General features: G+C 34.9%; 1 protein-coding gene and 1 pseudogene across 2 annotated transcripts; one reads left to right on the top strand and one right to left on the bottom strand.

The window, feature by feature from the left end:
- Positions 1 to 31930: 31930 nt before the first annotated feature.
- Positions 31931 to 34329, top strand: LOC141677475 (putative pentatricopeptide repeat-containing protein At3g15130; annotated as a pseudogene).
- A 712-nt stretch (positions 34330 to 35041) lies between these two features.
- LOC141676739 (SKP1-like protein 21) lies at positions 35042 to 42011 on the bottom strand. 2 transcript variants are annotated; one of them, XM_074482444.1, is made up of 9 exons: positions 41768 to 42011; positions 41393 to 41626; positions 41057 to 41248; positions 40864 to 40968; positions 40655 to 40739; positions 39030 to 39169; positions 38730 to 38875; positions 36265 to 36341; positions 35042 to 35376 (listed from the first exon to the last, which is right to left on the bottom strand). In XM_074482444.1, the coding sequence occupies exons 2-9, from the start codon at positions 41441 to 41443 to the stop codon at positions 35357 to 35359; spliced, it is 816 nt and encodes a 271-aa protein (XP_074338545.1). In that variant the 5' UTR covers positions 41444 to 41626; positions 41768 to 42011; the 3' UTR covers positions 35042 to 35356. The 2 variants fall into 2 exon arrangements, with proteins under 2 accessions (XP_074338545.1, XP_074338546.1); XM_074482445.1 differs by having other exon boundaries at positions 41393 to 41605.
- Between the last annotated feature and the right edge of the window lie 30078 nt (positions 42012 to 72089).

The following is a 72089-nucleotide window of genomic DNA, read 5'->3' as shown; positions in this document are numbered from 1 at the left end:
AATCCAAAAATATCCTTATGGCTTCCAATCTAGCAACTGGTGCAAATGTTTCATCATAGTCAATTCCCTCCTGTTGAGAATATCCTTTTGCAACCAACCTTGCCTTATTTCTTGTAACTATGCCATCACTATCAGTTTTGTTTCTGAATACCCACTTTGTACCAACAACAAATATGTTCTTTGGTCTTGGCACTAGGGTCCAGACTTTGTTTCTTTCAAATTCATTTAACTCTTCCTGCATTGCTTGCACCCAATCAGCATCTTGAAGAGCTTCTTCCACTTTCTTTGGTTCAGTCTGAGAAAGAAAAGAATTGTAAAGACATTCACTTGAAGTAGCTGTTCTAGTTCTGACACCTGCATCAGGATTTCCAATTATTAAGTCAAGTGTATGTGATTTAGTCCACTTCCTTGCAGATGGAAGGTTTTCTCTAGAACTGGATGCTCCTCCACGATCCGTGCTATCTTCATCAATATTTTCTGATGCTCCCCCTGAAACTATGCTCCCTGAGTTGGATTCTTCAGAATTTAAGTTTTCAGAATTATCAGAACTTGGCTTATCAGAACTTGACGAATCAGAACTTGAAGAGCCAGATGTATGTTCTGATGTTTCTTGAGATGTGGTTGTATCTTCAGTATGCTCCCCCTGCATAGGTGCATCTTCCTTTGGCGTAGTCACCACAGTTTCAATAACATCAGAGTTTAATCCATCAGAGTTTGCAGTATCAGGATTTAGTCTGTCAGGATCAGAATTTAAGTCTTCATTTTCAAATCTCAGCTGACCATGATCATTGAAATCTTCAAGTCCTGTAATCTTCTTATCATCAAAAGAGACATTGATAGATTCCATGATCACTCTTGTTCTCAAGTTATAGACTCTGAAGGCTTTTGTGGAAAGTGGATATCCAACAAAGATTCCTTCATCAGCTTTTAGATCAAATTTGGATAGCTGTTCAGGATGAGTCTTAAGAACAAAACACTTGCATCCAAATACGTGAAAGTACTTCAGATTTGGCTTCTTTTTCTTCACCATTTCATATGGTGTTTTTCCATGCTTGTTAATTAGTGTTGCATTCTGAGTAAAATAAGCAGTCTGCACAGCTTCAGCCCAGAAATAGGTTGGAAGCTTTGCTTCATCAAGCATTGTACGTGCAGCTTCAATGAGAGTTCTATTCTTTCTTTCAACAACTCCATTTTGCTGTGGAGTTCCAGGGGCAGAAAATTCCTGCTTGATTCCATGGTTTTTGCAGAACTCTTCCATTATCAAATTCTTGAACTCAGTACCATTATCACTTCTAATTATCTTCACATAATCTTTGACCAATTTATCTAGTTGCCTGACATGATCAATCAAGATAGATGCAGTTTCACTTTTTGTGTTCAAGAAATACACCCATGTGTATCTGGTGAACTCATCCACTATGACCATAGCATATTTCTTCTTTGCAATAGACATGACATTTACTGGACCAAATAGATCAACATGCAGTAGGTGATAAGGCTCAAGAATTGATGATTCAGTCTTGCTCTTGAATGAAGATTTCCTTTGTTTAGCCTTCTGACAAGAATCACAGAGACCATCAGGAGCAAATACTGACTTTGGCAGTCCTCTCACAAGATCTTTCTTGACTAGTTCATTTATATTATTGAAATTTAAATGAGAGAGTTTCTTGTGCCAATTTCAGCTTTCTTCAATTGATGCTCTACTCATCAGACAGATTGCAGAACCATCAGTACTTGTTGAAAGCTTGGCTTCATAAATGTTACCACGCCTGTATCCTTGCAGAACAACTTTGCCTGTAGATTTACTTACAACTTCACAGTTTTCTTCAAAGAAATCCATATGATAACCTCTGTCGCAGATTTGACTGACACTCAGCAGATTGTGTTTAAGTCCTGAGACCAGAGCTACTTCTTTAATAATGACATTCCCAAGATTGATATTGCCATATCCCAATGTTTTTCCAATGTTGCCATCTCCATAAGAAACACTTGGGCCAGCCTTCTCCACAAAGTCTGATAGCAGGGCTTTATTTCCATTCATATGTCCTGAACATCCACTGTCCAGAACTAGGATGTTTTTCCTGTTGCCCTGCAATCACAAAGACCACTAATGATTAGTTTTAAGGACCCAGACTTGCTTGGATCCTTTGGACTTATTAAGTTTGTTAACATTTGCAGCGGATTTAGCATCAGATTTATGTTAACATTTTTCTTATCAGAATTTACACTATCAGACTTTGAATCAGAACTTACACTAGAAGGAACAATGCTAACTTTCTTTAAAGAAGGTTTTATTTGATAATAATCATAGTAAAGACTATGATATTCCTTACAAGTATAAATGGAATACCATAAACTACCATAATGAAAACAAGGATTTTATGGCTTATATCTAACAGACTGACTCTTAACTCCTGACTTTGAAGGTAAGGAGTTTATGTTCTTATTTTTCCTGCAAAAAGAAGCCAGATGGTTAGATATTCCACAGTATGACATGTTTTTCTAGGAGCATCAGGAACAGACTTATAATCATTGCTTTTATTCACACCTTCATTTCCATTCCTATTTTTCCTAGGTGATTTTACCTTGTTGGCATTCTTAACATCTTTCAGCTTATGCTTAAGCTGCTTCTTTGTCATTAAGCCTACATTTACTTCAGTTGTCTTTTCCTGTTTTAGTTTGTCAGAAGTTAATTCCTTTTTAACTTCTGATCTCTCAGTATCAGATTTTACAGCTACAAACTTAACATGTTTTAACTTTGGCTTTTGTTTAACAACTATAGGCTTAATATCTACAGTTCTTTTATCATTCTTATAATCTCCATAACCTAAGCCCTCTTTCCAGTTTTCACTACTTAACAAATTCTGAGTTGTTCTGCCAGAGTTAGTCCAAGTCCTGATAATCTCTCTTTCTTTTTCTAAATAATCATTCCTCTTTTTGCAAGCAAGATTTTCAGAAGTTAATCTTTCACATGTTAAAGTTTGATCTATATAGCTAATGAACATGGTTTTAAGATATCTTCTCAACTCATTAATATCATCATTATGAAAGGCATAAGTAGTTTGAGGTACCTTTAACTCAGCAGCTTCAGAACTACTTTCAGCACTTGCCATATCAGCATTTGCTATCAAGGCATAATTCTCCTCACTTTCAGTCTCTGAGGTGTATGTCCAGCTTTTGTTCTTTGTGACAAGAGCCTTGCCTTTGTCACTCTTCACTTTCTTGCAATCAGGAGATATGTGGTCTTTCTCACCACAGTTGTAGCATTTGACATTTGTATAATCTCCTCTGTCAGACTTTCCTCCTTTGCCCTCAGATTTTCTGAAATTCTTCTTATCAGAACTTGCCCCTTTCCTGGAAAACTTCTTTCCCTTCCTGAACTTCCTGTATGCAATCTTTGTGATTCCTTTCACCATAAGGGCACACAGCTTCATCATCTCTTCATCAGCATCCGTCTTAGGCAAGCTTTCAGATTCTGAGTCATCATCACTATCAGAACTTGATGACTCAGTATCAGACTTTGTGAAGAGAGCTTTACCCTTGCCTTTCCTTGAGGTAGCTGCCTTGGGGGATTCTTCTTCAGCCTTAAGAGCAACTGTCCTTGACTTTCCTCCTTTCCTCTTGCTTCTTTGTTCCATCTCAAGTTCATAAGTCTTGAGCATCCCATAAATTTCATCAAGAGTTGTTTCATCAAGATTATAGTTGTCTCTTATTGTTGTTGCCTTCAAATCCCAGCTTTCAGGAAGAGCCAACAAGAATTTAAGGTTTGAATCTTCAAGATCATACTCCTTATCAACCAGTGACAAATCGTTCAAGAGTTTGACAAATCTATCATATAAATCAGTCAATGACTCATTAGCCTTTGAGTCAAAGTGTTCATACTCTTGAGTGAGTATTGTCTTCCTGTTCTTCTTAATCGTATCAGTTCCCTGACATCTTATTTCCAAGGCATCCCATATCTCCTTTGCAGTCTTGCAGTTTATTACCCTGTTTGACATTACATTATCAATGGCACTATGCAGTAAGTGTCGTACCTTAGCATCCTTAGCAATTGATGCGATATCTTCAACAGTGTAGTCACTCTTCTCCTTTGGTACTGACTTTGCTGCTTCACCTGCAACTGCAACAGCAAGCTTGGTTGGTTTGTGAGGCCCTTCCTTGATTCTATCAAGATATTCTGGATCTGTAGCTTCCAGAAACATGGTCATCCTCACCTTCTATATGGGATATTCAGATGGTCTCAATATGGGAACTCTAATAGTCTCATATCGGCTTTGAATTTGTGTCTTTGGAGGTTCTTCAGTTTTGGTGGGCTTAGTTGGAGTTTCTACTTCAGACATGATTGTTTTTGGATCTTGAACTGTTTGTGTGTTAACAGATAGGCTCTGATACCACTTGTTAGGTCACACACACTGTAGAGGGGGGTTGAATACAGTGTATAGCACAATTAAATCGAACTTTAATAACTCAAGTAACAGGAAACAAACTTTATTCAAAACAATAAACTCTGTTACAGTATGGAACTGTCCTCTCTCAGTGATGAACAAATATCACGAGAGCTGCTAGGGTTACAATTAATAATCTTCTCGATAACGATAACACTTATAGTGTAAACCCTATGTCTGTGTTTATATACTACACAGTTACAAGATAATCGCTAATTGATATGGAATATAATTCTGCTTCCTAAAATATATCAATAAGATATCTTTTCTTCCAAGTATTCTATTCTTCATAGAATTCCTTCTTCATGCATATCTCTTCTTATGTTTGTCTCGATCTTCTCTTCCTGTAAATCAGCTGCCTTCCTTATCTGAACGTTTCCTTTAAGTCCTGATATTATCTTCTGATAAATATCTCTTGAACCTTAAGTACTGATGACTTAAGTTCTGACTTGGTATAAGTGCTGATTTCAGTTAAGTACTGATTTGTCCTGTTTAAGTAAGATCTGAAAACTAAACATAAATCACATTAGTCATGACATTATCAAATATATCTAACATGTTATATTCTTCCTTTCCACAACTCCATTTTGTTGAGGTGTACCAGGAGCTGAAAACTGTTGAGAAATTTCCTTGTATCAGCATAACTCATCTATCTTGGTATTTGTGAACTCAATCCCATTGTAACTTCATAGAATTTGTACTTTATACTTTGTGCCATTTTCAATAAGTCTCAAATTATCCAGGAGAACATTTGTTGTTTCGTCCTTACTGTGCAAGAAAAAATCCATGTAAATCTAGTATATTCATCAACAACAACTAGAGTGTACCTTTTCTTGTTGATTGACATCACATTGGCAGGGACAAAGAGATCTAGATATAGCAATTGATATGGCTTTTTGATGGATGATCCTGACTTGCTTTTGAATGAGGTCCTTCTTTGTTTGGCTTGTTGACATGCATCCCATAAACCATCAAGAGAGTAAAACATGTTTGGTAGACCTCTCACCAAATCTTTCTTCTCCAGTTCATTAAGATTATTCAAGTTGAGATAAGAAAGCTTCTTATACCAGTTTTAACTTTCATCTACTAATGCTTTGTTTATCAAACAAGTTTCAGGTCCATCAGTATTTGCATGAAGTTTGGATTCATAGTTGATTTCATTCCTATATCCTTTGAAAACACTTTCTTTCTGACTTTCTGAACTACTTCACAGTGAGTATCATAAAATATAACATAATACACTCTATCAGTAATTTGACTGATGCTCAACAGGTTGTGTTTTAGTCCTCTGAGAGCTACATTTGAGATGATGATATTTCCAATGATTATATTGACATATCCCAGTGTTTTTCCTACATTACCATCACCATAGGAAACCATTAGGCCAACTTTCTCCTCATATTCTGACAACCGGGATTTATTTCCAGTCATATGTGCAGAACATCCACTATCCAGTACTAGCACATTCTTCTTGTTTTCCTGTAATCAGAAATATGGAAATCAGTTAGCATTTTTAAGAACCCACGCTTGTTGGATCCGTTCTGACATCTTATGTATTTTGCATTAGAAGACTTCCTGTCGGGAATTGACCCATCAAGAATTGCTCCATCAAGATTTATCCTGACGGTTTTAATTCTATAAGATGTATGCACACTCAGTTTAACGGTTCTATTTGAAATAGAAATTTTATTGAATTTAGGTAAAGAATCATAATTGTTGCGATACAAGCTATGATAATCTTTACATATGTAAATAGAATGCTAAATGCTACCATAATGAAAACAAGGGTTATGTGGTTTGTAAAATATTGATCTACCACTAATATCAAACTCGGGAAATCAATAACAATATGATTAGTATTACCACAGTTAAAACAAGCTTTTCTAGGAGCATCATGAATGTACTTATAATGGTTAGCCTTGTTTATTCCATGTTTTCTTTTTCTACCTCTTTTAACACTAGATTTGTGAGTCCTAGAAGTCACTTCACAAATCGATACCCAAGATCACTAAGGGTAGGAGAACCCCTGAACCATCCAACAAACTATGATCACAGCTAATCAAAATGAGCTCAACATAAAAGCATGTAGTTTGACATAGACTAGAGCGTCTCCCTAGTATGCAGCTTATCCGTGCTAGCATCACATCAATAATAACCACAATAAAAAAACTATTAAGATTTCAAATTCAAAGTAGCCAAACTGATCTTAAGGGGGAACCATGACAACCATCCAATCCGTAACCAAAACCAAGTGAACACAGCGACCCAAGCCAAATCCAGTTATTTTCCACATACTAAGCCTCCAAGCACTCTTCAATGGAAATCAACAAAGATTAACAAGGAAACAACCAAGCCCAAGTAGTTTAGACTGTCCAGAAAATGAAACATCAGCCCCACAATCTATGCTAACTCAAACAAGGTGACAAGGCTTGAACTAAGTTTAGCATGGCGACTGTAAGGGGTGGGAATCTAAGAACCAAGCAGAAATGATGTTTAAACAGCACAACACAACCAACAGCCGAATGAGAGAGCTCAACAAACAACATCACAAGCCCCTCCCAAGAAATCAAGTTGCTCAAGCTTGCATTTGCCCAGGAACCAGCTGATTTTGTTAAAGTAAGCAACCCAAGAATTGTGAAAGTGATGCTAACTATCTTATAGCAGGAGCCCCAAGCTACGTCACCACCTTAACACAAACAGCGAACAACGGGCCCTCCAAGTTTTAGCCTAGTGGTACAGCAGTATTAGGCATTCAAGCACTCTTCCATGCCTCCAAGAGGTTCTAACCGGGGTGGCCTGAAATAAGCATAGAGGCCAGGTGGTGAAAAGCACAGAAAATCTATTCAGCGACCAAGAAAGAGGAATCCAAATGAACAAACCAAACCCAACAGCAGCATTAACTCTAGTCTCCAAGAATTTGCTAGCATAATAGCGAATTATGTTTGAAGTTTGAAAACAGCAAGAAAATAATTGGAGGCAGGCTGGAATAAGAAGGGAATGGAAGGGGGAAAGTTTGAAATGGAAGGGGGGATTTAAAATGAAAGAGGGGGAAATGAAATTTGAAATTTCATTGGGCGGGTTCCAAAAAAGGAAAGAAATTTAAAATTTGAAAATTTTCAAATGGGCGGGTTACCATTTATGGTAAAAAATGAGAAAGAGCTTAAAGAGCAGATCTGAGCTTGAGAATCAATCCGGCCATGAAGAAGATGAACCCATGAACTCATCAACGAAGCTAAGAACAAAGCTTCAATCTGCAAACATGACCTGAACCACGAAAATCCATGGCTCAGGACTAAAACTTCAAGAACAAATTTAGGCTATTCATGAAAGGCTAAAAAATGAAGAAAACGTGAGAAAAAACTCAAGACACAAGAAGCAAATGCTTCGAACTTTGCTGGGTAAGCAACGAATCAAAAGAAAATCAAGAACAGATCTTGATTTTTGAAAGATAGAAGAGGAAAATGAAAAGAAGAAAAAAGAAAGGAGGAGAGAGAAGAGAGCGTTTTTACACAAGGGACTCTCAAAACTACTAACAACTAACTATGTTCTTTTTATTTTCAGTAAACCTACGTTCTCTCTCTTTCTTTCTAAAATTCTTGAATTTTTAGCATTACACCGCAACATCAAGTACTGGGTTGAATGTAAAATCATTAGCACCTTCAAGGTTGTTAAATTGCTTAATTTCCATTATTTGAAGATTAATGTTTATAATATCATTAAAAGACTTTTATGCATTAAAAAATTATTAAATATTTTTCTTGAGGCCAGTAAAGATGGTATCCAACCGTTTGATGAAAGAAGTTTTCAATATGCAGTTTTGATGGCTCGGAGGTACAAGAAATCTCTGCTATGGAACATGTATAATTCCCGTAGTTAAGATGCATATATAAATAAATACACATTTATTTATTTATCGATCATACCTTCAATTATTTTGACCAAATGGTGTAGGACAGAAGTTCTAAAAGTGCCCTCTGGAAGGCGTGAAGAAGAAAATTTTGGTAGAGCCAACCGGACTATACATACAGCAAGACAGTCTATCAATCCTTCCCCCGATATAACTCAAAATTCAGTCATAGTGTCATACATGGATCTCCATAAAGCAACTAATGGATTCTCCTCAACCTAGTCGGTGCAGGTGGTTTTGGCTCAGTTTATAAGGGAATTTTTCATCAAGAAAAATTTCATCTCGTAAAACATAGTGGGATAAAAACTAGGACTGGAACGGCTGTTGCAATCAAAGTATTCAACCTACAACGAAGAGGAGCAGTGAGAAGTTTCAATACTGAGTATCAAACATTAAAAATGATTGACCACAAATATATTGTAAAGATCATAACTACATGCACAAGTATAGATTAGGAAGGTCATGATTTTCGAGCTATTGTTTATGAGCTCATGGATCATGGGAGTTTAGAGATGTGGCTTCATCCAACAAATAAAACATAACATGATAGCCCTGTGACACCTCGAATATTGAGCCTTCTTGCAAGAATAAATATAGCAATTGATGTAGCATGTGCACTCGATTATCTTCATCATCAATGCAAGCATTGCATTATTCATTGTGATCTAAAACTGGGCAACATTTTGATAGACAAAGATATGTTCGCACGAATTGCAGATTTTGGATTGGCAATTTCTCTTCCTGAATCCCCAAATATGAACCAATGTAGCAGCCCAACTGGTATACGAGGAACCACAAGATATATATCTCCAGGTAAAGTTACTATAAAACTTAGAATTGAAATGTAATATATAAATTCTATTGGGGCTAATTTAAGAATTTAGATGATCTAGTTTAGCATAGGATATGCATACTAGGTTCAAAAACTAAGAAGAAAGAATATGAGATTAGAGAGCCAGAAAATTTGAAATTTTTGTTAATCTCAAGGACAGTCCACTATATGCAATATCAGCCTTTCAATCCTTCCCTCTAAAACAGGTATATGCTACATTAGAGTATGGACATCTTTATCGTCATGACTGCTCTCATAACTTCAACTGTTTACATCCTTTGGCTAAATTGTTTATATTATCACTAACATATATATGAAAAGAATATTGGTAGAGAAAAGTATCTCTCCCATTGCTGGAGAGTCCTCATTATATAACAATAATACAAGCTGAATTCTATCCTGAAATACAGCTAATTTGCAGATTTCAGCCTTTATAACCAAATCTGTTAATACAACTAATATATCCCGATCTAATTAGGGACAACTAATACAGCTAACATACAGCTAATACATTTGACACCCTCCCTCAAATTGATGCTGCTGGAAAATTTTCAAGCATCTATTTGCCAACAAGAAAGTTGTGGCACTGACGTGGCATCAATTTGGTAAAAATATCAGCAATCTGTAGACTGGTGGAGATATGTGGGAGAGTAATAACCAGGTGGTCATAAGCCTCAAGAATAGAATGACAGTCAACCTCGATGTATTTTCTACGTTCATGGTAAACAGGGTTGGTTGCAATCTGAATGGCGCTAGTGTTATCAGCATGCAATGGAGTTGGTTGGGCTTGAGAGAAATCAAAGTTCTGCAAGGAGCCGACATAGCCAAATACTTTCAGAACAAGCGGCAGACATGGCATAATATTCTGCTTCTGTAGACGACTTCGATACACGATTCTGCTTTTTGCATTTCCATGAAATAAGAGCATCTCCAAGAAACATACACCAACCAGTAATATATTTTCTAGTATCGGGGCATCCAGCCCAATCCGCATCACTGTACGCTTAAAGCTTGAGTGAAGAACCAGCGGGGAAGAATAGGCCACGGCTAGGAGTTCCAAGGATATACCAGATGATTCGTTTGATAGCTGATAGGTGGAAGTGCCGAGGATATTGCATAAACTTACTTACTATATGTACAACGTAAGAGATATCCGGTCGAGTAATGGTAAGATATATAAGGCTGCCAACTAGCTTCCGGTATAAAGTAGGATCAGAAAGTAGCTCTCCTTCTTGTTTGTTATATTTGACATTAATTTCCATTGGGGTCAACAGAATTAGAGCCCTTGAGTCTGGATAACTCAACCAAATCTTGAACATACTTGTGTTGATTCAAGAAGATACCTCATGGTCGATAATGTACCTCTAATCCCAAGAAATAATGGAGCTGACCGAGATCTTTTATTTGGAAAGTGGAATGTAACAGATTTTTTAAGACAATCAATGGCTTGTATATCAGAACCAGTAACAAGAATATCATTCACGTAGACAAGAAGCATAACTATACCCACACTTATCTTTTTCAAAAAAAGGGCAGAGTCATATTTACTTTGTGTATATGAAAAACTAAGTAAAGTAGATTTGAACTTTTCAAACCAGATTCTAGGTGCCTGTTTTAAACCATATTAAGAGCGCTTCAGTTTGCAAACATGATTAGGTGAGATAGGCATACCGTTGGGAAGTGTTATATAAACTTCTTCCTTGGGGTCACCGTGTAAGAAAGCGATCTTCATATCCATTTGAGACAATTTCCATAATTGAGACGCATCAAGGGCTAGTATGGTTTGCATGGTGGTCATTTTAGCTACCAGTGCAAACGTCTCTTCGTAATCTATGTCGTACTCTTGTCTATTTCCAAGAACTACTAGTCGAGCCTTATACCTCTCAACGGAACCAACTGGATGAAGTTTTACTGAGAACACAAACTCGCTGCCAAGAGGTTTCACAGATTTGGGACGCGCTACAACATCCCATATTTGGTTTTCTTCAAGTGCAAGAAGCTCAGTTTCAATAGATTCCTCTAACATTCATGCTTCATTGCCTGTTTATATGATTTAGGAATAGGAATGGTTGACACAGTAGCTGTCAATGATACAGGATTAGTAAAACATACCAATCTGGAGGCTGACTCACTCGAGTGCGATGTCTACGAGTGGCAAGTGTAACGGCTTGAACGGGATCAGCAACAAGGGAATCATTTTTGAGGGGGTGGAGAAGCTTGAACATGATCAGCAACAAAGGAATCAGTTTGAGGAGGTGGATTAGCTTGAGAGTTTCTGGTATAGTATTCTAGTTTGGCATGACTTTAGTGCGTCGTTGATACACCAAAAGTGGTTTAGGAGATGGATGTTCAGATTCAAATGACACTGGAATGGATAAAGAATCTACATAAGAGTTAGTAAATAGAGGTACAACTGAAGATAATGGAGAATGATGATCATTGTAAGTAGAAAAAAGGTTGGTTTTCCAGAAAAACTACATTACTTGAAACTCCAGTACGTGATAAATTAGGATCATAACGGAAAAATCCTTTCTGGTGTAGAGCATATCCTAAGAAACCACATTTTGTTGACTGGTCTGTGAGTTTTGTGCGTTCATGTGCAGGAAGGTGAGCATAACATACACATCCAAAATTACGAAGACCTGACTAATCTGGAGTGCGACCAAATAACCGAGTGAAAGGTGAAACGTGATTGAAGGATGGTGAGGGTAATCTATATATGAGCTACACTGCAATAGAGAGAGCTTCACACCAGAACCTAGAGGGCAAAATGATTCCAACAAAAAGGCACGTACAACATCGAGAAGTTGACGATTTTTTCTTTCAGCTATCCCATTTTGTTGGGGAGTTGAAGGACAAGACCTTTGAGAAATTATACCATTGGCTTGTAAATACTCTTGAAACAAATGAGACATATATTCACCCCATTATCTGAGCGAAGAATTTTAATTTTTGTATCGAGTTGAGTTTGAATATATGCATGAAAAATCTTGAAGGCTGAGAGCACTTCAGATTTAGAACAAATCAAATATATCCAAGTAAAATGACTATAATCGTCAATAAATGTGACAAAGTACTTATACTTAGCATGAGAAACAACCAGTGACATAACCCAAACATCACTATGTATTAAATTAAAACATTAAGTTACATCAGAAGTATGAATGGGAAATGATAAAGTTTTGCTTTTTCCAAATTTACAAGAATTGCAATCGAATTGGACAAAACTAAGAAAAGATATTTATTTTATTCCCAAGTACACCAGATTTCAGCAAACCACGAAGAACGTTATTATTAGGGTGTCCTAGACGCTTATGCCATGGTAATCAATACGGGCAGAATTACAAGAAACAATAGAAAACGAACGACATGGTAAAGGAAATTGTATAGGAAAGAGACGCTCAACTTTAGGCCCCCTCGTGATCACCCTCCCTGACTGCTAATCCTGCACAATACAACCAGATTTTGAAAATATCATTTTGCAATTATTTTCTACCAATTGACCGATAGAAATAAGGTTAGTGGTAAGGGCAGGAGAGACAAAGACATCGGTTAAAGAGGAAGAAATATCACCGGTTGCTGTGATAGGTAATTGATTTCCATCTGCAGTGCCGATTTCAAGATTTCTGCAATATTTACTTATATTTATAAGAAAATCAGCATTATTTGTCATATGATTAGAAGCTGCAGAATCAAAGTACCAAGTAGGTAATTCGAGAGTAGATTTACCAGAAATTCCTAGAGTGGAAAATGCTGAAATGATAAATTGTTGAATCATTTCAGGTGTCACGGGTTGAACAGGAGCGATGTCATTCCGTGTCGTATGTCTAGTATTCATCATACCTCCGGTACTTGAGGATCCAACAATGGCTGTGTAGGCTGTCTCAGATTTCTTTGGTGGACCAATAGGACATTCCTTGATTATATGTCCATCTTTCTTACAATAATTGCAATTTTTTTTGGAACAGTTTGAAGCATAATGTCCAAAACCTTTGCAAGAGAAACATTGAACATTACGCATTTCCCTGCCTCTTGATTTACCTTGCGTTGCATATGCCAGATGAACCAACTCAGAATTCTTTCTTTCAAGGTGTATTGAGTGAGAAGACGTTGTTCCTCCTGAAGCAAATGATCTCGATTCATAAGGTTTGACCTAGTAGCTTCAAACTCAGACCGCAATTTCATAAGAAACTGATCTCTTTTAGTTGTTTCATCATTCATGTACATCTTGAACTAACTTAAGACCTTCAGCCGGTACAGAGGTACAGACAATATCTGTGTATTCAACCCATAGATTCATAAATGAAGAATAAAAATCAGAAATTGAAAGGCTATCTTGTTAAAGTTTGCCTATGCCATGTTCTAGTTGAAAGCAACGAGCAGTGTTCTACTGACTATATATCTTCTTCAGATAAGCCCACATCTCAGCTGAAGTTTTAAAAGGCCATAAGTTCAATATTATGTTGGGATCGACAGATCCTAGCAGCCAGCCCATGATCTGTTCATCTTTAATTTCTCACTTAGCATATCCAGCCTTGTATTTTTCTTTGTCAAGCGCAAGAGTGGTGCCACTAACATAACCCCGTAAATCCTTCCCTTTGACAAAGATCTGAAAGTGAAATACCCATGTTGAATAATTTTTGCCATTAAGGCGAACCGAGAGAATGCCATTCTTGTCTAAAGACATGATTCTGATAGAACGATCAAGAGTGACTAGGAACAAGGAACTTTATCAAGACACAAGAACGATGAAAAAGAATTGATCAGAAACAAGAGAAAATCAGAATTGTAGCTCCAATACCATGACAAGAATATTGGTAGGGAAAAGTATCTCTCCCATTGCTGGAGAGTCCTCATTATATAACAATAATAAAAGCTGAATTCTATCCTGGAATGAGCTAACTTGCTGAGTTCAGCCTTTACAACAGTTTTATACTCTAAATGTAGAAGGTAACCAATTCTGTTAATACGGCTAATATATCTCAATCTAATTAGGGACAACAGCTAACATACAGCTAATACATTTGACAATACAAACTTCTCTGCAGTCACCCATTATCCTTTGCATACTCTGCTCTGAATTCTGCACTCATATATAATAATTTAATGCTTACTCCAATATTTAATCCTTTTGTCAAACACCATTTTTTGTTCTCAGGTTCAGGGACAGTGAGTGAACTTCACACTGCCATGAACTCACATCACCAAGTAGTATTAATGCATCTGGATCATTGTCCAAATTACCCTTATGACTGAAGCCCCATTTTTTTTGAAGTTATCACAAGATGGATCTACAGAATTTCTTTTTGGTTTTATTATAAATATCATATATAATGGTGAATACATGTATATAGTAGTATGCATATTTGTCAATGTATGGCAGTAAGCATGGAGAGTGAGAGTCACTGCATGATTGCGGGAGTTCCCCTAAAGCTACCATTTTGTCTTTGGTATATTGTACTCTATATTGTAATTTATAGCTAAAGCTTTTGATTATTTATTTTTTTTGATTATTAGAGTATGGTCTAGGATGCAAGATGACAACCAAGGGAGACATATACAGCTTTGGGATTTTATTACTGGAAATGCTGACAAGTAAAAAGCCCACCAGTCGTATGTTTTGGAGAGGTCTTAACCTTCATAACTTTGTTTGGATGGCCTTGCCTGACAACGTAATTGACATTATTGACCCACTAATGAAGGTAATGACATCTGGAAGGGAGGGAAAAAGAGTAGAAAAACGCCTAAGTAGAATGTTCAATATTGGTCTTGCATGCTCCAAGCCATCGCCAAAGGATCGACCAGACATGCATGACGTATTATGTGAGCTGGAATCCATTAGAAACAGCTTCTAAGTAAGATAACTATGTGCTACCACACCATTACGAGGATGACATGAACTTATAGACTTTAGTCACCAATAATGATTTGCATTATACATGATAATCTCATTAAAAGACTAACTGCAGTTTCTAATTATATAGCTGTAGTTTCTATGGACCTGAAAAGCTTGCTACTGCCTATTAATGTATATTAAACCGTAATGATAATACCGTAATGATAAGCTAACAATGGTAAGTGCTACATCAGCAAGCATACTAAAACTCCGCATCTAAATTTTTATGTTATCACTGAAACATTCGGTATATTCTCCATATAAATGGACATTATAAAAAAAAGGCAAAAACACATCTTACCTGGAAATGCCTGTATTGCAAATATAGTCTGCAGACAGAAAAATAAAATAATTATGCAGGATTTTACGACAATGCCAACTCTTTTGAGAATTTTACCGAACAGGTGGTGTTGGTTAACGAATAAATGTGAAAATGAAGAAATATACACGTGAATGATGAATAATCATACACTAGATAATGTGTTTTGTCAATTCAGTATCAATCAATTCATTATTTGTAATAAAAAATAAAATTTATGGATTTTTGTGAGAATAATTTATGACAGTATTTTTTTAATTAATTTTCCTGAAAATATTTTAGTAGATACTCTTTCTAGCCTAATAAGTAGCCAATTTGCCAATTTCAAGCCGAATCTATTTTGTGATCGAAATTTTTAATAGTTGCAACAAATGCACACCCCTAGCCTAGAGTAAGCCAAGAACTCGAAACCACTCTACCAAGTATCAACACACAGGCAAACATCTTTTTGGTAATATATATGATAAGTTGTCACCTGCAAGAGGTTTCTAAACCTCATCTTTCAAAAACTGATTTTTACAGCTGAGTTTAAGTTTAGCACCGGGAGGTGGAGCATCAACGACTTACAAGGTCTAGACTGTGAAGTGTGAAATTTGATGGCTCGATAGATAAAATAATATTCTAATTGTTAAGGCAAATGGGACAGTCTCTTATGTAAATGGGAGCACATTGTCCTTGCACTTAGATTTCTCATCCTTAGAGGTGAGGCCTGAGTTGACCATTAAGTCTAATGGTTAGTAAGAGGAAAGAAGAAGGTTAGGCCATAGGTGTGGCTAAGTGAAATGGATTTTTGCTAGGAAAGGCGCTTCGAGTTTGGAGAGCTAGTTGGGTTGCACTAGACTAGGTAGCACTTCGAGTCAATCGTGTTGGTTGAGTGAGATCATTCAAAACTCAATAGCGCACCATTATATCCAAGTTGTATATTATGTGATTAAATGTGTTATGTGATCCTAAATTATTGAGCATAATAAGTGATGAGTAAAGAGTCAAATGTGTAGTTAGGCCTAAGTGCCAATATGTTTTGAAACCTTTAACTAGGTTGGAGTCCCTGTGAGAGTGTATCTTGATGAGGCCTTATATTTTGTGTAGGTTCAGAAGAAGGTAGTAAACTTGCCGTCAAAGTCGAGTAGTGCTCCCGGTTGCTTCCACATCAAGACGAGAGTTAGTCCAGCCTTCTTAAGGCAAGTGTTCCCGGAGTTCCTTGATATATTGCAAATGTTTTCCCCTTAGTCAATTCCATGTATTGCAAGTGTCGTAAACCTTTCTTGAGATATTATGCAAGCGTTTTTGCCCTCACTTATCGTTCTAGTAATGTTTTCCTTAAGATATAAGATATATTGCAAATGTACCGAACCACTTCTTTGAAATATGATAGCATGCTCGTATGTTGATCTTTTTAATATTGTTGTCGCCCTGATATGTTGTCGCGAATATTCTGATTTTAGATTGAGATTTTGCAAATGCTATGCAGACCCTAATAAAAATCACATCCTATAAACTATAAAACCTCATATGCTTGAATAACGTATCTTCTCTTGATTAACGGCTATTCTTTGTACTCTTACACCTTCGATTTACCGACTCTTTACATAAACCCTTACAATCATACCCAATTTTGTCACTAGATACATCCCTTTCATAACCCTCAAATAGTAAACCTCTATCTTGTGGAACAAAGTTATGACTCTTTTTCAATACTTTCTTCCTTGGTTGTCAACTCATTGCTGATTATCCTTGAAAACCCTAGTCACATCATTCTGATAAGAGTTTCTTAACTCGAAATCCTTGATTGATGATTTAATTCCCTTTGTATAGATCTTTGTAAAGTTCTCCTTGGCATTAGTTTTATAAAAGATAATTTCTCTTTAAATAAAAGAATGTTTTCTTGAGATTGGTGAATTGGACTAAGACGCAAGTCCCTTTCACACTTATTATGTTAGGCTTAAAATATGCCTAGGGATCCTAATAAATTGTTAAGAACCCAGCGAGGTTCGAGATTGCTTCGCGGCTGATCACCGGCTGCAATCCGTAGTGTCATAAAATGTTTTTGAGCAAATGTTTGGTTACAAAAGTTTTGAATAGAATAATGATGCCATACACCTCAGTTCCCAGATATATATTGCTATGTTGTAAATTCTGTTTTATGACACACTTTGCTGAGCGCTTGACTCACTTCTTGCTTTTCAATTATGTCATTTCAGCTAGCAAGTATGGTTAGATTCAAGCAGACTGCTCGTAAGTCTACCGGTGGAGATGCTGAGGCTTATGTGAGAGTTCAGGTAGTATAGTTGGCGTTTGTGTGAGGACCGGTTGTAACACCCCCAGATCCGGGGTCGGGGATCCGGGTCGTCACGGTCTTTCTTTCCACAATATCACTTCACTTAATTAATAATAAATAACCTTATGCTGTGACCCCACACTAACACACACCACAACCCGTTATAGTCTCAGAGATGAAATTTAAATAAGTACAAGTCTTTGAATCCACAATTTAAAAGTTATTACAACCCAAAATGATTACTTGATAAATTTACAGTTAATTGCCATTATCTGCCACAAGTTATAATTATACATAATTGATTCTCAAAAGTAGATGGTCTGATCTACAATAGATCTACCTCTGCAGCTATAGCAGCTACAACATCAACGGGAAGACGCGGAACGCTTTCCACGCGCTTGCGCTGGGTCTGCTGGAGTCTGGTCATCTTTCCTAACTGTTGTTGTGTGATGAAAGAAGAAAGCAAGGGTGAGCAGCAAGCCCACCAAAATAATATGTATAATGATTTACAATATATGAGCCTACTCATAATACTCATGAAAGTCTTGGTCAAAAGAAATGAACCAAGTTTGATATCTTAATGCGATGAAGTCGCAAAATATTCAGTATATATACATATATACTTTTCAAAATATTGGAAGTCCTCTTCCATGCATAATATACACAAAGTCCCAGTGTATAACTGTATATAAAAAAATATCGTTGCAAGGTGATCTCATATATCTAACCTTGTCTCAACGTTTTTCTGAAAATCTTTGTCATTCATAAGACAATTAATAATTAGATATAAGTTTAAAAGATGAAGTTACCAAATACTTCACTACACTTATATCATTCCCAAATACTACTTGAACTACCACCGTTCAAGTTATAATCAATTTCAAAAGTTCATCACATAGATGAGACTACAATACAAGATTTGAATAGATTCAGTCTTTGAAATATTATTGAATGAAAAGTTATGAGATACTTTATTTAGTCCCGATATATATATATATATCCACATATATATATATCCCGAAAACATTTCCTGGAACCTCTGTTATGTGAAGTATGAACAGAGTTCGAAACATCCAATGAATTTTTGGAAAGGAAAAGAAAACATTTGGCATAAACCCGATATCTTGCTGATCAGGCACAGATACCAATAAGTAACCTTTTCTACTGTAGATGGATGAATTCCTCACCGGTCATCACCCTGGTCATAATTAAGACCTCGCGCTCGACCGTACCCCGGCCCCTCACGCGTTGATGGACTGCCACCCAGCCACTTACACAATATTAGACCGTACCCCGGCCTGTCGCTTATGCCGACTCAATTAGATGGGCTTACTTCCCGAACATTGGGCAAGTAATCAATTCATTTACCAAATCTGCAACCTCGTTGCGAATATAAAATACACCACAGAGCCGGATTCCCCAGGTTTTGAGCGAGTATTTAAATCCCCTTTAAAAAGGAAGATCTTAAATATAAAAATGAGTTTTGGGATCCGCTCTGACTTTTTAAAAATCATTTTGAAGACTCGAAAACACTTTAAAGAGTGTTTGGAGTAAGGCTGATTTAATGAAGTAAATCAGTCCCCAGAATATTAGAAAATATCTGAATATTATTAATTAAATAATATTCCCATAAAGAATAATCTTTATCAAAATAATTGAAGTAGAAGTATTAAAATTTACACTTGAAACGAGTATTAAATAACCAAAGATATACTTATATGAAAGTATTATCTTTATTTGAATAATCGAAAATAAGTTTGATTATTTACACCTTATTCTTTAATAAAATAAAGAATATACCTCAGCAAATAATCGGAGTCATAGATCCTCAAATGAATATTCAAATAATATTCAATAAATAAAATAAGCTGAGTCATAATACCTCGAATGAATATTATAAATAATATTCATTAAATAAAATAAAGGAGTCATACATCCTCAAATGAATATTCAAATAATATTCAATAAATAATATAAAAGAGTCATAAGTCCTCGAATGAATATTCAAGATAATATTCAAATAATAAAATAAACTGAGTCATAAACCCTCGAATGAATACTCAAATTAATATTCAATTAAGTAAAATAAAGGTATCGAATAAACCTTATTCGATCCATAGTTTTAAAAACTATATCCATATATATAAATATATATATATATATAATATACTCGGGAACATCGACTCCCGGTTTAGAAATATGTTCACCTTTTATCCCCTATACTAAGGGTATACGCAACTACTTGCTTATTTCTAGCATAGGTATTATGCAACTATAAGCATTGAAATCAACAGATAGATAACCAGATTACGAAACAGACATGCATATATACCATATCAGCATGCTCCAATATATCGCAAAATTTGCTAATAACAATCATGCACTATCACAAGATAATGCATATACATATATTTACATCACAACAACAGTATATCGGGTAGAAAACTTGCCTGAGCGACTTGGGGTGATAAAAGGCTCGGGACGAGTCTGGTAACCTATAAACAACAAGTAAGTTGGAATTAAACCAAAATCACTTGTAAATCTATACTTTAACTAACTTAGACTCTAACGCTTGTTTTGCGCTCACTGATTCGCTTAAGTCACTCGGGTACCCTCGGCTCCACCATTTTTAATAATTTAACCTTTACGAGTTTTAAAGCGATTCCTTCGCGAGTGACTTACCAACTGCCTAAAACACTTACCATAAATGTTTCATGCATTAATTAACCCTTTTTGGTCTTTAACCTACATTTCAAAGTAAGGTGAGGGAAAAAGTTTCGTTCGTGAAACGCCGTTACTTGAAACGGTCGTTTCTCCTAAACCGTAAATCGGAATCGAACGAACTACATATCAAAACGAAGCTCGTAACATGAGCTATCTAAACATGGCAGTGGTCACAATCTAGCAGGGGGTTCTCGGGTCCTAATGCTATGCACAAAAACAGTCCAAAGAAAATCGGACGTTACGACGGCTATGTTTACGCGATTTCCCATTTTTTAAACCATCCACAATCAACCCAAACCATCCTCAAATCCAACACACAACAAACATCCATCCTTATCACATCATAACAATCCCAACCAATTCACTTTTAATCATTCATACATATGCTTAAACCTAACTTTAATCATACTTAAGTTTCTTTAAATCAAAACCACAAAATTACCATTTCATTTCACTACCATTCCAAATCTCAAACTCTAATCATAACAACAAAACCAACTAATCTCTACAAACTCAACCAAACTTCAACCAATCAAGCATCATGCCTCACATATGCTATATCAAACACATTCAATCCTAATTACTCAAAACTAAAGCTAGGGTTTGTAGTTTATACCTTCCTTGGAGAGTGGAGAATCAAGAGGATGGCTTGGAATCACCTTTAAAGCCCTTAACCAAGCTTAATCTAAACAAAACTTCAAGAACACAAATTTTAGTTCTTGAAAACACTATTCACCATCTTCTTTGATGATTTATAGAAAAAGATTGGCTTGGAATTAGAAGCTTAAACTTATAGGAAGTATGTAACTTAACTAGGAGAAGCTAGGATAATTACCTTGCTAAATAGTAAGTGGAGGAGCTTGGATCTTCAAAAATTAAGAAAAGGACCCGTGAGCTTCCATGGAGAAAGAAGAATTTTGTGTTTTGTTTGATGAAAATGAAATGATTTGCTTGGTTGGTTGATTTGGTTTTGTTTTTGCTTTAGTGAATTACCTTCTTGCCCTTGGATTTGTGTGGTTACAAAGCCACCACACCTCCTCCTTCCCATGTCATGCTTATCTCATCCACATGATGTCATCCTTCCTTCCTTGTCTTCTTTCTATTGGTTGGATGACATCATTCCCATTAATCCCTTTGATTAACTTCCTAATCGTTTGCCTAATGACCGCTGATCTGCTATACGGTTCGCTTAACTTTCGTTCTCGTTTTATCGTTTGAAGGATCATACCCGGGATCTTATTACTTAGGTTCCCTTAACCTTTCTCAATACATTATATTCCTTTTTATGATCCTCCATTAATCCTTTAATTTAAATCCTTTTTATCCTGTTACCTCATACTCAATTCTCTCCGTATCTTGTGGATTTCCGGGAAAAACCAAAGTGTTCGGAATTGGATTCTGACGATCTTTACATACACTTATATACTTCATAGAGTACTAATAATATCCCATAAGATCAATAACAGAACCCCTACATAGCGTGGCATGAAAAGTTTTCTCGTTCAGCAAAAACACTATTCATAAGGGTTTCAAAATTTCTCAAAAATTGGGGTTATTACAGTCTCCCCTCCTTAAAAGGATTCCGTCCCGGAATCAGATAGAAAACAAATGGGGATACTTTCTTAGCATTACACTTTCTAACTCTCGAGTCAATTTTCCACATTGTGGTTCTACCACCAAACTCTGCCTAGTTTGATAATCCTTCTCCTAAGCACTTGTTCCTTTTCACTCTATAACCCTTCCTGGTTGCTCCACATAGGTTACGTCGGGTTGCATATCAATGCGCTCATATGCCCTTATTTGACTGGCATCCGAATTACACTTCCTTAACATTGATACGTGGAACACGTTATGAACTTGCTACATATTCGGGGTTAGGGCTAGCTTATATGCTAACTTCCCAAACGTCTTAATATATCCAAGGGTCCAACAAATTGTAGACTTAGCTTTCCTTTCTTTCCGAACCTCATCAATCCTTTCCAAGGGATACCTATAACATTACTAGGTCCCCTATTTCATACTCTTTATCCTTTCGTGTCAAATCAACATACTTATCATGTCCATCTTGGGCTACTACCAGCCGTCCTCTGATTAGATCTATCATATCCTTGGTCCTTTGGACTACTGCGGGTCCGAGCATCTTGCGCTCTACAACTTCATCCTAACATAAGGGAGATCGACATTGTCTTCCCTCAAGGATCTCATAAGGCGACATCTCGATAATGACATATGATCTATTGTCGTAAGATAACTCAATCCGAATTAAGTGATCATTCCAAATTCTTTCAAGTCTATTGCACAGACTCTCATCATAGCTTCCAATCATTAGAGCTCTTGCTTCTCAATACCCATTCTTTTCCAGTTCGTAATCGCTACTACCTTCCGTTCCTAATATTATACGGGTTATACTTTTGCTTGTTAGCGTTCTATAACCTTTTAATAACCACGTCAACCTTAGTATCACGAATGTGTTCCCATTCCGCATACTACCACCACTTTATTACTCCTTTTTCAGTTGTTTCTATTTTCCAAAATTTGATCAATCAAATAGAAGTAAAGGAATTTGTTGAGAGATCACTATGATCATGAACACTTGTTATATTGCATAGTTAGTACAGAAGGTGGCCAGCCTTTAGTACTTGACAAGCAATTAAACAACATGTGGTATCCTACTAGGCTTCTATCACAAAGATAGATAGTCATTCGGCAATACCTCCCCTTCTGGAAGGGTTGTTCTTCTCAGCTTACATGAAATGAAAAGAAGAGAAAAGAACGAACTGAAGAGAATTGTATATATGAAAAAAATATACTGCCACAAAATATCTGGCTTGGAACCTACCTCTGAACTATAGAGGTTTGTCATAGAAGAACAAAACATATATGTATTTAATCATCATCAAGTATTATAGCATCGTATTTCACGTGCCTAAATATTTTCTATTCCGTCCATCATTCTATGGAACCATGCTCTTCCTCGAGTTTAAACACAATCACCTTTGAAACTCCCTCGACATCGAAAATCGAATCTGGGATCTCATTCTATACATCATCGCTACTAGAATTCTATGCTTGCACCGCAACCTTCCTCGTATAATAATACGACTCTCTATTGATAAGAAAGAATAATAATTCACTAGGTAGATACTCTACTTAATTAGTCTATCAATGATAACTTATACACTACCACTACCCGATTAGTGGTACTCAATCTCAACACCCATTCCAATACAACTCTCACGGTTGTAATCAGCTCATTAATCGCAGAATCATTACTGCCTTACTATGGTCCACCACTGACCTACTGTAGTCATTCATTTTCCATGAAGTCTTAATAACTAACCATACGGAGTCCATACATCTCGTATCTAATTCTCCTAAGGAGTTAACATAACCACCAATCACAATTCATGAAGAACACTCCAAACTCTGACGTACTTTCATGACATGAAGCAGATAAAATTTGCAGAAGAGTTTCGCTCAAAGCAATGATAGCAGGTTAATACCATTCTTAATCATATGCCTTCAATAGAAGACTTAACTCAAAGGTTTGTTTAGTCCTTTTTGAACTATGGTCCCGGCTTATCTCAAGATAGTATCTTCTGAGATAGATAGCCCGCTCATGGCGATTACACGAATTAAACCTTTACTAACTACTATTACGGTTGGGTATTGCACAGTCATCAGAAGGAATGTCAATCTTCCAAACCATAATACAACCTTCACAGTTTTAACCATCATCACTGTATTCTTTTGGCACAAGCGCCTATAATTATCCTCTTACCTTTAAAGTGTCGGCCACCTCTTTGGCCTTTCCTGATAGTAAAATTTCCTTACAGTCAATGTCACTTTAACCATCTCCAAATAAATTTTTTTTACCTTATTTCAATCACAGCTTATGTGAAAATGCTTTCCTTAAAATCTGATGAGTAAAAAAAAAAAAAAAAAATCACCATTTTTCCATAAGTTATTGCCTCAGTCTTTAGAGGTTAATCACTGTCATGACTGACTCTCAATCATAATTAGAACATCTTTTATCTTAAGTCCTAATTACCCTGAATAATTTCAACCTTTACTGGTTCGATCCATACTTTCTCGTGGTTTAACATGTGCCCCACTTGGCAACATCATAATTACGTCATATTTCCTTTATCAACATTTCTATTCTTGAGAATTTTGAATATTACCTTTCTCCTTGTAAAACCTCTAAGGTTATCCTTGGATCGTTCCTCCTGTATTCCCTAGATACAGGGCATATCAAAATACCATTTACTATTACTAGAACCATTGTCTATATACTTCTGAAAATTTCTTCACGAATTCTTAAAGGTTATTGTTACCTTAACCCTTTCCAAATCATACTGTCAAAACTCATACCGTCCCTATTAAGGGTGAAATGCAAACCTTTATGCATTCCCCTAGGATTCATTTTAAGTTACCGATGTTCTAGCCTTAATTCCACCTTTAAAAAGGTACAAGCATCCTTCCATGGATAAATAAAGTCATATATCCCTGATATGGGTATCTTATTCAATCATTCCCACCTCGATAGTAAATGCCTAATTTCACAATAACATCTGTATACAAAATGAGGTTAATCAAAATGGCCTCCAAAAGATAACAACGGTTATCCGCTTTTCTTGCCTAATCTGGTAACGATAACATGGATGTTCTGGAAGATATTGGTCGTGTTCAACGTGAACTTCTTCTTAATAATTCCTTATTTACTTTTGTTGTTTATCTCAACAGTCACCTCAATGTTGGGATATCTTTCATATCTGGCGTCCCCCTTTCTGGGTATTATGCCACCGGTCTTACACTTCACCTTCTTGAAGGTCACTTCCTTCATCCAATTTTCTTAATTTCTTACTTTCTTATCCCTTAGTCTATCCGCGTCTCATTATTTATCCTTCGAATTATCTCAAGGTTTCCTCGAATCCTCCCAACTTACAGGGGATAAACTATATGCATCTCTTATGCCTTCAACCGTCAACTTTAACTCATGGTGAATCACCCTCATCCTGACGATCATATACTTTTCTATTTCTATTAATAGGAGTCTTTAGGGTTTCCTCATACCCAACTCCCTTATCATTCCTCAAACTCTGTTGCCTTTTTATTCCTTTCCACTTCAATTCCTTTTTATTTTCTTTTCTCTTATCATTATTTCATGAACCAACACAACATAAGCATTGATTTCAAATATCCCGTCATTCTGGATTCGCGTCTTCAGAACGAATCTTAACAACTTTTACAGCTTAGATTCATAATTCATCATACTCGTCTGCCTTTGTTCTGGCTCTAAAGCTTTTACACTATTCCATAACCTTGGGAATTACGATCCCGAAAACAATTGGCTGAACTTTAATCAGTTTATTATAATCTCTTGCTCCGTGCCTTCCTTGGCCTTTCACCAGCGGGTGGTCTCTCTCTTGGGAGGGTAAGTGACAAAACAGTCTTTTGTGGTTCGTCAATCATTTAGAATCTCAAATGATTCATCCATTTCCTTTAGCCAGGCTCTTGCCTCGACTGGGTCAGCTTGTTCCTTGGAACTCTGAGAGCTTAGCGACTTAAAGGTCATGTAAGAATTTCTCACCGCACTGTCTCCTCAGGGTGGTGGTTGGGGATAATAGTCTAAGTTCTTTTTAGACAGGTCCATGAATTTCCGTATAGGAGTACCGTCTCGGGTCTCCTTATCTCGCTTCGACTTTTGTTTCCTCAGTCTAAATGTTTCTTCCTACTCCCCATAATTGGGGTCATCTTTTAATTTAAAATCCTCATTTTCCACTCCATTATGTTATGGGTTCCTTTTGTCTTGGTGGCAACCTCCCTGACTATCACGTTCAGGGTTTGCTCTAACTCTTATTCCTCAAACTAGCTTTCATCTAAGATTTCATCTTTAAGCTCTTAAACCTTTGGAACCCAAATTCTATAGGAATACCTCATTATTCCCTTATCATCTCTCTCGGTATTAACCTCTTATCTATTTGTTGGCTATCTGCCTTCATTCATAACTTTTTCTGGCATAATATGATCTTTTCCAATAATTCGGGCTGTATTGCTATCTCAAACAGCTTTTCGGTACCGGCTCCGGTTACCTTCACTACTACTTCCATTTTCTCAAAATCTCTTATAAACTCTCCAAAAGACATTATCATCTTGAGTCTCTCCTTTTTACTAAGGGCATCAGCCACCATATTGGCTTTCCCCGAATGATAAAGAATCTCCCAATCATAATTCTTGATTAGCTCTAACCGCCTCCTCTGGCGTATGTTGAGCTCTTTCTACGTAAGAATGTACTAGAGCACTTATGGCTTAGGTAATTCTCGCACTTCTCTCCATACAAGTAGTGCCTCCAATCTTTAGGGTAAAACTATTGCCACGAGCCTAAGCTCATGGGCGGGGATATCGAATTTCATATTACCTTAATTGTCTTGACGCAGGCGCGATTATCTTGCTGTGCTAAGAAGCACCCTAATTCCTTATGCGAAGCGTCACTTACAAATCACAAAATCTCCTTTTTCCATCCGGCAACGCCAGCATAGGGGCCATCACCAACCTCTGCTTCAGTTCTTGAAAGCTGTTCTCGCATTTCTCTGTCCATTCGAACTTCTCAGTCTTACGAGTAAGCCGCGTTAAAGGGGCTACTATCTTTACAACTTGAACGAACCTTCGGTAGTGACCGGCCAATCCTACCTCTGGTAGTTGCCCTAACCATGGTCATCAATTCCTCAGTGGTCCTTTATTCATTCTTGTCAGGATCCTCCATGGGATCCTCCTCAGCAACTATCCCTTCTAGGATAACATCCTCAACCGCTACATTCTCAATATCAACATCATCCGGTCCCGCGTTAGAACGCTCTATCGGATCCATAATCTGATCCCAAATAAATAATAAAACATTATCGCGTTGATGTTCCTCAACTTCAGGGTTCGGAGTCCCGCTATCATATACGATAACGAACTACGCTTCTATCGCTACATTTATAAGGGTTCCCATAAGGGTTTTAACTATCAGTACTACGTTAGGTAGTCCGACTATGAACTTGGCAAGAGTTCTTATTATCTTAGTGAACTTATTATCTTAACGCCCCATCATCTCTGAGGTTTATAACGCTTAGCTCTGATACCATTTCTGTAACACCCCCAGATCCGGGGTCGGGGATCCGGGTCGTCACGGTCTTTCTTTCCACAATATCACTTCACTTAATTAATAATAAATAACCTTATGCTGTGACCCCACACTAACACACACCACAACCCGTTATAGTCTCAGAGATGAAATTTAAATAAGTACAAGTCTTTGAATCCACAATTTAAAAGTTATTACAACCCAAAATGATTACTTGATAAATTTACAGTTAATTGCCATTATCTGCCACAAGTTATAATTATACATAATTGATTCTCAAAAGTAGATGGTCTGATCTACAATAGATCTACCTCTGCAGCTATAGCAGCTACAACATCAACGGGAAGACGCGGAACGCTTTCCACGCGCTTGCGCTGGGTCTGCTGGAGTCTGGTCATCTTTCCTAACTGTTGTTGTGTGATGAAAGAAGAAAGCAAGGGTGAGCAGCAAGCCCACCAAAATAATATGTATAATGATTTACAATATATGAGCCTACTCATAATACTCATGAAAGTCTTGGTCAAAAGAAATGAACCAAGTTTGATATCTTAATGCGATGAAGTCGCAAAATATTCAGTATATATACATATATACTTTTCAAAATATTGGAAGTCCTCTTCCATGCATAATATACACAAAGTCCCAGTGTATAACTGTATATAAAAAATATCGTTGCAAGGTGATCTCATATATCTAACCTTGTCTCAACGTTTTTCTGAAAATCTTTGTCATTCATAAGACAATTAATAATTAGATATAAGTTTAAAAGATGAAGTTACCAAATACTTCACTACACTTATATCATTCCCAAATACTACTTGAACTACCACCGTTCAAGTTATAATCAATTTCAAAAGTTCATCACATAGATGAGACTACAATACAAGATTTGAATAGATTCAGTCTTTGAAATATTATTGAATGAAAAGTTATGAGATACTTTATTTAGTCCCGATATATATATATATATATCCACATATATATATATCCCGAAAACATTTCCTGGAACCTCTGTTATGTGAAGTATGAACAGAGTTCGAAACATCCAATGAATTTTTGGAAAGGAAAAGAAAACATTTGGCATAAACCCGATATCTTGCTGATCAGGCACAGATACCAATAAGTAACCTTTTCTACTGTAGATGGATGAATTCCTCACCGGTCATCACCCTGGTCATAATTAAGACCTCGCGCTCGACCGTACCCCGGCCCCTCACGCGTTGATGGACTGCCACCCAGCCACTTACACAATATTAGACCGTACCCCGGCCTGTCGCTTATGCCGACTCAATTAGATGGGCTTACTTCCCGAACATTGGGCAAGTAATCAATTCATTTACCAAATCTGCAACCTCGTTGCGAATATAAAATACACCACAGAGCCGGATTCCCCAGGTTTTGAGCGAGTATTTAAATCCCCTTTAAAAAGGAAGATCTTAAATATAAAAATGAGTTTTGGGATCCGCTCTGACTTTTTAAAAATCATTTTGAAGACTCGAAAACACTTTAAAGAGTGTTTGGAGTAAGGCTGATTTAATGAAGTAAATCAGTCCCCAGAATATTAGAAAATATCTGAATATTATTAATTAAATAATATTCCCATAAAGAATAATCTTTATCAAAATAATTGAAGTAGAAGTATTAAAATTTACACTTGAAACGAGTATTAAATAACCAAAGATATACTTATATGAAAGTATTATCTTTATTTGAATAATCGAAAATAAGTTTGATTATTTACACCTTATTCTTTAATAAAATAAAGAATATACCTCAGCAAATAATCGGAGTCATAGATCCTCAAATGAATATTCAAATAATATTCAATAAATAAAATAAGCTGAGTCATAATACCTCGAATGAATATTATAAATAATATTCATTAAATAAAATAAAGGAGTCATACATCCTCAAATGAATATTCAAATAATATTCAATAAATAATATAAAAGAGTCATAAGTCCTCGAATGAATATTCAAGATAATATTCAAATAATAAAATAAACTGAGTCATAAACCCTCGAATGAATACTCAAATTAATATTCAATTAAGTAAAATAAAGGTATCGAATAAACCTTATTCGATCCATAGTTTTAAAAACTATATCCATATATATAAATATATATATATATATAATATACTCGGGAACATCGACTCCCGGTTTAGAAATATGTTCACCTTTTATCCCCTATACTAAGGGTATACGCAACTACTTGCTTATTTCTAGCATAGGTATTATGCAACTATAAGCATTGAAATCAACAGATAGATAACCAGATTACGAAACAGACATGCATATATACCATATCAGCATGCTCCAATATATCGCAAAATTTGCTAATAACAATCATGCACTATCACAAGATAATGCATATACATATATTTACATCACAACAACAGTATATCGGGTAGAAAACTTGCCTGAGCGACTTGGGGTGATAAAAGGCTCGGGACGAGTCTGGTAACCTATAAACAACAAGTAAGTTGGAATTAAACCAAAATCACTTGTAAATCTATACTTTAACTAACTTAGACTCTAACGCTTGTTTTGCGCTCACTGATTCGCTTAAGTCACTCGGGTACCCTCGGCTCCACCATTTTTAATAATTTAACCTTTACGAGTTTTAAAGCGATTCCTTCGCGAGTGACTTACCAACTGCCTAAAACACTTACCATAAATGTTTCATGCATTAATTAACCCTTTTTGGTCTTTAACCTACATTTCAAAGTAAGGTGAGGGAAAAAGTTTCGTTCGTGAAACGCCGTTACTTGAAACGGTCGTTTCTCCTAAACCGTAAATCGGAATCGAACGAACTACATATCAAAACGAAGCTCGTAACATGAGCTATCTAAACATGGCAGTGGTCACAATCTAGCAGGGGGTTCTCGGGTCCTAATGCTATGCACAAAAACAGTCCAAAGAAAATCGGACGTTACGACGGCTATGTTTACGCGATTTCCCATTTTTTAAACCATCCACAATCAACCCAAACCATCCTCAAATCCAACACACAACAAACATCCATCCTTATCACATCATAACAATCCCAACCAATTCACTTTTAATCATTCATACATATGCTTAAACCTAACTTTAATCATACTTAAGTTTCTTTAAATCAAAACCACAAAATTACCATTTCATTTCACTACCATTCCAAATCTCAAACTCTAATCATAACAACAAAACCAACTAATCTCTACAAACTCAACCAAACTTCAACCAATCAAGCATCATGCCTCACATATGCTATATCAAACACATTCAATCCTAATTACTCAAAACTAAAGCTAGGGTTTGTAGTTTATACCTTCCTTGGAGAGTGGAGAATCAAGAGGATGGCTTGGAATCACCTTTAAAGCCCTTAACCAAGCTTAATCTAAACAAAACTTCAAGAACACAAATTTTAGTTCTTGAAAACACTATTCACCATCTTCTTTGATGATTTATAGAAAAAGATTGGCTTGGAATTAGAAGCTTAAACTTATAGGAAGTATGTAACTTAACTAGGAGAAGCTAGGATAATTACCTTGCTAAATAGTAAGTGGAGGAGCTTGGATCTTCAAAAATTAAGAAAAGGACCCGTGAGCTTCCATGGAGAAAGAAGAATTTTGTGTTTTGTTTGATGAAAATGAAATGATTTGCTTGGTTGGTTGATTTGGTTTTGTTTTTGCTTTAGTGAATTACCTTCTTGCCCTTGGATTTGTGTGGTTACAAAGCCACCACACCTCCTCCTTCCCATGTCATGCTTATCTCATCCACATGATGTCATCCTTCCTTCCTTGTCTTCTTTCTATTGGTTGGATGACATCATTCCCATTAATCCCTTTGATTAACTTCCTAATCGTTTGCCTAATGACCGCTGATCTGCTATACGGTTCGCTTAACTTTCGTTCTCGTTTTATCGTTTGAAGGATCATACCCGGGATCTTATTACTTAGGTTCCCTTAACCTTTCTCAATACATTATATTCCTTTTTATGATCCTCCATTAATCCTTTAATTTAAATCCTTTTTATCCTGTTACCTCATACTCAATTCTCTCCGTATCTTGTGGATTTCCGGGAAAAACCAAAGTGTTCGGAATTGGATTATGACGATCTTTACATACACTTATATACTTCATAGAGTACTAATAATATCCCATAAGATCAATAACAGAACCCCTACATAGCGTGGCATGAAAAGTTTTCTCGTTCAGCAAAAACATTATTCATAAGGGTTTCAAAATTTCTCAAAAATTGGGGTTATTACACCGGTAGCTTTAAATATATGTTGTAATAGTTGTAGTTGGGACTGTTCAAACCCTGAACCTTTGCGATCTTGGATTCTGCTGTTAACGGCCGTTTGTAATAACTTTGTATTTATTTAATTACCTTTTGTTAGTGTTATTCCGGGGCTGTGACATAAGAGGTATGCAAAATTTGGATATTTCTCGTAATGAGTTCTCTGGGAAAATCCCTGATTTCTTTGAAACACTATCCTTGAAATATTTAAAGGATATACACCTGCGAGATGAGCTTCAGAAGCTGATACTAACAAAGTTACTCCCGGTTTATAAATCGTTTCTAGAGAGATACGGTAGTCATATACACAGTAAAAGGAACAAAGAGAGATGCCTCAGATTGTTATCGATTAGTAGTTTTTAGCGAAAAAACAAAAAACTAGGGCCATGACATATTAAACTAGAGCCGAGAAAAAACCGAAAGAACCGGTGCGAAACTGTGCAGTGGCGTGTATGTAATAACAAGATGTTATGCATCAAAAGGTTCAATTTCACCAAGTTGCAACTTGCATTTCCCCCCACCACTGTACCCTTCTCAACTTGCGTTGACAACATTGAATTGCATTACTCTAACTTGTTGCGAAAATACACTCAATCTTCAAGCTTAATCCATGGCAGAGCTGTTCATGCCAAGTTTATTAAAGCTGCAATCCACTCTTCCTCATTGTATCTCCACAATTTTCTACTCAATATGTATGTTAAATGCGGTGATCTTAAAAATGGTCTTCAGCTGTTTGATGAAATGCCCCACAGAAATGTTGTGTCATGGACTGCTGTTATAACTGGTTTTGTTCAACATGCTAGACCCTTTGAAGCTCTTTTCTTGTTTTCCCGGATGCGCAACAACAGTGGCATTAAGCCTAATGCCTTCACTTTTGTTAGTGTTCTTCAAGCATGTTCTTTCTCTAGTAGCTTGATACCCGTGTTCCAAGTTTATGCCTTGATTTTCAAGCTTGGTTTGATTTCAAATGTTTACTTGGTCAATGCTTTTTTGACTGCATTATTGCGCCATGATCAGTTTGATGAAGCTTTAAATGTTTTTGAGAATTGTTGGAACAGGGATATTGTTTCTTGGAATGCCATCATGTCTGGTTATTTGCAGTCGTCCTATTCTGATGTTCCAGGATTTTTTTTTTTTTTTTTTCGTAGGTAACCCGCAGATTCGGGAAGGGGTAATACCTGATAACTTTACGTTTGCAAGTGTACTTACTTCATTGGCTGCCCTGACGGATCTCAGTCTAGGATTGCAAGTTCATGCGCGCCTTGCTAAGTCTGGTCATGGAAATGAGATGTGTGTAGGGAATTCTTTGGTTGATATGTACTTGAAAAACCAAAAACTGGACGATGGTTGGAAAGCTTTTAAAGAAATGCCTTGTAGAGATGTGCACACTTGGACTCAAGTGGCAGGGATGTTTAAATTGTGGTGAACCGAGAAAAGCATTAGAAATTGTAGAAGAGATGAGGGAGATAGGAGTAAAACCAAACAAGTTTACTCTTGTTACAGCTCTTAATGCATGTGCTAATTTAGCTTCTTTAGAGGAAGGAAAAAGATTTCATGCTTTGATGATTAAGCTTGATAATGAAGTTGATGTGTGTGTGGATAATGCTTTGTTGGATATGTATGCAAAATGTGGATTGATGGATAGAGCATTAAGCGTTTTTCAATCAATGAAGGACAGGACAGTTGTTTCGTGGACGACAATGATAATGGGGTATGCACAAAATGGGGATCCAAGAAAAGCTTTAAATATCTTCGGTGATATGAGGGTGGAAGGTCCAGAGCCTAATTATATTACGTTCATATGTGTACTTTATGCATGTAGCCTGGGAGGATATATATTGATGAAGCTTGGACACATCTATCTTCCATGACAGATGGCTACGGCATCTCACCTGGAGACGGTCACTATGCATGTATGGTAAATCTCTTAGGCCTAGCTGGGCGTACAAAAGAAGCCGAGGCCTTAATCCTAAATATGCCATCGAAACCAGGAGTTCTAGTTCGGCAGACTCCACTTGGTGCCTGTCGACTTCATGGGGATATTGATACTGCAACTCGTGCAGCAGATCATGCTTTAAATTTAGACAGACATACCCCTTCAACTTATGTATTGTTAAGTAACACCTTCGCTGATACGAGCAATTGGGATGCTGTTGGAACACTGAGAGAACTAATGGGAAAGCGGGATGTTAAGAAGAGATCGGGCTCTTGCTGGATTAGCTAAATGGAGACTAAAAAAAAACAAAATGCAACAGCTTGGGTTTGATCCCGGGAATCGAATCTTCCTTGTAACATTAATTTGTATACTACTACTTGAGAAGGGTATGGTAGTTCCAAAGGGCACTATCAAAAGTCATTTGTGTAGTCACTCGTACATCTTACAAGGTTAGTGGTAATGCTGTTGCAATGGTTGCGTAGTGCTATCGGTAATGCAATTTGTTAGAACAGACCTAATTATTCAAAAAGAAAAAAAAACTGGCAACTGGCGTTTATATAATCTGGGTTTTTGAAACCATTTGGTATTGGTATATTTCCAACAAAGATGGGTGACTGTCTAACTGCATTACACATGCAACTATGCAACGCAACTTCTTCAAATATAATCAATTGAACAAACCTTGCTACCAAAATAAACATGGCGATTGATGTGGCTACTGCACTTGATTATCTTCATAATCAATTGAACAAACCTTTGACACATTTTAATAGAGGTAATGCAGTACACATAGTATAATCTGAAATTGCAGTGGTATAGCTGGTCCAGCTCTAAGTTTGATCTATATAGATTACAGAGGCATATAATGAAATATTAACCAATCATAAAAAAAGAAGAAAGCAAACCTAAAGGAAAATAAAGATGGTTCCCAAGCTCAAAAAAGAATAGCAAATATTATTGAGTGAATAACAATAGCATAGTTTATAATTATGCTGATAATTGACAATAAAGAAATTTAATATCAATTTTTAATAGGTCGTGAAAGTTGCTTTTATTTTGTGTGCAAAAACTTCTCCACCAGTTACCATATGCAAGTTTTGGCCAGATAAGTTGGGAAAACTGTTTTTTTCGGAAAAATACCGCGAGGTAGGGCCTTTATAAATTGGATAAGGAGAGTCTAGAACCATTGGATTATGCACATTTGATTTATAAGAGCACTGTAGATGCTTATAGCATAAGATAAACAACAATCCCCTAAATTTATCTAAGATATTTAAGAAATGTACTGTAAAGCTAAAAAACTCACATATCTGAATTGCACCTAAAAACACCATTCGTTAAAGTGAATAAGGGCTTGAACACAATGAGTTCTTTCTCAACAGTAATGCTGACCTTCATCCATTCTAGATAGAAGAGCAACCAAAACTTGGCGCATGAAAAGAAGAAAATATACGACTATATCACAACCAATCCCCATCATTTTATTGTTAAAAGCTTTCACCACAAGCCATTCCCAACCTGACACTAACTCTGCAGTCTAAAACATGCATTCAATGTACATCAGCCATTCTCTGCAGGTCTTGAACCATACAGATTACTGCGATCAAGCAACATAGTCTATTCCTGTCCATCCAAGCATATACATATATAAGTGAAATATGTGCAAAGGGTGAAAACATCCATGAGTTACTAGGGAGCAAGTAAGTCAATAATTATATAATCAAAGTAAAGATACAATCATTACAGCGAATTAACAGGGGAATTAGCAAGGAATATAAAGGAGACTTGTGCATCCTGCTAGACACTAAAAGGTTACAACTGACAAAGGAGGATAACTAATTATGGCAACTAATACAAATCCATCCTGCTAGACCCTAAAACTAGTCATAATAAAAAAACAAATTAAACACGTAGGTAAAAAAAAAGTCTTGTACAATTGGTAGAGAGACGTTCTCTCATCATATATACAGCAGAAAATCCATTGTTATATAATTTAATGCTACGATGATTAAAAAAAACTGTTCAGTGTAATTCTATTAGCATAACTTGTACTATTCAATTATCATTTCTATGCACAGCCAAAGACTATAAAATGGCACTATTGACATAACAAAACTTGACCAAAAACCGTGGTGCATAAAAGATGAGATAAATAGGGTTAAATGGAAATATTTAGTTGTGATAATGATAGAATGAACAAGAAAAGATTATGAACAACACAAATCATGTAGTTCACCATATTCTTAGGTCTTTAATCCTTTGTCATAATACAATATATATATATAAACGCTATTTAATTTAAAGTATTTTAGCTTCATTACATGTCGAAATATAATAACTTCAACGAAACAAAAATTCATGTATATATGAATACGATGCATGATGCATCAGTTCTAAATTTGTAGCTCTCTTTGAAATTTAGAAAATATTGCATCATTATATACATATATACACATGTATAAATTTAGTAAACATTTTTGCACAATCTAAAGAAGGAATAAAAATTTGTACCAAGTCTTTGAAAAATTTCATTCCTTTCTAAACGCAATGCATTCGTCATCAGCCTTATTTCAAAATCCTCTACTTCCCTGCACACGAAGAGGACAAATAAGGAACCGCGAATAAAAGGAAAAGAAGGTAAAAGGAATATATCTTTGTAGAGGGCAAAATAGTAACAATAACATACTTCTCATCGAATGTAGTATTCTAGTACTGTTACTTATTTCACACACAAAAACAGAAGACTGCAACATCACCGCAAACATTTCAAAATGATTTTGTTATGGCATATGACATCTTATCTGAGAAGATACACTAAATAATAGTATATACCTTATTTGAAGAACTAAACCAAGAAAACTCTTACAAACATAAGTTTGTGGATGTGAGTTTGTTTTCCATGTGTGCAGACATCAGCCATATGCGTGTAAAAATTATACAATCAAATCATATAGAAAAATGAACGAAGCGGGTAATAATGAGTTCCGGCTGTGTGAAGGCCACACTTAAGTTTACAGCGCAATGCGCATACATGTCACACATGTATCGAGGGCAGTTTAATACATTATACATATTAAGGCAGTAGCGTTCTAGCATGCATGTCAATAATTTCATATTGGAATCTAGCTAGCCATACAAGAATTATATGCTTACAAGTTTTGAATAAAAATTTGCACACGCCTTTGAAATCATTTTTTTATTTATATTTAATAAATTTAACTTACACGGCCAATATATCCCGCCCATGTACCATATATAGTACAAGGGCGAAAAAACTAACTTAACAAAATGTCAAAATCAATTACAGATATTCAAGTTCTAAGAATAATCAAATGAATAAAACTAGCTTCCGTAGGTGCCACCGGACTAATTAATTGTTACAACGTTGTATAAAAACTAAACACCGGTGTGACTAATATCCATCGGCAACAAAAAGCAAACATGCAATTAAGTAGCAATCAATCCAACACTTTCATGTAATTTCATGATACTATCACCTACTATATGATATATCTTGTATAATGAGATACACTAATAAATTAAAGAATGAAAACTAACCTCTGAGATATCAACATTGTTGATAGTCGAGACTAAAACCAAGTAAATAGATCCTTTTTCAAAACAGAAGCATCGGTTTGCAAGAGCAGTCGATCAAATTTGTGTCATGTTCAAGTATCTTTATCCCCCACCCCACCCCTACCTTTTCTTTTTCTAATGTAGTTGCTTGCTTAATTAATATAATTATTTTCTAAAAAATATGTAATTTTACAAAATTGTAACATAGCCTATGCATAAAAATAAGATTCACATTGCTTCATCGAGCAAAATATAGGAAACAAACACCAGATAAATGTATTGCAATCTTGTGGCAAACCTACTTAATGTGCTCAATACTAGTCATGACCTTACATGTGTTATTTGCGTAGGCGAGACAAAGCTAACAATGATTATATAATTACATGTGTTTAATTGACAACCAATCAAATATACAATGTTCCGCTTATAATAGTATGGTGTAGAATTTGACGAAGTGCCAAACTGACAACCAACCAAATATACTAGTTTTGCTTATTATAGTAAAATAATATAGTATAGATAGAAACTAGTGAATTGGTATCTACGTAATATTTGACATTAATATGATGACAATATGATATTATTAATAAAAATTACAAGAGCTATAGAAAATGAATAGATAAAATATTAAGTTTTAAAGTATAGCCTACATTTTAACTTAAAAGTTTGGGTCACATACTACAAAACACATTTAGACTAAGAAAATGTAATTGAAAATTTATTGTAAAATACTATAGTTTTTTTGTAATTTACAAATACATTTTTTAGTGATGTTTTATCCATTTTAGTAATAATGACATAAAAACACAGTTTTATGTTTCAGTTACATATAATAAATACATATTTATCAATTTTTATAACATTTTGACAAAAAATGTTAAGGCCACAGGTAATCTATTGCCTCAATATCGCCTAATCAAGGACATGGGACGAAGCAATTGCCTTATTAAAATCGCTTATCAAAAAGCAGTAGACATTGCCTCATCTATGCTTTTGGTAACATTGGTCCTTAAATTGAATCTTTGTTGGCATGCTGTATTTATCTTTTACTTGCAAGCAAAAGTTGTTTTATACCTCATCATATTTTGAAAAAGTGAATTTGTCGAACACTCCCAAAAAACGTTATTTCCTAAAGGTTTTGTTTCTTTTTTTTTTTTGACGTCACATCTAGATAATTGAAGTTAAGACACACACAAATACATACTTACATTCACACACATATATATATATATATAATTCTGTTCCCACAAAGGAAAGAGATACTTGTGACACTCGCACACTTAAAAATACCCCGTACTGAGATAATTGTCATACAAAAGAATTTCCAAAATATTGAGGTTAAGAATTTCCAAAATATTGAGGTTCAGATATATTATAAATGATAAAATTAACACGCTAACCTATTAATCTCTTCCAACAAAGCGGGATCCAGATCATTATCAACAATGTCTCCCTCAGCATTGAAGCTCTCATGTTGAGTGCCCAGTAGTTGTAATCTATCAGCAGCGGAACCTCTATCGTATGCAGAATTAGAAGCATTCAAGTCCTAAAAATTTTAATATACATCTTCTTAGGTAACAAACAACACGGCATATTGTGGGGAATTACGGCAAGAAATAACAAATAATATAATAATGGAAATCATGTGCCTCGCGGCAAGAAAAAATGAATAATATAATAATGAAAATCATGTGCCTGACCTGCTCACTGTTCTCGGTGATTTTCTCTAAAGCAGAGGCCTCAGTTGAAGCAAAAACATTGATAGAAGAAGTTTTCTTCTTCTCTTTCCCTTTGTTACGATTCTTTTTCTTCTTCTTTGAGGTTTGACCCCCTCTGGTATCTGCAAATATAATGTACTTAATTAATATTAATGTTTGCATCATTAAAAAAAATCGCCTTGCCTACTTCAAACTACACTGTAAGGTATGAAACAACGAAAAACTAACATCTAAGTTCCACAAGTATAATTATAAAGATACCATTAGATAACCACACCAAAGAAACCATTAAAAGGATAAAATTTCATCACTTTTTACTAGAAAAGAAGAAATATGCTTGTACAAATTGTTTATCATTTGAGGATGAGCAAATCATTTTGACAAGGTGGACACTTTTCCTTCAAGTTAGGACATGTACCCTAAAACTTAAATACATCCCAATACACCTCTTCTAGAGAGTAGAACTAAGACAATAAGGGTTTTTATTTAAAGACTATAGAAGAAGAGACGTAGTTGATATATCAAAACTGCCCCAAACTCATTATATAGTATGTAATTAGAAGAGACATGACTAGTATATCAAAATTGAGATAATTAGTTAGGCTAGTGGTGGTGTATTCCTTTTTGAAATAATAGGATGTCATGTCTCACTGTGTAAAACAATTTTATAGGCATATATGGGTTTCCCTTTAAAATTGTTTTGATACACCTAATATCTTTCAGTTTCTACACATTCTTACATGCCATTATTTTCGTGTTGTTATATGGCAAGAAGAACAAGCTGAAAAAATAACATTTATAGAGGACTTCGAGTATTTACAAAAGAAAAAGGACCACGGGTATAGCTAATTTAGAATATAGAGTTATTTGCAAAATGCATCCCTGTGATTTGGCCAAAATGCATTTTTTTACCTATACTTTAGATAACTGCACTTTGCATCCCCTTACTATTTCGGCGCGACAAATTGCACCATTTTCGTTAATTTTGTTAAAATTTTCAGGGGTATTTTAGGAAATGTAAATATTAAATTATTTTCAGATCTTTATTTAAGGTTTATAACCCTATAAACAATACATTCTGAAAAAATTTAAAGAACGGAAGTTGTAGAGAATAAAAAGATCTTCTCGAAATAAAAAGGTTCAAAATTGAAATATTTTTTTTATAATTATTTTTAATAAATTCAATAAGTATATATTTTATTTAATTTTGGCTTCATAAATTTTTTGATAATTTTGAATGTTATTGTTTTGAAAAGATTTTTTCGTTCTCTATAATTTTCGTTTTTTAAATTTTTTCGAAAAGTATCATTTAGAGGGTCAAAAAACTTAAATAATGATCTAGTTATAATTAAATATTTTAATTTCCTAAAATGCCCCTGAGAATTTTAACAAATTTAACGAAAAGGGTGCAATTTGTCGCGCCGAAATAGTAAGGGGATGCAAAGTGCAGTTATCTAAAGTATAGGTAAAAAAATGCATTTTGGCCAAACCACGGGGATGCATTTTGCAAATAACTCTAGAATATATGATCAGTTCTTATAATACACATATTTAAGCAAGTATGGAGCACACATATAAAAAGCTAGTGAGCAAAAAGATAATGATACCTCCATCGCCATTGATAAAAGAAAGGAGGTCATCAATTGAACGAGCTTCAGGCTCCGGAGCCTCCAGTTCTGCTGCCTCCACATTCTATCAAGGAAGAACATCAACCAATAACAAGTTAAGTATGATACAAAGAAAAATATTAGAAGATAGATTCAAGTTGTTATAGTACCAATTATGGTAATCATATTGAAGAAGACTTGAATTTTACCTTTATATTCGGTACCTCGTCGAGCTTTTTCGTCTGTTTCACAAACAGCTTATTTGAAAGCCTGGCACGTATGTTGACATTCTTGTGAGGTTCCAGCTCTTCTCCCTGCATCAATTGAAAAAATTAACATAAAAAAATTGAAGGTAAGGAACATGTCACTGGCAGTAAACATGGTAGCCGCAAGAAAAATAACCTTCGCACACTGCTTGAAAGATCTAGATAAATCGTGCTCTATTTCCGAGACACTCTTCTCAGTGTTTTGAGCAAGAGTGTCGCGGATCATTTCATATAGCCCACTAACTTGTAGACAGTTTGCAGCACGAAGCAACGACCAAAGAGAGTGTTCATCCCTTTGAAGAAGTTCATCAATATACAACTTGCGCTCCTGCTCAAAGAAAAACAAATATAAATTCAAAATTTATGATATCCTTTATAAAATAGAAAAAAATCTGCAATTAATAACTCTAAATCAAAACAAGTGTCAGGAAGCACAAACTAACAACAAGAATTAAGCAAACACGAATCTAACCTCGCAATCCCGACCCAACGCTACAGCAAAACGAAAATAATCAAATACCATTTCCAGTCCCTCTTTCTCAACGTCTGGAGGTAGACAAATCGGTGTGCGCCAATTAAACCCAAATCCTCTGTCCAATGCATCGCATATATACTGGGACAACCAGGCATGCTCCCCTTCTAATTGTGTAATCTCACCCACAGCAGTTCGAAAATAATACCATATCTGCTGGTCATTCAAAGTATACTATATTGCCGATAAAATATTCATTGTTAAATGCAGCTTCGGAAACAATACATTATACAAGTAGCTCAGGAATGCTAGACATTCATCATAATCCAAATAGCTCGAATAACTCGAATACAAAAATAACTGATCATCACTTACAGAGTATGTACACAGTTGAGAGATGAAAAGCCTTCTATCCTTCCATTCGGTTAAAATTAATAATGAATAATGATAATCTCCTTATGATTAATTATGATTTATATTTAAATTACATAAAGTTATTATTATTAGCTTCCAATTCAATCATCCCCAAAATCCCAATCAGAGCGAGAGCCAAACAAAACGGGTTGGGAAATATGAATCCGACCCATTGTCCCTAACACGAGTCAGAACTAGCCCATTTTTTTAGTCGTAAGAACTAGCCACTTGATTTTATACAAAATTTCTCTGTTCTTTTTACAAAGATACTCCTTTTATTTCATTTTAGTTATCACATTTCTTTTTATAAAAGTCAAATTAAACAATTTTTGACCAAAAATTAAATATTACTTTTATATTATTTTAAAAAACTAAAAATTATATATTAAAGTAGATTAAATATACTTTCCGGTGATGTAATTTTTTTATTTTGTTCAATTATAAATTATTAATAAATTTCGGTCAAACCTAAGTCAATTTGACCGGCACAAATCCAAATGTGACAACTAAAATGGGATGGAGCGAGTACCATTTTTCATAAAACTTTTTATAAACGGTTTCTAGTGTGTGTACATGGGCACATGTTAAGCGCGGAATCTCATGAGTTTAGCTTATCTGATTGGTGCAATTTTTTTATATGTAGGGCTCCACTATTATTAATAAATATGAATCAATCAAAATGAAGTAAATTCATGAGATTTCGCGCTTAACATATGCCCATTAGCACACTAGAAAATTCCTTTATAAAAATATCATTTCCAAAGTGCAAAGAAAAAATCGCAAAAAAAATATATTTTTTTAAAATATATATATACAGAAATAATTTTCTGATTATGTTTTCCATAAAACAAGTTGATAAAAGCATATATGATGATATATATACAATATAAATATAACATTATTTTAAATTTTCATCACAGTTCACTATAAAAATATAAAAAATTTATAATAAAAATTTTGATTAAAAATTTAATTTTCAATGTATAATTATGTTTAGGTACTGCAATATATTATAATTCTAGATTAAGTTAAAAAAATTATATTTAATCTGAAAATTTAATAAAAAAATATTTAAAGCATATACAACAAATAATTGAATTGATGGATATAGATAAAATCGAAAAATTTTACTTGATGAAGAAAAATGTAACAAGAGTTCAAAATTTGAAGAAAACAAAAAATGATATATTTGCGAATTAGTTACCTGAACATTTGCCAATTCCTTTTCAATATTTGACTTAGAAGATCTTTTTGACTTGGACATATTTCATAACCTGCGCAAAAAATAAAATGCAACATGAAAATAATATATGTCATGGAACATATAAGAGAGTTTTTTTCACCTTGGTAGTACCCCTAGATTAATGGGTGAAAATATATTCACTACATATAAAAGCATAACGCTGCAAGTCTCAAAAATGATCTAAAAATGTTCTCAATGACAGATTTTTATTGATCAAATAACAAATAAAATTGTGACAACTTAACATTCGGTAATGAGGATCAAACTTTAGTAATTCTCCAAGAAAAATGTTTATCCAAACAACAAGAGGTAAATTAACAAGGATTTATTTGTGTATTCAAAATCAAAAATAGTTTTTAAACCAAGAAGTAGAATAACAAGTATTCTATGACAAAAATTTGTATAGTAAAATCTATAAACTATATAAAATATAAAAACATTACCTTCGAAAGAGTGATGCACCAAAAACAAGAACTTCAAACAAAAACAAGGGATACCGGTTGAAATGAGAGAAATGACAATAAAAATGAAATGTAATGTATGAAATTCTTTTTCCTCCAATTATGATATCCAAAAGATATAATGCAGATATCAAAAAATGACTAAAAATAATAAACAAATTTACATATACTTTAATAGATTATGTGAGTATCTATTTAGTCTTTTTTTAATAAAAAGATGTTAAGAAGAAGCAGTATATTCAAATAATAATGATAATAATAATAATGATAATAATAATAAAGTAATTTTAAAGATACTTTTAAATATTTGGTGAGTATCTACATATTATAATTTATCTAAGGAGTACGAGAATGTCCTCTCTTGATTTAATTTTTGAAAAATACAATACATATAATGAAATATAATAGATGATAACGATAATAAATGATTCTCAATACTTCTCCTAAGAATTAGATGAGTATCTGTCTATATTATTTGTGAATAAAATGTCCAATAGATACTTTAAAAGTAATAAGATTACATTTTAATAAAATTCAAAAAGAATCAATTATACTTATGCAGATTTTGAAAAAGAATATATGATTCTATTTGGGGTTGTTTCTAATAATAATTACAGCATTTTGAAAAGACAAGTAAGTTTTTATATAGATTTGAAAACAATTTTTCTAAAAATCGCTTTTGGTCTATTTGTAAATAAAATAAATCCTACTAAATTAAAGAAAAAAAAATGAATTTTTGCTAAAAAAATTATTGGTTTAAAATGCAAATCGCGCCAAAAAACTTATTTGTAATATTATATTTAAAAAAATTTAGGAAAATATATAATATGTGGGATTTTCACGAATAATGTTAAATGCATAAAGTGAGAAATTATTCAAATTTTGCGATATATATGTGCATCACTGAATAAATAATTATATAAAAGTTACTATAGTTTGATGAGTTACTAAAAAGTGTATGGTATGATAACTGATTATGAGGCGAACACGTGAATGGATACGTGTCTCGAGAATATGATTTATTCAAGAAAATATTTCAGTGGTGATAAAAAGAAAAAAAAAGTGACTAGATTCAGATGAAGTAAAAATATGTGATATTATAAGTGATATTTATACAAGATTATTTGAAAATATTGATTTAGAGTCGAATCGTTATTTGGATCCTTATTCGATTAATAAATATAAAAAGATGGTTATAATTAAGATTAAATAGTAAAATTAGTAAAGTACGAGATTTGTTTGATTGAGATATGTGATTATATGCTATTTGACCGGTACGTGTTCGATTTTACGGTCATTGTGTTTTAAAATGTTTTTGAATGATTTGTTTTTGTGAAAAAATGAGATTATTTGACCTTTAAATATTTTTATAAAATCATAGAAGTTTGATTGATTCATAAAACATGTTTTATTATCTCTATAATAACCCAAAAAACTTTTTGAAAATGATATGTGGATTATTTTAGTGATGTTGCCCAGTAATGATAATTGTTTAAGGGGGTTGGATACAATTATCAACCAAATCGATTGATTAAAGAAGTAAAGTAAGAATAACAATAAACAGTTTAATAAAATAAAAGTTTATATTGATCTTTAATAAACTGTTACAAAACTCTGTCAAGAACAATATTCTTAAGAGCTGCTAGGTTATGAAAATACTCGAGTTGTGCACACCACAAAGTGATAACCTAATCAATGTTTATATATCACACATCTACCATCAATTCCTATTAATTACAAGATACGTTATAATATGATTTATCTAGTTTCTATACATATTTAAATGAACAACTACGATCCTATAAATCAGCAGATTCTGATTTATCCTGTAGTTGTGACTTATCCAATCATATCCTGACAGTTTTCAAATCCTGATGCATATCCTGACCGCCTCAGATCCTGACGGCTTAACAAATCCTGACTGTCAGACAGATCCTGATCGACTACACATCCTGACTCCTCATGACAGATCCTGACTCCATGGAAATTCCTGATTTCTAACATAGACAATTTCTCGTAATGGCTTGGTGAAGATATCGGCTACTTGTTGATCAGTTGGAACAAAGTGAAACTCAATTGTTCCTTCCATGACATGCTCCCTGATAAAATAATTTCTAATACTGATATATTTTGTGAGTGAGTGTTGTACGGGATTACCTGTCATAGAAATGACACTATGATTGTCACAATAGATAGATTTTTTAAAATAAGACAATCCATATTCCAATAGCTGATTTCTCATCCAAAGAATCTGAGCACAGACAATGCCAGCTGCAATATATTCAGCTTCAGTTGTAGATGTAGATAATGATTTCCGTTATTTGCTTTTCCATATAACTAATCTACCACCCAAATACTGACAACCACCTGAGGTACTCTTCCTGTAAATTATGCATTCAGCAAAATCTGCATCAGAATAGCCAACTAGACTAAAATATGATTCTCTTGTATACCACAAACCAAGAGATTGAGTCCCTTTTAAATATTTAAAATTCTCTTCACAGCAACCAAATGAGGTTCTCTAGGTTTGGCCTGAAATCTTGCACACAAACAGGTTGCATACATAATATCTGGTCTACTAGGAGTTAGATAGATTAATGAACCAATCATACCTCTATAAGCAGTGACATCAATTTCTTTACCTTGATCAGGATCTAACTTTGTAGCAGTGGCCATTGGAGTTTCACTAGTAGTACTTTCCTGCATATTGAATCTAGTCAACAGATTCTTTGTATACTTAGACTGATTAGTGAAAATTTCTTCATCAGTTAGTGTAACTTACAGTCCAAGAAAGTAACTCAACTCTCCCATCATACTGTTTTGGTACCTTGACTTCATTAGATCAGAAAATTTCTTGCACATCTTGTTGTTAGTAGACCCAAAAATAATATCATCGACATAAATTTGCCCCCAAAGCAACTCACTACCCTTATTTATGTAAAACAAGGTTTTATCAATATTACTTCTTTTGAAACCACTTTCAATCAGGAATTTGGCAAGTGTTTCATACCAGGACCTTGGTGCTTGTTTGAGTCCATATAAAGCTTTGTCAAGTCTGTACACATGGTTTGGAAATTTTGGATCAATGAAATTTAGTGGTTGCTCAACATTTACTTCTTCTTCTAACTCTCCATTCAGAAAAGCACTCTTGACATCCATCTGAAAGACCTTGAATTTCTTGTGTGCAACATATGCCAAGAAAATTCTCATAGCTTCCAGTCTCACCACAAGAGAAAATGTTTCATCATAGTCAATGCCCTCTTGTTGTGAATAGCCCTTTGCAACAAGTCTAGCTTTCTGTCTTGTTTCTAAAAACCCATTTTGTGCCAACTACTGACTTGTTCTTTGGCCTTAGAACTAATTTCCAAACTTCATATGTCTCAAACTTATTCAATTCTTCCTACATAGCTTGAATCCAATCAGGATCCTTGAGTGTTATCTACTTTCTTTGGTTCCTCCTTAGAAAGAAAATTGTGATAGAGAAATTCATGTTCAGTTGCACTCCTTGTTTGAACACCAACATCAGGATTTCCAATGATAAGATCAGGTGTGTGATCTTTTGTCCATTTTACAAATTTTGGCAGTTCAGCCCCATTTCCTGATGTTCCTCCTGTATTGGATGCATCATTTTCATGTGAAACTCCCCCTGTATCAGTGCTGTTAGTTCATGATTGAGAAGAGCTTCTATTTGAGGACTGTTCACCAAATTGATCTTGATTTTTAGTTGAATGATCATTTCCTGCTGAGTTGTCATCTGTTATATTAGAAGAATTTCTAGTTGATCCAGTGTTTCCTGATTCATCAGTGTCATCAGAATTTGATTCACTAGAGTTGTGACTACCTTGTGATTGCTCCACCTCAATATTTACATCTTTCATAATCAACTCTAGATCAAGATCAGAATCATCATCAAGATCTGACTCAGAGTCGGGATTTGTCTTTTTGTCAGGATTTGACTTATCGTCAGGATTTGATAAGTCATCAGGATTTAGATCTTTTCCTGACTTGAGCTTCTTTTTGGAAAATACAAGTTCTTCATGAGTATCTTTTTTAATACCAGGAATCTTTTTGTCATCAAAAGAAACATGGATTAATTCAACAATTATTCTCGTTCTCGGATAGAAAACTTATAGGCTTTTGATGAAGGATATCCAATAAAAATACCCTCATCAACTTTTGCCAAGCATTTCAGGATGTGTCCTAAGAACAAAATACTTGCATCCAAAGATATGAAGATGCTTCAAACTTGGTTTCCTTTCCTTGATCATTTGATAAGGAGTTAGTCCCTGTGTGTTAATCAGAGTCAGATTTTGATTATAACAGGCAGTTTTGACATCTTCAGCCCAAAAGTATGTAGGTAGATTAGCTTCTACAAGCATGGTCTTGGAGTGTTATATTCTTCCTTTCCACAACTCCATTTTGTTGAGGTGTACCAGGAGCTGAAAACTGTTGAGAAATTTCCTTGTATCTGCATAACTCATCTATCTTGGTATTTTTGAACTCAGTCCCATTGTCACTTTATAGAATTTGTACTTTATACTTTGTGCCATTTTCAATAAGTCTCAAATTATCCAGGAGAACATTTGTTGTTTCGTCCTTACTGTGCAAGAAAAAATCCATGTAAATCTAGTATATTCATCAACAACAACTAGAGTGTACATTTTCTTGTTGATTGACATCACATTGGCAGGGCCAAAGAGATCTAGATGTAGCAATTGATATGGCTTTTTGATGGATGATCCTGACTTGCTTTTGAATGAGGTCCTTCTTTGTTTGGCTTGTTGACATGCATCCCATAAACCATCAAGAGAGTAAAACATGTTTGGTAGACCTCTCACCAAATCTTTCTTCTCCAGTTCATTAAGATTATTCAAGTTGAGATGAGAAAGCTTCTTATACCAGTTTCAACTTTCATCTACAAATGCTTTGTTTATCAAACAAGTTTCAGGTCCATCAGTATTTGCATGAAGTTTGGATTCATAGATGTTTTCATTCCTATATCCTTTGAAAACACTTTCTTTGTGACTTTTTGAACCACTTCACAGTGAGTATCATAAAATATAACATAGTACACTCTATCAGTAATTTGACTGATGCTCAACAGGTTGTGTTTTAGTCCTTCTACTAGAGCTACATTTGAGATGATGATATTTCCAATGATTATATTGACATATCCCAGTGTTTTTTCTACATTACCATCACCATAGGAAACCATTAGGCCAACTTTCTCCTCATATTCTGGCAACAGGGATTTATTTCCAGTCATATGTGCAGAACATCCACTATCCAGTACTAGCACATTCTTCTTGTTTTCCTGTAATCAGAAATATGGAAATCAGTTAGCATTTTTAAGAACCCACGCTTGTTGGGTCCGTTCTGACATCTTATATATTTTGCAGTAGAAGACTTCCTGTCGGGAATTGACCCATCAAGAATTGCTCCATCAGGATTTGTCCTGACGGTTTTAATTCTATAAGATGTATGCACACTCAGTTTAACAGTTCTATTTGAAATAGAAATTTTATTGAATTTAGGTAAAGAATCATAATTGTTGCGATACAAGCTATGATAATCTTTACATGTGTAAATAGAATGCTAAATGCTACCACAGTGAAAACAAGGGTTCTGTGGTTTGTAAAATATTGATCTACCACTAATATCAAACTCGAGAAATCAATAACAATATGATTAGTATTACCACAGTTAAAACAAGCTTTTCTAGGAGCATCATGAATGTACTTATAATGATTAGCCTTGTTTATTCCCTGTTTTCTTTTTCTACCTCTTTTAACACTAGGTTTGTGAGTCCTAGAAGTCACTTCACAAACCGTTTTATCAAGTTAATTCTTAGAGAGAAGATCTATATTTTTATCCTTCTTTTCTTTTACTCTAAACTCAACTTTCTTCTTGTCAGGAACTTTAAGTTCAACTTTCTTCTTATCAGGAACATTAGAGGTAGACCCTACTTTGTAGACTGACCTAATGATTAGTATTAATAAATGTAACAGGAGTAGTATTGTTTATAATATTATTTTTATCAGTGTATTCATTATAGCCCAAACACTCTTTCCAGTTTTTGTCATTTATGAAGTTATGAACCTTTTTACCCTATGACATCCAAGTTTTAAACACTTCTTTTTCCTTTTCAAGCACTTCTTTTAGCATGACATACTTAATGTGCATCTAAGATTCATTATGTGTGGCCTTTTTACATACTTTATCAGTTTCATACAGACATACAAGCTCAGCTTCTAAATAATCATTTACTTTCTTAAGTTCTTTATTCTCATTTACTAGATTATCATTTTCAATAGACTTATTCTTGAAATTAACATGCAGAGAATATAAGAAAGTTTTCAATTCAGACATATTATCAGTATCAATAGACATATTATCAGTATCAATAGGGAAAATAACTTAAGGTACCTTATCAGTTCCTGACACTTCCTCTCCATGAGTTTTCATGATTGCATAGCATTCTTCATCATTGTCAGTTCCTGATGAGTCCATCCAGTACTTGTTGGAGTTTGATGTGAACAAAGCCTTTCCAGTTGACGTGGGGCACTCAGTAGCTAGATGTCCCCTTTCATTGCAGTTGTAACGAGTCACCTTGGCTTTATCAAACTTCCTTCCCTTGGAGTACTGTCCTTTATTATTTGTGAATTTGCTTTTCCATCCAGAATACTACTTGTTAAAACCACCTTTTCTTTATGGTTTGCAAACCTCATCCTTCTAAAGCCTTTAACCAGCATGGCAGCCATCTGAACAACTTGAGGATCATTTAGCTCAATGTCAGAATTTTCATCAGTATCTGTGTCAGGATCTGATGATTCAGTGTCAGGATCTGACTCCTCAATTACCTGCCTTCTTTTAGAGCTATCTCTTCTTTCCTTGCCTTTGTGAGCTTCAATATTCAAAATAACATCCTTCATCTTCTGACCTTTCTTGTTTTTCCTTTGTTGAATCTCCAAGTCATGGGTTTTCAACATACTATAGATTTCATCCAGTGTCAATAAATCAAGATCATATTGATGCCTGATTATAAAGGCTTGAGTATCCTATTCTTCAGGAAGATCTCCCAGAACCTTAGTATTCGAGTCTTCCCTGTCATACTCTTTTCCAACTAAATAGAACATTGAGCAGTGTTAGGAATCTATCATAGATGTCAGTATTTGACTCATTAGCCTTGTGATAGAGTATATATATATATATTAAAGGATTTTATTCTCATATTTATAATATTATATCATTAACTGGATATTATTAATTAGAGTTTATTGTTTTAGGAAAGGGAATAAAGAATTCCCAACTTTAGATGGAATTGGACTTATTTGGACTTAAATCATAAGGAAATTCAGATTTATTGGGGTGCACGCGCATACATCACTGTTTGGGTCATAACTTGAGTTCTAGACATCAGAATTGGGCGATCTCATAGCCCATGTGAAGCTAACAGAATTATATATGGTTTAGAAGTGGTCCAATATCAAGAATCCAACTAGAACAGCCCAGAATCAGGCCTGGTAGATAGCCTACGAATTTTATATCAAAGTCTAATTTATTTTGGGAAAAGCATTAAAAAACTCTTTATGATATATTAGGTTTTATATATTATATACAGAAAACCAATAACATAAGATAGAATAGAATAGAGGTACTTTGGAATTCTCAAGAGCAAGGATAGAAGCATCTTTTGAGGGAGATTGGAAGAAGGAGCGAAGGGATTCATCCATATTCCAAAGGAACTTTAAAGTTATATTCTTTGTGCATCAATTCTTAAACTCATAATTTGTGTTCTTAATATATATTGTTTATCTTATCATGAGTAGCTAATTCATTTATCCAATAGTTGGGTAGTATTCAATTGGCTTAATATGTTTGTTTGAGTATATTGTGATTTTCTTATTATTGTTAATCTGTTATTGAGCACTTTATACAATTAGAGGAGTAGCTAACTTCTAATTGAATCTTTAGGAGTTATAACAGATCGGGAAAGGAGTTGTAATTATAGTACATGATATGATAGATGCAGTTTAAGTATGAGATCGGGAGATTGATATGAAAATTATGAAACTTATGATTCTTGGCTTTTAATAGTCTATAATTGTACTTTTATAACCATGAGAGTGGCGTTCAATGGATAGTTGTAGGCACTATAATCTACCATGGGAGAGGTTTTTATAAACATTAGAAGGATTATTTTTAACAAAACAAGAACACAAATTAGACATTCATTGTTAGGAAATGAATAACACACAGGGGGGGTGAATGTGTTTTACTATTTTTGTGCTTTTCTTGAATGTTTATGGTTGAACAAAGTAAACTAAATCTTGTAATGAAATGTGTTCATGCAGAATTTAAGCTTTCAGAAAATAAAGAATACAGATCTTCAAAACTCACTTAATTTTTTATATTAAAATTAAGACTGTTTTGCTATAAAATTTCTAGGCTCTTTGTTGATAAAGAGCTTAGCTTCTCCTTGAGAGTGTACAAGAAATTTGATCTAAATTGTTATTCCTGACTAAAGGACCATTGTTAACTTTATAACTTAGTTAACTGCTGGTTTACACAGTGTGTAATAAGATATGCTATTAGCTTTTCTAAACTGTCACTTGTCATTTCTATTTATAGAAAAGTAGATCTTCCATTTCTGGCTTAGCATATCTTTAACATCCCGTGTTCACTTTGATCTTCCTTTGTCAGTTAATCTTTACCATTGATCTTGCACATTCTTCAAGCTGCTTTTTGTAGACTTGTCAATCCAGCTGGTTGGATTGTTTGTTGATTGTTAATCTTGGATATTGAACTGGTCTATGATTCTGTACTTTGAGAGTTTTACTCGAGATCTCCAGTTTAGGCACATAGAGATCTTGACATCTCGATAAGTAAAATGACTTATCGAGATCTCTAATGCTCTAGTAAATTTGTCTTAAAGAGGTCTCTGAGTTCTCGAATGAAACTTTAGCTTGTCGAGATCTCTCAGCATCATGTCCTCACTTTATCTTATCGATAACTTAGAGTTCTCTAGTGAATTTTGACTTATCGATATCTCTGAGTTCTCTAGTAGACTTAGACTTATCGATAACTCAGAGTTCTCTAATGAATGTAGACTTGCCGATAACTCTGAGTTCTCTAGTGAAGAAATGACTTGTCAATATATCCAATCTTCATGTCTTCTTGACTTGTCGATATCTTTCTGAGTTCTCTAGTGGCTTTCCCGACTTCTCTATAAGTCATTCTGGAGTTCTCGAATGACTTCTCTATAACATCAAATCTGTGACTTGTAGAGATCTTGACTTAGAGTATTTTTCCTAAAACAGCTTTATTCAACTCCAAGCTTCTTTATAATTCTTCTGAGGCATGATCTTCTTGATCTTCTTCCAGATAGAATTCTTAGGCTTGATAGTGTTTATAGAAAAAGGCTCTAGTCTGCTCCTTTGACATTTTTACAGACTTTAAATGTTACAAGTACAAAATACAGATTAAGATCACATTAGAACTTACTTAGGGTTGACAAAATATCTTAGTCTTGTTATGGTACAGGTATATCTTGCACAACAATCTCTCCCAATTGATGAGAAGATTGCTTAACACACATTCATGTCTGTTAACAAGACTAACCCCAAGCTTAACAGATTCATTATTCTCCTTAGATCAGATGTCCGTTTAGCTTTGCTTCATACCTTGATCAGGGACACTAATGATATTGTTATCTTCAGTAATCTTTGACATCATCACTTATGTATGACAATCTCCCCCAACTTGTTCATTATGAAATTATACACAAGTTCAGATTGATGATGTCAAAACTCTATCTAAATGCAGAAGTCAATCTTCCCAATCTTCTTAGTGCATTTAGATTTACTCTTCTCTCCCCCTATCAAAGAGAGAGTATTATTGTCTGGCAACATCCAATAACTGTTTTTGCATTTAGATATATTCTCCCCCTTTTTGACATTATCTGGAGGTGGGAAGAATCAGCTAGATGCATGTTGTTCAAGCTTGTGTCATTGTCCATTTAGAACAATATCTGCAAATTCAAGCTATAGGGATTGTAACATGGAGAATAGGAGACTTAGACCTGTAGAAAAAGTCTTTTAGTAACACAAGTCATAAACTCTCTGTTATTTTAAAGTAGTCTCACTAATTCTCACTGCACTAGTCTCAGGACTTTTGAGAGTCAGAGTTTCCTCACAAGGATTACTAAATCCAGACACCAATCTACCTCTCTTTTTGCCAGGAAGGATCCTGCCTCTCTTATTTTCTGTTTTTCACTCAATCTTTTCTCTCATCCTCACATGAAAGGATCAAATGTTGTTTGACCTACAGAAATAAGAGGTGGCTGAGAAGAGTTGTTTGTGATCATATGATTAGAGGTGATCTATATAGGTCTAATCATACTCATTTCATCAGAAAAGTAGATATGCATTTCATACCTTGTGAGATTTTGAAGAAGCAGCTGATTAATTTAACATTGGTATGCAGCTGCATCTTTCATCAGTTTCAACTGTTCTCACAGTGTTCTCAGTGATTCTGCCTTCATCACCATTTTGAGGTAATGGTTCTTGTGTGGCTGGAGATTCAAGAGTTGTTGTCTGACTTTGACATCCAGGTTCTTGTGTACTCTACTCCACTGTTTGAATTCTGAGCTTTTGTTAACACTTTTTGTTGTGCAGTTGTGTCATATTTCAAGAGTATATAGTATTGGCTTGTGTTGCACTTGTGAATATTTTACATCTGTAGGTTATCTCCTTATGTTAGTCTTTCCTACAATAATACCTACTTGTCAGCGAAACAGGTAAATATTTTTCAATTTGTTTACTTCATTCATGCTACCTAGTTAAATAGCAGATTCTTTGGTAATGATATAATATTCAATTTCTTAGGAATTCAAGAGCTCTTATTCCAACAACCCCTTGTGAAATCTACTATTTACTCCTTAGATCTTAAGTTCTAATTTTGTGGTGCACTCTGCCTTTACATTTTTCTGTAATGTACATAACAAATTATCAAACTTAATTCTAATTAGTTTATTTCTAGATTTAGTTTTATTGAGCTAAATTAAGTACCATTAATGTTTTATTGGTTGAACCATCAAGAACTTAAACAATTAACTTTTTTTTACCATGAGAGTGCAGAAGCAGCTCTAATTGAAAACTTGTAGACATGGACACAAATTATTTTAATATGAGATATATTTTAATAAGGCTCAAAGAGATTTATACATGTCACTCATCCTGATGGTATTATTAGAATGTTTTATACCCCTGGGATCGAGGGACTTACCATTATCTTACTTTGTAGAGCTTTGTGCCTAAATTAGAGCTAGTATATGTAAATGCACACTGACATGTATCAAGTTAAAAATTACTTTGCTAATATACTTAAACTGATCAAGTACTTATGCATAGCTATAATTAATGTAAATATGACTATTTTTATGTAAAATTTGTTGCCAATATATTTAGTTGCATGTCTAATCATGTCCTGCATTTTGATGTACAGGAATATTTATTATCATAGGCTCAAGCTACATGAATGTCCAGACCAAGGTAGGAATCAGATGCAGATACAACACTTACGTTATGATTCTTATGCAAAATATAAAAGATTGCAAGTACAAGACAGATGCATCACTTTGCAGTTCGACATTTATAATTTGTAAATGTAGTATGCATGTTTGTACTAGTAATAAGGTGCTTAATGAGCATTTTAGGTTATTAGATGAATATTTATTTTAGGTTATATTGTTTGGAATTTATGAGATGAACATGTAATGTGAGATGGTAGTATGGTGATGGTGAAGGTAGTTGTGTTTATTTGTGATAATTGATGTTATGGTTGGTGGATTGGTTGATTGTCTTGGTTTTAAGACTATGGTCTTATTTATGGGCAGGCCATTTTACAAATAGTTTCTTGCATTTTTTTTGTAAAAGTGTTGCAATAGGTCTTTATAGTGTTGCTAATAATCAGTGTAAAATGTTGCAAAAAACACTAAAAGCGTTGTAAAAAAACATTAAAAATGTTGCAAAAGGGTGGCCCCATATGTGGGGCCCACAAATATTGTACTAATAGCCCAAACCCTGTTGTAACACTTTTCAAGTCCTATTGCAACCCCATTGGTGTTGCAATAGCATGTTTCTGTAACGGATAAACAAGGGTTGCAATAAGGTGTCCCCGGGGTTGCAAAAAACTTTATTGCAACGCCTAAAATTGCAACCCCGAAAAATAGTCGCAATAGCCTTTTTTTGTCCTTTAGCAACGCTTTTTTGGCCTTAAGTAACGGTTTGTTGGGGTTGCAGAATCCAATCTATGGCGTAGTGAGATTCTTCCTTGTCTTTTATACTATGTGGAGTATAGATTCTTGTGGAACATGGATCAGGGAATGATGTTGCTGATATGCCCCATTAAGACATAGGTTCTTATGTGCATGATCCAGGAAGTAAGAATCTTTTTATAGTCTCATCTATATGTCCAAGAGTAATCTCCTTTACTCTCCTTTAACTTTGCTGTTTTAGGGACTTTTGACAGATTTTCTTAACAAATCCTCCCTAACGTTGACATGACAGGGTTGATGAGCTACTGTGAAGACCATTAACAGATGAAGTTCTGGTCCTTTCTTTGGAGATGAATCAGAATAGCTTGTAGCATTTCTGATTTAGTAAGCACAAGTATCCTCTTCATGAATTCTGAAAGTTTTAAATAAGCATGAGGATCTTGGCTTATTATATCCTTCTTTTCTCAAACAACAAACCAAATGAAGAACATTTTGTGAAGTTTCTATCCTTTTATAAAACAGGTTCCTTTTGAGAGTTACCTGAGTGGGATTGTGTTTGAGTTTGTGTTTGTGTTGCTGTGCCTGGGTGAACTGCAGTTTGGATGTGAAAGATGTATTAACTGCAGTTTAGCACAAATGCCCGTTGGGTGATCCATAGGCAAATTCATAGAATTTTGTAAAAAAATTGATTCTCAGAGATGTTGACATACAAAAGTTAAGAGATTTAAAACATAAATCAAAAGTGATTTTGTATAATATTCAACTTTTACTTATCCATTGATATGTCTGATACATCAGATGAAATCAAATGTCTTATCTCTGCTTCGAGTGATTTGTCTGAGTTCCCTGTTATTGTCTTGAAGAAATAGTGTTTACCCTGTACTGCATTGGAAATATGTAACTTCATGATGTTTTTAGTTGCATATAGTATTACTGAATATATGATACTCAGATGAATTGTAAACACATAGCAAACAAAACACAAACAGCTTTAAAATAGAGAAGGTGAAATATTTTTATTAATATTGAAACAGAGTATAAGAAGATTTAGATTTTAACAATTTAAACCTTAATCCTAACTAATCTAGTCTCTGCCTCTTCTCAGCTTCAATCCTCCTTGCCCTGCGTTGGTTTGCTCTGGACATCGAGTGTGCAAGAGAAATGATTCTCTCTTGCAGCTCCAGAACAGCAAGACGTTCCTGCTCAGCCACCAAAGCACGTCTCTCTTGCTCCAGAGAGACTTCTCCCTCGAAAAATAGAAAGTTCATATGATCATCCCAAGAGAGTTCGTCAAAAACTTCAAGAGAGACCTTATAGACCTTATTATCAGCTAAATAAAGGGCTGGAAGATAAACACCATTATTGAGCGTGTAAAATACAGGAGCAGCCATTGGATATATTTGAACAAGATGAAGGTTTGGAGTTAGGATGTTTGCTGAGGAGAAAAAAAATAGTGATGAATAATGAAGAGAGAAGGATTTGAATTTATAGAGGGAGAAAAGAAGCCAAAGAGACACTTGAGTTGCCCGGTGAATAAGTGTTATAACCATACACACCCTACGCGAATCTAGGCAGTTAAAAAGTGACTTAACTTTCTAGCTTAACTATTCCCAATGTAAGTACTCAAGAACACTTACATAAAAGGTTTAACTATTCCCCATGCAAGTACTCAAGAACACTAATTAAATCAAATACTCCATACTGAGAAAGATTTATTTTGAATAAATTCAAAAACACATAATTAGCACACAGTCAAATAAATTCAACTATCATCAGAATCCTCAAAATATCATATATAATATACTAGTCTACTTACATTAGACTAACATATTCCAAATTTGATCAAAAAATATGCACATAAGCAAGTAAATGTGTGTTAGGTGTAATATACGGGATATCGCGTGTAATTATTTTTATCAATAAATAATTTTTATATGATTATTATGTGATTTTTGGTGAATTATCTGATGATTGGTGTGGATATGTGAATGCTTATATGGGATACAATATAAATATGTTAATTTTAGTATGACCAAAATAAAATATAGATAATTACGGTATTTTTCTGGTAATTTTTGGACTGTTATATGATTTTATATTGATTTATGAATTTATTAATTATTTTCTAAATAATTACAAAAATTATTTTATAAAGCCGTGAATCATCCGACTTCAACCGTTTTTACGTTTTTACAACCCGAAACTCTTCCAAAAACTCCTTCCTAACCTAACCTGGTAATTCCGGACATTTTCCGTGTTTTGACTTTTTCGATCCGGATTACGGTTTGACCCGTGAGCGGCCGGCGCAAGATTTTCGATACGATAATCATTTCGGTGAATCAACAAACCCCGTATTCTCGAAAGACGGGATATTATTCCGTTATTCTCATATATAGTGTTTGTTAGATATATTTGATAATGTCATGGCTAATATGTTTTATGTTTAGATTTCAGATCTTATTTGAACAGAACAAATCAGTACTTAACTGATCAGTACTTATACTGGAAGTCAGAACTTAAGGTACTGGAAGTCAGAACTTAAGGGATATCAGTACTTATGTTATCAGGAGATAGATATCAGGACTTAAGTGCTGAAGGACGATCAGATAAGGACAGTAGCTGATTAAAGTTAAGAAGATCAAGATAAACATAAGAAGAGATATGCATGAAGAAGGAATTCCGTGAAGAATGGAATACTTGGAATAGAAGATATCTGATTGATATATTTTAGGAAGCAGAATTATATTCCATATCAATTAGCGAATATCTTGTAACTGTGTAGTATATAAACACAGAAATAGAGTTTACACCAGAGGTGTTATCATTATCGAGAATATTATTTATTATAACTCTAGAAGCTCTCGTGATATTTTGTTCATCACTGAGAGATAACAGTTCCAGATTGTAACAGAGTTTATTGTTTAAATAAAGTTTGTTTTCTGTTACATAAGTTCTTGAAGTTTGATTTGATTGTAATAAACACTGTATTCACCCCCTCTACAGTGAAAGTGTGACCTAACAAGTGGTATCAGAGCTATCTGTTAACACACATACAGTTAAAGATCCAAACACAATCATGTCTGACACAGAAACTCCAACTAAGCCTACCAAAACTGAGGAATCATCAAAGATATCAACTCAGAGTCGATATGAGACTATCAGAGTTCCCATATTGAGACCATCTGAATATCCCATATGGAAGGTAAGGATGACCATGTTTCTGGAAGCAACAGATCCAGAATACCTTGATAGAATCAGGGAAGGGCCTTACAAACCTACCAAGCTCGCTGTTGTAGTTGCAGGTGAAGCAGCAATGACCGTACCAAAGGAAAAGACTGATTACACTGCTGAAGATATAGCATCTATTGCTAAGGATGCCAAGGTACGTCACTTATTGCATAGTGCCATTGATAATGTAATGTCAAACAGGGTAATCAACTGCAAGACTGCTAAGGAGATATGGGATGCACTGGAGACAAGGTGTCAAGGAACTGAAACAGTTAAGAAGAACAGGAAGACAATACTCACTCAAGAGTATGAACACTTTGACTCTAGGACTAATGAGTCATTGACTGATGTATATGATAGATTTGTCAAACTCTTGAATGACTTGTCATTAGTAAATAAGGAGTATGATCTTGAAGATACAAACCTCAAATTCCTGTTAGCTATGGAGTGGAAACTGGAAAGAGGGTTTAGGCTATGGAGTAAATGAAAAAGGAACTGTAGAAATTAAGCCTGTTGATAAGCAAAAGCCGAAGTTAAAACCTGTTAAGTTTGTAACTGAAAAATCCGAAAATGAGAAATCAGAAGTTAAAAAGGAATTAGCTTCTGACAAACTAAAACAGGAAAAGACAGCTGAAGTTAACATAGGCTTAATGACGAAGAAGCAGCTTAAGCATAAGCTGAAAGATGTTAAGGATGCAAACAAGGTAAAATCACCTAGGAAAAACAGGAATGGAAAGGAAGGTGTGAATAAAAGCAATAACTATAAATCTGTTCCTGATGCTCCTAGGAAAGCATGTCATAACTGTGGAAGTTCTAACCATCTGGCTTCTTTTTGCAGGAAGAATAAGAATATTAACTCCTTATATACAAAGTCAGGAGTTAAGAGTCAGTCTGTTAGATACAAACCACAAAATCCTTGTTTTCATTGTGGTAGTTTATGGCATTCCATTTATACTTGTAAGGAATATCATAGTTTGTACTATGATTATTATCAAATAAAACCTTCTTTAAAGAAAGTTTCTGTTGTTCCTTCTAGTATAAGGTCTGATAAGAAAACTGTTAACATAAAATCTGATGTTAAATCCGCTGCAAATGTTAACAAACCTAAAAAGGCCAAAGGATCCAAGCAAGTCTGGGTCCTTAAAACTAATAATTAGTGGTCTTTTTGATTGCAGGGCAACAGGAAAAATATTCTAGTTCTGGACAGTGGATGTTCAGGACATATGACTGGAAATAAGGCCCTGCTATCAGACTTTGTGGAGAAAGCTGGCCCAAGTGTTTCTTATGGAGATGGCAACATTGGAAAAACCTTGGGATATGGCAATATCAATCTTGGGAATGTCATTATTAAAGATGTAGCTCTGGTCTCAGGACTTAAACACAACTTACTGAGTATAAGTCAAATCTGTGACAGAGGTTATCATGTTGATTTCTTTGCAGAACATTGTGAAATAGTTAGTAAATCTAAAGGAAAAATTGTTCTGAAGGGATTCAGGCGTGGTAACATTTATGAAGCTAAGCTTTCAACAAGTTCTGATGGTTCTGCAATCTGTTTAGTGAGTAGAGCCTCAACTGAAGAAAGCTGGAATTGGCACAAGAAACTCTCTCATTTAAACTTCAACAAGATAAATGAACTGATCAAGAAAGATCTTGTGAGAGGACTGCCAAAATCAGTGTTTGTTCCTGATGGTCTTTGTGACTCATGTCAGAAGGCTAAACAAAGAAAATCTTCGTTCAAGAGCAAGACTGAATCATCAATTCTTGAGTCTTACTATCTACTTCATGTTGATCTATTTGGTCCAGTGAATGTCATGTCTATTGCAAAAAAGAAATATGCGTTGGTCATAGTAGATGAGTTCACCAGATACACATGGGTGTATTTCTTGCACACAAAAAGTGAAACTGCATCTATCCTGATTGATCATGTCAAACATCTGGATAAATTGATCAAAGATTCTGTGAAAATTTTGAGGAGTGATAATGGCACTGAATTCAAGAATTTGATAATGGAAGAGTTCTGCAAAAATCATGGAATAAAGCAGGAATTTTCTGCTCCTGGAACTCCACAGCAAAATGGAGTTGTTGAAAGGAAGAATAGAACTCTAATTGAAGCTGCACGAACAATGCTTGAAGAAGCAAAGCTTCCAACCTATTTCTGGGCTGAAGCTGTGCAGACTGCTTGTTTTACTCAAAATGCAACACTCATTAACAAGCATGGAAAAACACCATATGAGATGGTGAAGAACAAGAAGCCAAATCTCAAATACTTTCATGTATTTGGATGTAAGTGTTTTGTTCTCAAGACTCATCCTGAACAGCTATCCAAGTTTGATCTAAAAGCTGATGAGGGAATCTTTGTAGGATATCCACTTTCTACAAAAGCCTTCAGAGTCTATAATTTGAGAACAAAAGTGGTCATGGAATCTATCAATGTCTCTTTTGATGACAAGAAGATCACTGGACTTGAAGATTGCATTGATCATAATAAACTGAGATTTGAAAATGAAGATTCATATTCTGATACCTCAAGTCCTGACAGTCTAAGTCCTGATACTGTAAATTCTGATGGATTAAACTCTGATGTTATTGAAACTGTGGTGACTACGTCAAAGGAAGATGCACCATTGCAGGGGGAGCATACTCAAGATTTTATCACATCTCAAGAAGCATCAGAACATACATCTGGCTCGTCAAATTCTGATTCGTCAAGTTCTGATAAGCCAAGTACTGACAGTGCTGAAAATCTAAATACTGAAGGATCCAACTCAGAGAGCATAGTTTCAGGGGGAGCATCAGAAAATGAAATCGAAGACAGCATGAATTATGGGGGAGCATCCAGTTCTAGAGAAAATCTTCCATCTGCAAGGAAGTGGACAAAATCACATACACCTGATTTAATAATTGGAAATCCTGAGGCAGGTGTCAGAACTAGAACAGGTACTTCGAATGAATGTCTTTACAATTCTTTTCTCTCTCAGACTGAGCCAAAGAAAGTGGAAGAAGCTCTTCAAGATGCTGATTGGGTGCAAGCAATGCAGGAAGAGTTGAATGAATTTGAAAGAAACAAAGTCTGGACCTTAGTGCCAAGACCCAAGAATAGATCGGTTGTTGGTACAAAGTGGGTATTCAGAAACAAAACTGACAGTGATGGCATAATTGTAAGGAACAAGGCAAGGCTGGTTGCAAAAGGATATTCTCAACAGGAGGGAATTGACTATGATGAAACATTTGCTCCAGTTGCTAGGTTAGAAGCCATAAGGATATTCATGGCTTATGCTGCTCACAAAAAGTTTACTGTCTTTCAAATGGATGTGAAAAGTGCTTTTCTCAATGGAGAATTGGAAGAGGAAGTATATGTTGAACAACCTCCAGGCTTTGTAGATTCCAAACATCCAGATTATGTCTACAGGCTTGATAAAGCACTTTATGGACTTAAGCAAGCTCCTAGAGCATGGTATGAGACTTTAGCTCAGTTTCTTCTGGAAAGTGGATTCAACAGAGGAACTATTGACAAAACATTGTTCTATCTCAACCATGGCAAGGACTTACTTTTGATCCAGATTTATGTTGATGATATCATTTTTGGGTCTCCAAATGACAAACTTTGCAAAAAGTTTGCCAATCTAATGCAGTCAAGATATCAGATGAGTATGATGGGAGAACTTAGTTATTTTCTGGGCCTTCAAGTCAAGCAGAGTGAAGAAGGAACTTTTATTTGTCAATCTAAGTACACCAGAAACTTGCTGAAAAAATTTGGAATGCAAGACTGTTCAAGTGCATCCACTCCCATGGCCACTGCAACAAAACTGGATAAGGATACTGGTAATTCAGTAGATATTACTGATTACAGAGGTATGATTGGCTCACTTCTCTATCTAACTGCTAGTAGACCAGATATCATGTTTGCTACCTGTCTTTGTGCAAGATTTCAAGCAGATCCAAGAGAACCTCACTTAACAGCTGTAAAAAGAATCTTTAAGTATCTTAAAGGAACAGCTGATCTAGGATTATGGTATCCTAGAGAATCAGATTTTAAATTAATAGGTTACTCAGATGCAGATTTTGCAGGTTGCAAAATTGACAGGAAAAGCACAAGTGGAAGCTGCCAATTTCTTGGAGGCAGATTGGTTTCTTGGTATAGCAAGAAACAAAAGTCAATTTCCACATCAACTGCAGAAGCAGAGTATATTGCTGCAGGAAGCTGCTGTGCACAGATTCTCTGGATGAAGAATCAGTTACTGGATTATGGGTTAACATATTTCAAAATCCCTATTTACTGTGATAATCAAAGTGCTATTTCTATGACAGGTAATCCAGTTCAACACTCTATGACAAAGCACATCAGCATCAGGTACCATTTCATCAGGGAACATGTGGATGAAGGTACAGTGGAATTGCATTTTGTTCCCACAGATCAACAAGTAGCAGATATCTTCACAAAACCACTGTGTGAAGCTACCTTTTCAAAATTGGTAAATGAACTTGGAATGATTTCAGGTTCTTTCTCTAAATCTGCTTAAACTTGTTCTATGTTATCAGACTTTATGATCAGTATTTACAGAATTAATCTCTTTGTATATTCTGTGCATTAATTGATAAATGTCTTCAAGTACTGACTGTTGTCTGATATATGTGTCTAAACTCTGATAAGTGATATGTCTGTTTCAGTAACTCTTCTATCCTATGAGGATAACTGTGCTAGATACTGACCTACTAGTCTTCAATAAACAAATGATCCCATGAAAGAAGTAGTTATTTCTGTGGAAATCTTATGACACAAGCAAATTCTGATAACTGAGCTTAGTTAAGTTTACTTTGTATATCTTATTACTAAGTCACAAATTAGAATAATGCTACTCATCTGTTTAAGTTCTGATTCTAGTAAAACTGCTGAATGTACTAAGTGCTGATAAACCTCACTTATCAAAAGAAGAAGAACAATAATCAAAGAATAATATCAGGTACTCCTTTGAGATCTAGAGTAAAAATGTGAAAGGGACGACCCAAGTGCATTGCTGGTATTAAGTAAATATGCATTAGAAAAGCAAAATATTTTCTTGGTGACTTTTCACACTCTATGATTACTGGAGAAATACTCTGATAATAGCATAAATTCTAATAAACAGTCGTGACTCACTTACACTGAGAAGCCTCTGTAAAATAGAATTTCAAAAGATGCATAAAATTAGCACAAAAACAGTAGAGGTGAACTCATGCATGAACTCATTTATCAGTAGGTTTCAGGATAATGACAGATCTTTAGCAAAATTTTAATTATGACTTACTTCTAAGATGTACTGAAGTAGATCAGACTTTACTCTTTGTCTGTTATTTAGCTTAATGCACACACACATCACTCCATATGAATGATGAAATTTCTGTGGTGGTCTATGTTATTTTAGATAAACAGTCATTGTGTCACTTCTGCACAAATTCTGAGGACAAGTTCTAGTTACACGTTCTGATGATTAATTTCTGACGTTCATAACTAAGAACTTGTATGAGTATTTACTAAGATAGATATTCCTTGTTCGAGTTAAGACATTATGTTCTGATGACTGTTAAGTTCTGGTATAGGTCTAAGTTCTGATTTTTCAGTCTAACCCTTTACTTAACTTATCTGTGAGTAAAATTTGGTAACAGTCTCAGATTAATTTCGAAATGTTGAAGTGGAAGATTAATAGTCTATGGTTAAAACATAATGGCACTCGTCCTTGAACAGTTCACTCTTGTTCCATGTGCACATTCCTTTTCCAATGACTGATATTCTTTTTCAAAGTCTAGGGAGACGAGGTAGATTTAATTCTACCTGTCTGCATTCAATATCTTCGCGTCTCCTGCATTCTCTTGCCTATATACACAGCCACTTCACATTAGTCTTTTCATCACACTTGTATCACAAATTCAGTCTTGTTTTTCATTTACTATCACAAATGGCTGAATTTGGCTGGTTCTACAATTACGGTGATGAGACTGTGCATGTCTTTTTGAATGGAATTCCAACTCCCTACCCTATCACCAACATCCCTCACAATCTCTGGATTCAATTTCCAGAGGTTATCAAACGTGATCTGGTGGCCGTTCGAAGAGACCTTCACCTTCGTCGTATCCGTCAGCAAGAGCGAATCATACGACTCGCCATCTTGTTTGTCGAAGATAGGAAGAGGAAGATGACTTAATCTCATCTTCTTCCTGTTCTTCTTCATCCTCAGCTTTGTCAGGCTTCTTAGCTAGGACTAAAGCTGTTGACGTTAGGATTAGAAGCTTAGGGAAAATCTTGTATTGATGTAATTTCTATTTCATTTATGTATTGACTTGATATATTAATGAAAACTGTTTTTACTTCAAGATTTTGTCTCTGAGTTATTTTATCTTGTGTTGTTAAATCCTGCTTGATATTCTGATGACCATTTAAATTTTGTCTTAAGTTCTGATTTAAGTTCTGATTCTTTGTCAGCACTTATTCATCGAAATTATCTCAGTCATTTTTAACATGATTCATTTTCAGAATATTAATGTTGCAGTGCAAAATAACCAATCAGTGATAACGGGTTAAAATCTGAATTGTTTCCATTGATAAATGGAACAGTTTTTCCTTGAAACTCGGCAAATGGGTAAGTATTGATTACTGTTTTCTCGAGCCCAGTAACTATCCGTTATTACTGCATGTCTGACAGGTGTTCAACGGTAATATTTCTTTTGTATAAGTACAGCAGAGAGAAGATTTCTTTAATCTTTTTAATTTCTTCATCTTCTATCTCTCTTCTTACTTTTACTCTCCTTCACTTTACTATTTCCGTTGTTTTCATACAGATATTATCTCAAACACCTAACAGGCATACTTGAATTTCAATATTTTTCACATGGCACCAAAGGATTTAATCATTGATGGAGCAAAGTTTGTTCCAAACAACTATGCTGCAATTCTTGATCATGCTGACGCTCCATCTGAATTGCATTTTGTGCAAGATCTTCTTGCACATAGTGAGGTTGGGTACGCCTTAACTCAGCCTGAATTATTTTCAAGTCAACAAGTTCTGCGGTTCTGGAGGACTGGAATTTTTGATGATGGTGGTAAACGAGGAACTCCCAGTATTATCTTCCAAGTGGGTGATTCTTCCTATGTAGTCACTCCTGGTACAGTACGAAGAGCATTACATCTTCCAGAAGATTGTACCTTCTCTATACCAGAGGAATCAGAACTTCGGGGGTTAATGACTGATTTGGGATATGAGCAGAGTCTGACGAAACTTGGACAGTTGAAACGGGCTCATATCAGAAGAGAATGGAGTTTCTTCTTCGATTGCATCACCAAGGCTTTTGGGAACAAATGTTCTAATTATGATGCTATCCCAATTCTGAGTCAGCACATCGGGTATGCTATTATCCATCAAACTCATTTTGATTTTGCAACTGGAATAATTGGTTTTATTGGGGATAGGATGACAGAGGATCGAGATGTTGTTTATTTTGCTAGATTCTGTCAACTTATTTATACGTATTGTACTGCTGAACCCCAGTTAGTCAGCACTCAAACCCCACCTTTTAAGGTTGCAAAAAGGTACTTTAACGACCTGATAAATGCTGACACAAAGAAATCAATGGTGAGACAATTACAGATTCCTCAGTCTGTGAAACAGATTCTGGTAAATGCTGATCCAGCTACTTACAAATCTGTTTACTCAAATGTTCAACCAACTCACCATAACCAAAATCCATCAACCTCAGTCCCTACCTCTCATTCTACTCAACCTACCCTCAGAACTTATCTCAAATCATATCTCTCCACTTCACAGACTGCTCAACCTTCTTCTTCAGCACCTACTGTGAAGCCTACATCCTCTAAGCCAAAGAGAACAAAGACTGTTCCTCAAACATCTCAGAAGAAGAGGAGGATTACTTTGAGAGATGAAACAGATTCTGAAGATCAGGTTCCTTCTTCAGAACCTATGATTTATGAAGCTGAGAAGGCAACTTCTCAGAAGGATTCTGCAATTGGGGGTTCTAGGCTTCTCAAGAGGCTTAGACGTATGACTGTTCCTGCAACTCCCAAGGAATCCAAATCAACAAGGAAGTACAAGAAACAGAGGGCACAGAGGCCAGTTTCAGATGATGAGGAGGAAGCAGCTAAGGAAGGGGATCAGGAATCTCTGATCTCACAAGACAAGGAATTTGCTCCAGTCACTTCTTCTCCATCAACTTCATTTCAAGAACCTGTATCTGACAAGGCTAATTTACCTTCTTTATCTCTTGTTGATCCAGGCACAAGTGCTGAAATTGATATTCAGAACTTGGTTGTGCCTGAAATACTTTTCTTAGAAGCTCCAACAGCAAATAATCCTTCCACAACACCTGTTACTGATGCTGTTCAAACTCCTGAGTTATCACTAACACCTTCTCTGCATCAAGATGATGATCAGATTTTAGGTGAGCATCAGGATATGGCTGTTGATCAGAACTTAGTATCAGATCAGCAATTAGAGGATGTTGAAGCCTCCATTGCTACTCATACAGTTGTCTTATCAGAAGATACTGATTCTTTAAGTTCTGATGCTGCAAATGTTGGAGATACTGGTGATGCTGCAAATGTTGGAGATACTGGTGAAGCTGCTACAACTGTAGATGCTGATGCAGCAGGTCCTTCAGGACATACTCCTCCACTGACTCTTCCTAAGTTTGAACTGCTAAAGGAGTTTGTTATCAGGGATGCACCAGTACCTTGGAGTGAAACTCCTGCAGGACAGGAGTGGACTAAGGAATGGAACTCAGTTTCATGTGTTCCAAATGCTTTACATCTTGCTGAGCACTTGACTAAAGCTGATGAAATGTTAAATTCTGATGATTTTAAAACCCAGCTTAGAGTCACTGCATTGAGTACTAAACATCTACAAGGTCTTCATTCCAACACTCATGCAGAGCTACACAAGATTCAGGAGAACTTTATTAAACAGGAACAAGTTTGGAAACTTGATAAGAAAAAGTTCTTCCAACCTACCATTGACAGGGTTGCTTATATTGAGAAAACTCAAGAGAAGCAACAAGCTCAGATTGATCAAATTCTGACAAATCAAGCTTCTCAGCAATCGCAACTTACTGAAATCCAGACCTCAGTGGAACTACTTATCTCTCTTTTATTACCTGCTGATGCCAAAAAGGGGGAGAAGGTAATTAAGTCCAAATGCAAAACCAACAAGTCACTGCAAGGACAGGATGATGGAAAAGATGACCAAGGAAACTCTGGAATGGGTAGTGGTCATAGTCAAGGTAGAAGATCTACATCAAGACAAGCTAGTCACAGAACAAGTTCTGATACTGGGAAAAGAATAAGTTCTGCTGCTGGTAAAAGGATAAGTTCTGATGAACTTCTAGATCTTGATGAGGAAATGTCAAGACAGTTATTTCTTCAAGAAAATCCAGGGATGGACTTGGAAAGTTTAAAGGAAGAAGAAGCCAGACTTAAATCAGAGAAAGTCACATCTAAATCTGAAGCTTCTGGTAAAAAGTTACTTCCAAAACCTAAAGGCATTGTGATCAAAGAGAGGATACATACTGAAGAAACTTTGGCTAGATCACAACCACAGATAGATCCAAGATCCAAGGGTAAAGAAAAGGTTGGTGAACCTATCAAGCCTTATGTACCTCCTGAGGAAGAAGAAATTACTGATGGAAAACATAATCTTGCTCTGACTTCAAGAAAAATTCTTAAAACAACCTCTGACATGGCTCAAGTTGTTCAGAGTCAAGAAATTGTAAGTTCTGATATTCAGAAGAAGCAAGTAACCTCTGACAGTGCTCAAGTTAACTTGATATCAGAAGATAAATCTAAAACACTCCTACCAGGATTCACTAAAGCAAAACAGACTCAATCTTTGAAGACTACTTTAAGTGGTTTTGAAGCAAGAGTAGTTACTGGAAAGGAAGCTAGAGATAAAACTGGATTGGGAAGTGCTGATGAAAGAAGAGTACACAACACTACTGATGATCCAACTTCCTTGAGTGAACCAGGTATTGGAGCAACTCCTGAGAGATTGAATCAACTAGAATCTGTACAGATGGTTTACCATACCTACTTGAAAGAATACATCATGTTGTATTTCATGACAGATGGTAGGGTTTATCATATAAGACAAAATGCCATTCCATTGAAGTATTTTGAAGAATTGGAGCATGTATTATTCTTACTTCAAGTGGATGACAGAATAACAGAGACTGCTGCAAACTACTTAAAGGAACAGATTCAGAGACAGAAAAGACTTTATTCTGTTAAGTCTGACAGCAGATATGTTCCAAAGTACAGAAATCACAATGGTGATATTGTTGATATGAAGCCTAATACTGCACAGATCAGAACATATCTTGGTATTAAGGGGCTTGAATTCAATCTAGAGTCTAACAAAGCTTATGTCATAAGACTAGATCGGGAGTTGAGAAAAGCAAAGATTAATGATCTCAGAGCTGCAATATTTCAAACTGGTGAAGATACTGCAGAGCTTAAAGATGTCAAACGGAGAATGATTGATGAACTCAGATATGCTGAGAAATGTTTGTTGAAGAATTATCTCAGAACAACTCCTGACATCAGAGAGATTGGAAAATGATGAAGCCAAGTCGAAGATCTACAACTGCTTAAATTCTGATATTTATACAGGTTGAAGTTGTTATCAGAAGTTGAATTGGTAAAAACTTTAAGGACTGTAAGTTGTAGTTATCTTGTCTATTTCTCATGCATTTGTACTTAATGTTTTTGACATCATCAAATATCTGTTAAACTTGTATATTTTGTTAATTTACAAGTTGGGGGAGATTGTTAGATATATTTGATAATGTCATGGCTAATATGTTTTATGTTTAGATTTCAGATCTTATTTGAACAGAACAAATCAGTACTTAACTGATCAGTACTTATACTGGAAGTCAGAACTTAAGGTACTGGAAGTCAGAACTTAAGGGATATCAGTACTTATGTTATCAGGAGATAGATATCAGGACTTAAGTGCTGAAGGACGATCAGATAAGGACAGTAGCTGATTAAAGTTAAGAAGATCAAGATAAACATAAGAAGAGATATGCATGAAGAAGGAATTTCGTGAAGAATGGAATACTTGGAATAGAAGATATCTGATTGATATATTTTAGGAAGCAGAATTATATTCCATATCAATTAGCGAATATCTTGTAACTGTGTAGTATATAAACACAGAAATAGAGTTTACACCAGAGGTGTTATCATTATCGAGAATATTATTTATTATAACTCTAGAAGCTCTCGTGATATTTTGTTCATCACTGAGAGATAACAGTTCCAGATTGTAACAGAGTTTATTGTTTAAATAAAGTTTGTTTTCTGTTACATAAGTTCTTGAAGTTTGATTTGATTGTAATAAACACTGTATTCACCCCCTCTACAGTGAAAGTGTGACCTAACAGTGTTTTATAAGAATCCCGATTTGGATAATTATCCAATACGGGTATCAAATCAGATCGTTTTTGCAGTTACTTAGCGGCTAAGTAACTAATTTAACGATCCAAAACGATCCAAAAAGAACCAATATTTCAAAAATATATATAGCCCTTTTATTATTTCATTTTATTCGTATAATCATAATCAGTCAGTAAAACCCCGTAAAATACAGAGAAAATGTCGAATGAATATCGCGTTCTTGAGAATCAAACGTACGAACGAAGGCGTGATCGAACTCCGATTCGGGCGTGCAACATATCAAAACGAAGCTCTCGAAAAGTACTTTCATAATCAATCATCCGTTTTTATGCAGGAATCAAGGTATTTTTCTTATTTAATTAATTTATTTCAAATTAATTATAGATTAAATTATGAAAATTTGTTTTTGATGTTGTTGATATGATTTGATGATTCCATCATGTAGATAATATTTTTCTGGTCAATTTGGTATATTATATGTCAAAAATCGAGTTCAATAACATGTAGAAAAGTTGGTTTGATCTTTGGGTTTGAATGTTCTTGGTGTTCTTGAATATTTTCACCGGAAAATTTATCTTTTGGCCGGATTTTTGACCCGTTAAATCTGGAAACATAAGGCTTACATCATTAAATAGATCGTGTGAAGGGGAATCAAGTGGTATTGTCCGTTTTAACAGAGGGAGTCGGAATCGACCTCGCCGAAAAAAATAGGGAGTAGTCGGCGGGAAGATTTCCGGCCGATTGGCTGTGAATCTGCTGTTCTTGCTGTGATAAAACAGGTTCTGCAGCAACGTAGAGTATCTCTGCTTGTTTTTGCATTGATCTGGGTGGTTTGAAATTCGCCGGGAAGCTTTTGGCCGGCGGCCATGGCTTCGCCGGCGACTATCGGGATGAGGGGGGGAGACTGTAAAAATTAGAGTTTAACCCCCGAGGTTTTGCAAGTTTACGTTTTTGGTGCCTAGTTTTAATATTGTGCAAAAATAATACTCATGTTTAGATTATTTATAAAAATGATATTTCCTTTTTATAATATTTTCAGGAAATATTTTTATTTATTTTAAATTCCAAAAAAATAGATATATTTAATTCTGAAAATAAATTATTTTTAAATTGAAATTAAATTGAAATTATTTATTTATTTAATTTTAGTTGAAAATTAATTATTTAATTAGTCAATTAATTTAAAATATTAATTGATTAATTAATTTAATTAGTTATTAATTAATTTTAATTGATCATTTAATTAGATTTAATTATTTATTTTTGATTTAAAAATTTCAAAAAATAGTTTCGAGTTTTAAAATATTATTCTAAATTATTTTCAAAGCTCGAAAATTATTGTAAAATTATTTTAAAGCCAGATTCGGGTGTTCGAACACTTTTATTTAATTATAAAATAATTCGGAGACCCTTTTTAATTTCGAAAAATGTTCAAAAATTCGTATTAAATACCTGAAAAATCATTTTAAGCCCGAATCTTCTTTGAGTTTTTTTTTGATCAAATACCTTATGTGTTATGTGCTACGTGTTCACTGATTGATGCGTTATATGCCTATGTGGTTATGGTTTGACTGTTTTATTCATAACTTTCAATCCGTACGTCGGATTTGGGTAAAACGAAGGGTAGATAAAAG

Source organism: Apium graveolens, chromosome 8 (assembly GCF_009905375.1).
Source record: "Apium graveolens cultivar Ventura chromosome 8, ASM990537v1, whole genome shotgun sequence".
Classification (NCBI taxonomy): domain Eukaryota; kingdom Viridiplantae; phylum Streptophyta; class Magnoliopsida; order Apiales; family Apiaceae; genus Apium; species Apium graveolens.
The sequence above is the reverse complement of the archived record's forward strand: the minus strand, read 5'-3'. Positions and strand labels throughout refer to the sequence as shown.

Coding starts and splice junctions, on each gene's coding strand:
- LOC141676739 (XM_074482444.1), bottom strand. CDS start 41,443: ATGGTATTTGATTATTTTCGTTTTGCTGTAGCGTTGGGTCGGGATTGC. Junction 40,969..41,056: donor CTTTCAAGCAGTGTGCGAAG/GTTATTTTTCTT, acceptor CAATTGATGCAG/GGAGAAGAGCTGGAACCTCA. Junction 36,342..38,729: donor TTGTTGGAAGAGATTAATAG/GTTAGCGTGTTA, acceptor CTTCGTGTGCAG/GGAAGTAGAGGATTTTGAAA.